General features: G+C 52.4%; 1 protein-coding gene and 1 non-coding gene across 3 annotated transcripts; both read right to left on the bottom strand.

Moving 5' to 3' along the window:
* Positions 1–15459: 15459 nt before the first annotated feature.
* Positions 15460–53626, bottom strand: MEF2D (myocyte enhancer factor 2D). 2 transcript variants are annotated; one of them, XM_030824195.1, is made up of 12 exons: positions 53175–53625; positions 35432–35623; positions 34610–34813; positions 32979–33116; positions 31744–31954; positions 31448–31504; positions 29169–29359; positions 28645–28665; positions 27261–27390; positions 20513–20753; positions 19723–20029; positions 15460–19389 (listed from the first exon to the last, which is right to left on the bottom strand). In XM_030824195.1, the coding sequence occupies exons 2-12, from the start codon at positions 35483–35485 to the stop codon at positions 19378–19380; spliced, it is 1566 nt and encodes a 521-aa protein (XP_030680055.1). In that variant the 5' UTR covers positions 35486–35623; positions 53175–53625; the 3' UTR covers positions 15460–19377. The 2 variants fall into 2 exon arrangements, with proteins under 2 accessions (XP_030680055.1, XP_030680056.1); XM_030824196.1 differs by lacking the exon at positions 28645–28665 and having other exon boundaries at positions 53175–53626.
* LOC115837682 lies at positions 21763–21900 on the bottom strand. The gene has a single exon (XR_004032745.1). It is a non-coding gene; the product is annotated as a U4 spliceosomal RNA (small nuclear RNA).
* Positions 53627–53903: the final 277 nt, after the last annotated feature.

Here is a 53903-nt window from a genome sequence, read left to right as displayed (position 1 = left end):
ATTGGCTTTGATTCTGCATGTAAGGTACCTGGCAAATAAAGCAGGCACTCAGTATGTGGCAGCTATTATTTTTACGGGTTTGAACATGATGACTAAAAGTTTGATGATGACATTGACCAAAATAGGAAACACAGTGGGAGGGGCGGGTTTTTCTCTTTGTCTGTGTGTGGCAGTGGGGATGGTGGGGGAAACTGGCTAACAAATTCAGTTTGAGATCTGTGGAATTTGAGGAATCACATCCAGGTAGAGCTGCTGGGAGGCAACTACATAATTTGGGTCTGGAATTCCATTTGGGCTATGAATCAGCATGATAAAGGAGAAAACCGAAGCCACAGGATCAGGTGAGAAAACCCAGAGGGAGGGAAGAGCTAGGAGAGTGATGGTTGAGACACATGAACATGGCCTGCAGGCCTGCAGGATCCCAGCCCTCACTGAGAGAGGAGAATCGGGAGAGGGCGAACCATGCAGCTGCGAGAAGACAGCCTCAGGCGGGAGGGCAGGGACCTGCACCCCAGGCTACCACGAGGTGAAGAACAAGGCTTTTGATAGGGTTTTAAAGTTGCTCGGGACCCTGAAGACTGCAATTTCAGGAGTGAGGAGCTGGACCCCAGAATTCAAGATGCTGAGAGGTACATGAGAGTAGACACTTCTCAGCACGCTGAAGTTTGATGGGGACCGGGCGTGGTGGCTCATGCCTGTAATCTCAACACTTTGGGAGGCTGAGGTGGGCAGATCACCTGAGGTCAGGAGTTCGAGACCAGCCTGGCCAACATGGTGAAACCCCACCTCTACTAAAAATACAAAAAAAAATTAGCCGGGTGTGGTGGCGGGCGCCTGTAATCCCAGCAACTCTGGGGGCTGAGGCAGGAGAATCGCTTGAACCTGGGAGGTGGAGGTTGCAGTGAGCCAAGATTGTGCCACTGTGCCCCAGCCTGGGCGACAGAGCAAGACTTCATCTCAAAAAAACTGATGGTGAAGGAAGGAGAAAAGAATGCGGTAGTTTGAGGATAATGGAATTCTTCTTCTTTTTTCTTGTATAGAAGAGATTTAAGTATGTTTTTGGCAGAGGGAAGAAATTACTACTCTATTAATGGGAGGCAGCAATGGCATAATGCAAAGGTTAGGGGAGGAAAGAAGGACAAAGTGCTTTTGAAAGGTCACTCTCAACAAGGAGGGGGAAAATAATCTCTCAGAGACAGGAATTTAGGAAGAGAGGGAGATAGAGGAAGATACTAAAGAGTTACAAAAAAATTACTTTGGAAGCTTGCGCAGGTTGGCCTAGAAACCTCTATGAACAAGAGCAGCAACAGTGGGGTTAGAGGAAAGTGGAGAAGATTGGGAATTATCCCTGTGGGAAATTGGTCCCTCTTGCCTTTCAATCAGGTTGTGTGTCCCAGGGGAGTTGTGAGAGTACTTGGAAGGGAATGATGAAGGATTTAGGGAAAAGGTGGGGCTGAGAGTTGGAGGGTCAGATATAATCTATTACAATGGCAACAATTAAAAATGATAATATCCAATATTGGCAAGGATGTTATCATATACCGCTAGTATAATTTTTCTGGAAGGCCAATTTGGCAAAATGTATTAAAATCTTTTCAAATGCGTATACTTCATGGCCCTCTATTTGCAGTTCTAAGTATTCAATCTAAGGAAATAAAAGATATGTACAGATATATTCAGTGCTCTTTATTTATTTGAAACAGAGTCTCACTCTGTTGCCCAGGCTGGAGAACAGTGGTGCGATCATGGCTCACTGAAGCCTTGACCTCCCAGGCTCATATGATCCTCCCACCTCAGCCTCCTGAGTAGGTGGGACCACAGGCATTCTCTACCACTGTCGACTAATTGTTTTATTTTTTGTAGAGACAGGGTCTCCTTATGTTGCCCAGGCTGGTCTTACTCTTGGGATCATATAATCCTCCCACCTCAGCCTCCCAAAGTGTTGGGATTACAAGCACGGGCCACCACACCTGGACTCACTCGGTACTATCCCTGATAGCAAAAAAAAAAAAAAAAAAAAAAAAGAGGGAACAATCAAATTTTCAACAAGGCAGTAGAATACAGCACATGGTTAGAAGATAATACTTATCAGGCACTAAAAATGTAGAAAAGTATTTACTGGCATGATCAGATGATCATGACATTAGTAAGTATAAAAGAAAACATAATACATAAAATATAAGTATGTTCCTATTCTTTTAAATACCTACCTGTCTACATACACAGATACATGGATACACATATTTAGAGAGAGGGCGGGAAGGAGAGAGAGGTATCTGGCTTGAGCAGCTGGGGAAGTAGTGTGACCATTAGCTAGGACAAAGAATTTAGGAGAAATTAGCAGTGTCGGTGCAGAAAATACAGAGTTCCTGTTAAGTTTAACCTGTGAAATATCCTGGGGATATGCCACAAGCGTGGCTGCACACAAAGGTCTGAACCTCAAGAGAGAGATTTCAGCTATAGACAGATCAGGAGCCATCAGCCTTTAGAGGTTGGTTAAAACTTAGGGGTAGTTTATACTACCCTGAAAAGGAGTAAAGAAGAGAGGGCAGCCAAAGACAGACCGTCTCCCCCCCATCCTCAGCAAGGAAACAATACTATTTACAGGGTGGGCAAAAGGAGTAGAGCCTGCAAAGAATAGTCTCTAAGATTGCTAGCAATCTATAGTTCTACTACCCCAGCCGACTACTGGAAACATGTAACCTTGTTTCTACTTTATTGATAAAATGCACAGGAGCTCTCCTCCATCACCTTTCCTCACTTAAGGGTCTGTGTATAATTCTGACTCATGCCTTTAACCCTTCTGCCTAATTCAGAGGCGACTTCTCACCTCCTTGTAAAGGCCAACCAATTCCTTGAATCCGCTAACTTCTCAATTGTCTCCCTCTGATGGTGTACTCTGAGGTATTCTCTTTATCATTTTCAGCATCTCCTATGCCACTAGCTTTGTCTCCTTTACTTACAAATATGCCAGGATTTTCTCGATCCTGAGAACTCTAACTGGCATGATTATCTCCAATATTTCCTGCTGTTTCCTCCCTATAGTGCCAAACTTCTCCAATGCATGGTCTATACTCACTCCACAGCCCTCTTCCCTATAAACCACGGCAACGTCAACCAACTCCCTAAACTGAAACTGCCGCCTCAAAAGTTACTGGTAATCTCCTTATATTAAAATCCAGTGGGTTTCATGTGGCCATCACAGTCTTTGATCTTTCTGCAAATTTGATGACGCTGACCATCTTTCTTTCTTGAAAACTCTTTCCATTTTGGTTCAATAAACACTTACTGGTTCCCCTTTGGTTCAATAAACATTGATTGAACACCTCTTAGGTGCTAAAATAAAAAAGATACAATACTTGATATCGGAGTGTGAGAAGTTTTAACCCAGCTGGGCAGTGTCAATGAATTTCACAACAGAGATCTTTGCCCTGTTGAGAAAGGCTGAAGTGGTAGATGCAAACTCTGTGAGTTGAGGAGTTGAGCCAACTTACAGTGGGAAGAGAGGGAGAGGAAATAGCAAATGTAATTGATGTTGTCAAGAAATTTGCTGGAGAAGAGAAAAGGAAAACTTTCTAGAAAATGCCTATAAGTGGCTATAGGACAATGGAGCAGTGTTTTCAGAATGTGGAGAGACTTCAGCATGTTCTTAGAATGAAGAGAAGGTGCAAGTAGACAAGAAGAAGTTGAAAACAGAGGAGAGTGAGGAGATAATCGATGGGGCAAAGTCCTGGAAGTACCAGGAAGGGTTGGGATGCATATCGCAGAGCTGCTATGAACAGAGAGAGGGAGCTCTTCCACTAACATCGTACTTAAGCACGTATGATTTGAGGGTGAAAAAGAGTTCCTCCTCTGGTACTATACTGGAGAGGTTATAAATAGGTGGCCCAAATACTTGGCCTAAAGATGTGTTTTTTTTTTTTTTTTTTTTTTTTGACCTGCACAGAATTTTAAAGTGATTGGAACTTGTTGCTAACACTTACAAATCATGAGATTTCAAATAAAAATCTGTATTACCAGCTTCTTAAAAACTAGGCCGGGGTGGTGGCTCATGCCTGTAATCCCAGCACTTTGGGAAGCCAAGGCGGGTGGATCATCTGAGACCAGGAGTTGGAGACCAGCCTGGCCAACATGGTGAAACCCGTCTCTACTAAAAACACAAAAATTAGCCAGGTGTGGTGGTGTGCGCCTGTAATCCCAGCTGCTCGGGAGGCTGAGGCAAGAGAATCGTTTGAACCCAGGAGGTGAAGGTTGCAGTGAGGCGAGATCATGCCACTGTACTCCAGCCTGGTGACAGCCAATCTGTCTCAAAAAAACAAAAAACAAAAACAACAATAACAGACAAACAAAAATGTGGAAGATGCGGCAACACTCACGTTGGTAACATGACACAGCTGACTTTAGATGGGCCATGGCCTCTCCAGTCTCCACAGCTCCCTAACGCTTACCACTGGACCACTTCACTCATTTGCATGATAGTCCTCTAGGCATCTGATTCTGTCACTCCTTCTATTATTATCTCCCCTGCTTTTCAGACTGACTCTTCCATGTTACTTTCAGTGGCTTCTCTCGCTCTTGTATTGGATAGCTAGATGTTACTTCTGTTCTCAATCTTTTCCCACATGTTTTTCCTCTGATAACTTGTTCAACTATCATTTCCATGTAGATCACTTGCAACTCGGTATTATAAAATCATTTAATATTGAAGTTGAAAAGGAATTTAGAAATCAAATAATTCAATCTTCTCCATCTCTGAAACCTTGTTGGGTAACAGAATTCTGTAACTCAAAAGAACTTTAGAAATTAATCAGCAGTTTAATTTACAAATAAGGAAATTGAGGTCTCGGAGAGATTAAGCAATACTTTCTACCTCACCACACAATTCTGAGCAATTCAATACACATTTACTGGGCTCCTACTTTCTGCAAGGCACTGTGGAGGGATATAAAGTTGAACAAGGCAGAATTCCTTCCCTCAAGAAAGCCACTTCTGTGGGAGCAGACAGACATGCACTGTGGTCTGTCCTATAATGTGGTAAGTCCTATAATGGAGAAATGAACATAATATTATGGGACAACAGAGGGAAGCAAAGTTTCTTTTTTTGTTTTGAGATGGACTCTCGCTCTGTCGCCAGGCTGGAGTGCAGTGGCGCCATCTCCGCTCACTGCAACCTCCACCTCCCGGGTTCAAGTGATTCCCCTGCCTCAGCCTCCCGAGTAGCTGGGACTACAGGCGCACGCCACCATGCCTGACTAATTTTTTGTATTTTAGTAGAGACGGGGTTTCACCATGTCGGTCAGGCTTGTCTCGAACTCCTGACCTCGTGATCCGCCCGCCTCAGCCTCCCAAAGTGCTGGGATTAGAGGCATGAGCCACTGCGCCCGGCCCGAGAAGCCAAGTTTTAATACTGGATATCTGTTTTTTTAACTAGATGAGTAGGATCTTAAGAAGGGGATGGGCACGTTCTTCCTTATAGCTATCATTGCGTGTATATATCTTTACTATATGAGGGAATAGACTTACGCAAGTGAAGGGATTTGTCCAAGATGACACTGTTAATTAAAGACAAGGTTAGGCCTAGAAATCAGGTCTCCTAACTCCAACTCCAGTGCTCTTTCCCTTATATCTCAGTGTGACATATCACCCCTTATCTCTCTTGAGCACTATCCCATATTGTTAATTGCCTGTTAGGCATTTCTTCCAGTTAGGGTGGATCAAAAATCCTGTGGCCACATACAACACACAACAATATACATAACCATAACAACATACATCATATCTATTTTGGCGATAAGTCCTGTTAACTTGTCCTTCCAAATGTTTTTTGGGGATGAGATGCAGTGGCTCATGCCTGTAATCCCAACACTTTGGGAGGTTGAGGAGGGAGGATCACCTGAAACCAAGAGTCCAAGACCAGCCTGGGGAACATGACAAGACTCTGCTCTACAAAATTTAAAAATTAGCCAGATACAGTGGTGTGCACCTGTAGTCTCAACTACTTGGGAGGCTGAGGCAGGAGGATCGCTCGAGCCCAGGAGTTCAAGGGTGCAGTGAGCTATGATCATGCTCGCTGCACTCCAGCCTGGGTGACAAAGTGAGACTCCGTCTCAAAAAAAAAAAAAAAAAGTCTTTTTATCTAGGCCTTTCTTTGGCAACCACTTCTACGACCCTAGTGGAAGTGGGCAAACTTATTATCTTAATATGGTTTTGCCTTCAGCCTCTGAAAGACTCATAGAGCCTTATAGTTGAAAACAACCTTAGAGGTTATCTATATCCAAACTTCAGCTGAAGACAGAATTGCTTCCATATTACTTCTGATCCTGACAATGGTCAGCCAGCTGCTGTGCAGGGCACTCCCTACCTTCAGAGGCAGCTCATTTCACTAGCAGACACCAAGGTAATTACAAAGTTCTGTCACTCACCTATGAAACATGTTTACTAACGTGCCAGACACAGTGCTTGGGACACTGGATATATAGCTGCACAGGGTCCCCATTGGCCGTAAGTAACTTTCAGTTGAGTGTCTTTATCTCTAACATGGAGATTATTGAAGGCTTCTTGTGAAAATCACCTGGTATAAAGTGTGTAGAAATGCTCTTTAACCAAGTGCAATACATGTAAGGCTTTCCCCTCCGCTCCCTCCTCTTTTTTTTTTTTTTTGATTGAAGACAGGGTCTTGCTCTGTCCCCCAGGCTGGAGTGTAGTGGTGTGATCTCGGCTCACTACAGCCTAGACCTCCTGGGCTCAAGCAATCCTCCCACCTCAGCCTCCCAAGTAGCTGGGACTACAGGTGCACGCCACCACGCCCGGCTAATTTTTGTATCTTTAGTAGAGATGGGGTTTCACCATGTTGCCCAGGCTGGTCTCGAACTCCTGGACTCAAGTGATCCACCCGCCTCAGCCTCCCAAAGGCAAGGGATTACTGGCATGAGCCACCATGCCCGGCCGGCTTTCCCTCTCTTCGGTTATGTAATGTACTGGGGTGGGAGGCTGTGATTCCATTATCATCTTTTAAATTACATTTTATACATACAAAAGAATAATTATAATGTATATATGTGTTATATACATAATTAGATTAATACCCATAAACCTACCATTTATCCCAAAAACTGCACCATTACCAATGGCATCCACCTGTGTGTTTTTTCTCCTCCCATCCCCAATCTCTCTAAGGTAACTATTAATACATTTTGTGCTTATCATTCCTTGCTTTTCCCAAAGTTTTATCATATATATGTAAACACTATATTGCTTAATTTTGCTTGTTTTGGAACTCCTGGGCTCAGGTGATTTTCCTGCCCTGGCCTCACAGACTGCTGGGATTACAGGCGTGAGCCACTGAGCCTGGCCCGTTCCTAAGATTGATCCACTCCAATTATGTACTTTGTACCCATTTTCCAAGCCTCATCTTCTTCACGCAGCCTTCAGATCACAGGAGCACAAAGTGATCTTTCCCGTTTCTGAACGCCTCTAGCACTCATTGTCTATTAAAAACAAAAACAAAAAACTGATCTTATGTGCCATTAGGCCAACTAAACACAAGCTCCTTGGAGAGCAAGGAAACTGCTTATCATGGTAAAAGAACACTGAATGGGGCCAGGCGCAGTGGCTCACGCCTGTAATCCCAGCACTTTGGGAGGCCAAGGCGGGCGGATCACCTGAGGTCAGGAGTTCGAGACCAGCCTGGCCAATATGGTGAAACCCTGTCTCTACTAAAAATACAAAAAATTAGCCGGGAGTGGCGGCAGGCGCCTGTAATCCCAGCTACTTGGGAGGCTGAGGCAGGAGAATTGCTTGAACCCGGGAGGCGGAGGTTGTAGTAAGCCGAGATCGCGCCACTGCACTCCAACCTGGGGGACAGAGCAAGATCTTGTCTCGAAAAACAAACAACATGAAAACAAAGAGCACTGAATGGGGAGTTGGGTCGCCAGGGTTCCAGGCCATTTCACCTTGACAGGCAGTGTCCTTGGACTCGTCCCCTTCACCTTCCTGAGTGTCAGCTTCTTTACTTGACAACCTGTTTTTGTGTGTGTGTGTGTGTGTGTGAGGAACTTCTGAGACAATGGATATAACGCGCTTCGTAAACTGCGAAGCATCCTCCTGAAATCAATGTTCGTGCCATCGTTGGTTCCCCACTCCTAGAGGGGCCTCTGCACAAAGACCCAGGGCAGTGACTCGCTGTGTTTGGGGACGGTCGTGTCGCCCCCAAGGCGGGGGCCAAGATGCTTCCTTTCTTCTGGATCTCCCAGGCAGCGCCAGGTCCCGAGGCAGTGTTGACTGAGGTTAGGAGTTCAGGAAAACGGCCAGGAGGACAGAGGGCGCTGTCCCCCCTCGAACTGAGCAGGGCGTTAGATTTAGAGGAGGTGTTCGATTTACGCATGCGCATCATCTCCGGGAAGACCTGGCAAGACCCAGCCAAAATTGGCTCTCTCGGCTCGGTTTTTCCCCATCTAGGGCTACCTCTTCTGGGTGCGCATGCGTCCTGCCCGGGTGCGGTTGGCTGATGATTCCGTCTGTCACTGGCAGAGCCAGAGCAGGGAGGCTGAGGCTCCGCTTCCCGCCCATCGGTAGGGGCGCGGAGAGTGGACTGGGGTCTTTGGCCGCACCCACTGCAGTGTCCGACGAGCGGATTGAGGACACTTCCCGGCCGCGGGCCGCAGGCTTGGAAGCGTTGGTTGGCCGAAACATTGCTTCATTTGCCTTGTCACAGCAGGGAGGACGCCGGGGGAGAGGGGTGAGGGGACTGCTGCGTAGGGCGGCGGGACTGGCGCTGCATCCGAGCAGGGTCCGAGGGCCAGTTGCCAATCAGCCATTTATTGAGCTTCTCCTGTGTGCCATACACTTAGGTATATGGTGATTTCTGCCTTCGGGGAGTTTACAGCATAGAGGAGATTAAACAATTGACTTTATTGCCTTCCCTCGACCTCCCTTCTACCCCTTCGCCTTAGATGGAGATTTTCTCTTTCTGAACCCGGAACCGCTCCCTCCTCCCCGCCCGGCTATAGCTGGCAGGGCAGGGATTGGATGCCACGGCCGGCGCCAGCCTTCGCTCTCCGCCAAGGGTAGTGACACAGGCGAGGACGGGCCCCGCAGGTCACGTGAGGGCGGGGCCTGGCGGGCTCGTGACCTTCCCGTAGGCGGGGTCCCTCCCCTCCCAGCTCGGGCTGGCGGCGTCGTCACCAGCTTTTATGGGGCACGTGGCGGCTGATGCACAGTAAATAGGAGTGACTCTCCCCTACGAAGGCGGGGACCGCACTTTATGAGACCAAACAAACTGCCCGAGCGAAGCCCTTGGAGCTGTAAACACTTGGCAGCAAGTACAAAGCAAAGGTGGCGGGGCGGAGGGGGTAACGGGGGCGGGGCGGGGGGCGGGGGATTGTCAAATGTAAATCAGTCCGACGAAGCACTAAATCCTGAGCCCCCGCTCCCAGGCTGATCTGAACTAGACCTAGCAGGGAGAAGTGCGGCAGGCTATAGGAGCTTCCTAGTGCCTCATTTTCCTCTTGGGCCTCTGGTTTACCAACTGTGAAATAGGGCAGGGGAATGGACTTTGGACAGTGACACAGCGATTTAAGACAGCAAACACAGTGCCGGGCGCGGTGGCTCACGCCTGTAATCCCAACACTTTGGGAGGCCGAGGCGGGCGGATCACGAGGTCAGGAGTTCGAGACCAGCCTGACCAACATGGTGAAACCCGGTCTCTACTAAAAATACAAAAATTAGCCAAGTGTGGTGGCACGCGCCTGTAATCCTAGCTACTCAGGAGGCTGAGGCAGGAGACAGGAGACTCACTTGAACCCAGGAGGCGGAGGTTGCAGTGAGCCAAGATTGCGCCACTGCACTCCAGCCTGGGCGACAGAGTGAGACTCAAAAAAAAAAAAAAAAAAAAAAGACTGCAAACAGATACGAGGGGGCTGATACGAGGGGGCTGTATTGGCTCCAGTAGAAGTGAGCCATTCTGGAACCTGGGGTGGGGTTGCCCAAGTGTCCCTTTCACATCTGCTGTTCTGAAACAAGTTTCCACAATCACAAGGCTGGAAAATTTACTCAGCCCATAGGACTGAGGGGTGTGAGTCAGAAGAACATGAGCTACAGAAAACTGGTCTGGCCTTCTTGGCTGGAACAAATATGACCCATTGCCTCTTGCCTACCAAGAGCTGCCTCTTTGGATACAGGAGCCCAGTGGGTGCTAATTCTTCTGTGGACCGATATCTGAGTCCAGGAAACTGGGACCCTAAGGATCTGTGCTGCTTCAGGAGCTGATCTTGCAACTGAAAAGTAAAGGAGAAGCTACAAAAAGTTATATGCTCTTGAGTATTATTTTTAAAAATCTATAGGGTTTGTAGTACTCCACAGTTTACAGAGTGCACTTTCACATGCATTATTTCATTTTAGCCCCACTGAACACATACTGTGTGCCAGGCATAGGGACAGATACAAACACGGACAAGGAAGTGCATTTTTTCTTTTTTTTTTTTTTCCCCAAGACAGAGTCTTGCTCTGTCACCCATGCTGGAGTGCAGTGGCATGATCTTGGCTCACTGCACCCTCCGCCTGCCGATTTCAAGCAGTTCTCCTGCCTCAGCCTCCCGAGTAGCTGGGATTACAGGCGCGCACCACCACACCCGGATAATTTTTGTTTTTGTTTTTTTTGAGGAGTCTTGCTCTGCTGCCCAGGCTGGAGTGCAGTGGCACGATCTCAGCTCACTGCAACCTCTGCCTCCCAGGTTAAAGCAATTCCCCTATCTCAGCCTCCCGAGTAGCTGGGACTACAGGCGCCCGCCACCACACCCGGCTAATTTTTTGTATTTTTAGTAGAGATGGAGTTTCACCACGTTGGTCAGGCTGGTCTCGAACTCCTGACCTTGTGATCAGCTCAGCTTGCCCTCCCAAAGAGCTGGGATTACAGGCTTGAGCCACTGCGCCTGGCCTAATTTTTGTATATTTAGTAGAGACAGGGTTTCACCATGTTAGCCAGGCTGGTCTTGAACTCTGACCTCAGGTGATCCACCTGCCTCGGCCTCCCAAAGTGCTGGGATTACACGTGTGAGCCACCGTGCCCGGCCGGCAGTGCATTTTTAAAAGGAGCTTCAGTATGGTTGTAGAGAGAAAACAGAAACTGGTACCTACATTTCCAGGTAAAATGAGGTGGGTGCTATAAAGAAGGGGCAGATTCCTGGCCGGGTGCAGTGGCTCATTCCTGTAATCTCAGCACTTTGGGAGGCCGAGGAGGGCAGATCATGAGGTCAGGAGATCGAGACCATCCTGGCTAACATGGTGAAACCGTCTCTAATAAAAATACAAAAAATCAGCTGGGCATGGTGGCGGTCGCCTATAGTCCCAGCTACTCGGGAGGCTGAAGTAGGGGAATCGCTTGAACCTGCGAGGCGGAGCTTGCAGTGAGCCTAAATCATGCCACTGCACTCCAGCCTGGGTGACAAAGTGAGACTCCGTCTAAAAAAAAAAAGGGGGGGGCAGATTCCTAAGACACTTCATTGGAGGATACCACAGCCAGCTGGGCAGGACAGGGGAGGGAGAGAAATCAGGAAAAGTTTCATGATGGGAAAATTGTAGGAGTAAAACCTTAAAGACAGGAAGGGTTGCGAAGATAGAAATAGGTGTGGTAGAGCAGTTTTTTGCTAGACCTCTTCTTACCTAAACCAAGTAAGTTCATCTATTTTCATGTCTTTGAGTAGTAGCAGTAGTAAGTATTCTCTTCAGTATCTACAAAACTCATTTTTTCTCCATCCTTCTGTCTACGCCTTCGTTGGGTGTAGGCTCTCACTATTTCTACTTGTAGAGGATCCTGACAGGCCGCTTGCCTCCAATGCGGCATTCCTTTCCAGTTGATTTTCAGCATTACTGTCAGAGGGGAGCTTTTACTGGCAGGAGCTTTCTGAAATGCAAGTTTGGTCAAATCCCTCCTCTGCTTAAAATCTTTTGATGACCAAACATCTTCTGCAGAATAAAGTCCAAGTCTTGGCAATCAAGGCCCTTCATAATGGGGCCTCTGCCTACCTCTTCGGTTCTATGTGCTGTTCCTTTGACCTGCACCACAGTATTTGATTTCCTGAAGCCACCATAGTCTCTCCATACCTTATGTGTTATTCCTGCCATAAGGAATGTCTTCCTTACTCTCATTTGCCCAGGCGACTCCCATATGTCTTCAAAATCCAGCTCAAGCACCTCCTCTAAGAAGCCTCCTCTCATTTTCATTAGTTTGGATTTGGGTGTACCCCATCTCTGATCCCAAAAGCCCACTTACATTCTTTCTGTGTGACATTTAACACAGACTCAAGTATAAACTGTTGGTTAACTTGTCTCTTGTGGCCATTAGACTGTGAATTGCCTAGAGGTAGGAGCTATCTCATTCCTGTGTCCCCAGTGCCTAACACAAGGTTTCACACAGTATAGGTGCTTGATGTTTGTTGGATTTCAGACAGATTATGGCGTGGGCCATACCACAAAGGATCTGTCAGGGAATTGATAGGGCTGTCTGGTCTGCCTAGAGTCCAAGGGATGCAGAGGGAGCCATAGGGACTAAGCCTGGAAAAGAGGTTGTGCTGGCTCTTTGAAGGCCTTGGGAGCAAGGCCAAGGAGTTAGGACTTTAGATGGTGGGCAGTGGAGAACCATGACATGTTAGATTATCAGAGCTGGGCCAAAGATGGGGAGGATGGACTGGAGAGGGGGAAGGTGGGGGGTGAGAGAAAACAAGCAGCTATTAGCTCTGTTTTATAGAAACAGAGGCTTAAGAAGAATGTGACTACCCAAGACCACACAGCTGGTAAGTGGCAGAACTAGGAGTTGAACCAGTTAGTTCTGGACTATGCCAAGTTCAGAGATCCTTGTGCCACACCAACAAGGAGTATACAGTAGATCAGGCTTCAAGGTTGCCCAAGTGTGAGAGGGATACTGTATCAGTCAGGATAGGTTATATTGCAGAAACAGTACTCAAAATCACTGTAGTTTAACAAAACAGAGTTATTTTCTATTCACAGAAAGTCCACTCGTGCTGGAAAAAACCTTAGGGCAGCTTAGCAGTCTAGGCTGCTTTGATCTGCTAGCGCTCCTCCTCAACACGTGCTTCTGCAATTCCCACAACAGGGAAAGAGTGTTTGGAGAATCAGGCACTAGCTGCATTTCAGAAGGGACACACATTACTTCCCATTATAGGCTACTGCCCAGAACTAGCCCAACAACCCCACTTGACTATACAGGGACTGGGATGCACGGCCTTTTGTGTGTCCAGGAAGGGAAGAGAACAGGAAATATGTGTGGGCAATACTAATGCCTACCCAAGACATCATGGAATGATGCCTATAAGGAAGGAAGTACAGGCCAGGCCAGTCTGAGGAACCAACAGCAGATGTGCAGAAGAGAGTGGTCCTCTCTTCATGGCTGTGGCTGAGCTACAGTGTACATTGTACCAGTGGGTTCTCACCTGTACCAATGTCTGCAGAATTTTGGGAACTACAAGGACAGAGGAGAGGATGACCTCACTCAGATGGCGGTTGGCAAGAGGCCTCAGTTCTTTGCCACGTGGGCCTTTCCATAGGGCTGCTTAAGTGTGGGATCTGGCTTTCTCCAGGGCAAATGAGAGACAGAGAGAGAGAGAGAGAGAAGCCATGACTTAGCGAGAGACAGAGAGTAGAGCCATGACTTAGCCTTGGAAGTCACATGCCATCACTCTGCCTTTTTTAATTGGACACAGACACCAACCATGATTCACTGAGGGAGGGGATCACACAAGGGCATGAATACCAGGCAGGGATAATTGGAGGTCATCTTGGAAGCTGCTACAGGGGAGCAGGTAACCAACAGGGAGCCTCATCTAGAGGGTGGTATCCTCTTAACCCCTTCCTGCTCAGCTCATCGTTCCTCTCTGCCCCTGCTGAGGGAGAAGTGAGGGGAAGACTGCAATGACCTTATGAGGGAAGCAGGACCAGTACAGATGGTCATCGGCATTTTGCAGATGAGGAAACCCAAGGCACGAAGCCTGACTCCTGTGTGCTCTCACAACAGCCTACATGTGTAGCACCCACAGCCTTAACCATGCTTCATGGATTTTAGGCATTGGTAGGCCTGTCTCTGCCATTGTATATGGCCCCTCACACTCCACGTTCGCCTCTGCAGCACCTGAGCTAGGTACAGAGAAGCAGCCACACCCTGTTCGGAGGAAGCCAAGCCGGATCTGCTTTCCTCCACAGCCGCTGCATCTGCCCCAGGGCACGGCTGTGCTGGGTATGAGGAGGCAGGGTTGTTTTTGTTTTTTTTTTTTTTTTGAGACGGAGTTTCACTCTTGTTGCCTAGGCTGGAGTGCAATAGCATGATCTTGGCTCACCGCAACCTCCGCCTCCCAGGTTCAAGCAATTCTCCTGCCTCAGCCTCCCTAGTAGCTATAGGCATGTGCTACCACGCCCGGCTAATTTTGTATTTTTAGTAGAGACGGGGTTTCTACATGTTGGTCAGGTTGGTCTCGAACTCCCGACCTCAGGTTATCCCGAGGCCTGCCTCGGCCTCCCAAAGTGCTGGGATTACAGGCGTGAGCCACCACGCCTGGACATTTTTTTTTTTTTTTTTTTTTTTTTTTTTTGAGATGGAGTCTCGCTCTGTTACCCAGGCTGGAGTCCAATGGCATAATCTCAGCTCACTGCAACCTCCGCCTCCTGGGTTCAAGTGATTCTCCTGCGCCAGCCTCCCAGGTAGCTGGGATTACAGATGCACGCCACCATGCCCAATTAATTTGTGTATTTTTAGTAGAGATGGGGTTTCGCCATGTTGGCCAAGCTGGTCTGGAACTCCTGACTTCAGGTGATCTGCCTGCTTCAGCCTCCCAAAGTGCTAGGATTACAGACGTGAGCCACCGTGCCCAGCCAAGGAGGCAAGTTTAAGAGAAGACCACCCTGGCTGGAAGGCATGGCGGAGTGGGGTGGTGTGGTCCTGTGGGATGTGTCAGGTGGGCAGAGAGAGGCTCCTTGGCACTGTTAAAGCACTTTGAAAGGGCAAGAGTGGCTTCCTCTGCTGGAGGGAAGCATGCTGTGAGGAGCACGAGGATGGAATCCACCTGTGCCTAACATAGTGCCTGGGCAAGTCTCTGCTGAGGAAGGCTTTCAGCAGTCAAAGGTCCTCACTGTGCTAACTCCCACCCCAACACCATTCTGGTTTGAACTCAACCTTGGGTGGCATTTCTATTTTTGTGTCCCAGAATCCCTCCTGAGGCTTCTAGCTGGGCAACCCCTCCTTAGTGTGGGCTGGGGCTGCCTCCTTCTGACAGAACACTTAGAAGAAATTCTCACCTGAAAACCCCACCTGAGACATGTGGAAGTGCCCCGCCCCGCAGGCCGCTCCCCGTTCTTCCCTGCTGAGATGAAGCGCAGCCTCTCACCCTGATGGGGCCACACCAGTCCTTCCTTCCCATCCTCGCGGCACCAAAGAAACCAAAACCCACGCCGAAGTATCAGAAACGTGTATTCTTTTTCTTTTAATAGTAAACCTCTTTACAACAAATATAGTGAAAGAGTTTTCAAACAAAACTCATAAGAATCTCGAGGACTTTGTCTTTTCTTATTGTGTAGAATACTAAGAAAGCATCACCATACAGCACGAAAAGAAATATTGAAAACAAATCAACAGCCTCACACTTGGACTCGCCCTGCCCCAGGACCCAGGAAGAGCCCCAGGAGTGTGGGTGATTGTCAGGTGTGGGGGTGGGGCACCTCCATGGCCCGTCCTGCCCCTCCCTTCCTCTTCCTCACCACCTCCCTCCCTCTGGAGAATGGGGAAGAGGAGAGAATCCAGATTCTCCATTCCAGCCTCCCTCCCCCCATACAAATACCATTCCTTCTACCAACTGCTTTAAGGGGTGGGGAGAGGCAGCAGAGGGGAGAACAAGGAGTTCCCAGGCTCCATGTCTCCTCCCCTCCGCGAACGCCTAAACTTACCCCTCACCCCACCCCAGGGGATTCCAAAGAGTCAGTTAAAAATATATAGAGATATAGATATTTCTAGATACACTTTTACATTTCTGTCTCTCCAAACAAATAAATAATCAGCAAGAGAAGGTGCATTACTTCCTTCCTGTCCAAGGTGGGGAGGGCTGGGAGGGGGTCAGGGGTCAGTCTTGCTGCACTGAGTGTGCTGTTGAGGGGGGAGGATGGTGTGTTCCATTGAGGTGGTGAAAGGGGGGTCCTTTTGCCCACTGTCCCTGAAAGCTGTGGGAAACCTGGGGAGGGGGAGGGCCATTAGATGACTCCAGTGGTTACTTTGGCAAATGCCCAGTTCTTCAGAGGGAGTGGGTGGAGGCGAATTTGGCTTGAGAGGAAGAAGACATTAAGTCCCCATCTGAGGTCTGGGTTCCCAGGGACCCATTCATCTGGCTGCCCAGGAGCCCCTACCCCCAAGAGAAACCTTCGGATACTGAACTGCAGAAATGTCACATATTCACAGACCACCCCGTCCCCAGGGACAGAGAAGAAAGGACACTGAAACATCCACACATGGTAATCAAAAGCCAGGTTTGCCTTTATGAGGCAGAGGGCAAAACTGGTGAATATTGCACCGTGAACTGCAGGGGCCCTCACCCCCACCCCGTGTTTAATGGTGGCCAAGCCCAGCCTAGAAAGGTGGGCAGACTAATTGTGTGAATAGCCTGAGAAGGGAAGGCCATTCATTCATTTATTGAGCACCTATCATTCAACTATTCACCCATTCGGCATTTATTGAGTGCCTACTATGTGCCAGGCACTAGGCAAGGCTCTGGGGATGCATGCATGAACAAGATTACACTCTGGCTTCTTTCAAGCCCTGGATCGAGGCTCATCAGTTTTTGAAACTCCCTCTAGAAGCCTGCAGGAGAGGTGGGAAGGCTGGACATGCTGCCCCCACCCAGTCAGCAGATTGGGGTTAAGAGTGAGTAAGAATGGATCACTGCTCAGCTGAGGGAGAAGCTTCATGGAGGAAGAGGGACTTGACTTTTGCTCTGAAAGCAGGTCTGGGGTTGGGGAAAGAGGGTACTCCAGGAACTGTGTGCCAAGTGTGGGTGACTAAGTGGACATACGTGGGTGGAAGCAGAGGTCCATGGAGAGGCCCTGGCAGAGGTAGGGCTGCAGGGAGAAGCACAGAGGGCTAACTGCCAATCCCCCCAACTGCAGTTCAATGCATCAGAGCTGAGGGTGAACACAGGGAAAGGAGCAGGGAAGACGGGAGTTGGGGTCCCAGGGTTGTGGAGCTGGAGCAGCCAACTCTCCCTTCGTAAACACACACCAGGCACACTCAGACACAGAGATGCCCCTAGAGCTCCAGTCACACAGATTTGCATACACACCCAGCCAGGCTCAGAGACACACAGAGGCACACCCGTGCAACCAGACACACACATAAATACAAAGGTACACCCGTGCAATCAGACATACACATACACACACACATAAATACAAAGCTACACTCAGACACATAAACACCAGATGCCCTCATGAACACACTCAGGTACACGTGTGTACCTGCCTGCGTAGAGGCCCCTCTGCTTCTGGTTCCTTCCCTGCATCAAGTATTGGAATACTGCAAGAGGCTGGGTCATAGAGGTGGGCAAAGATGGTTGGCTAACACAAAACTGGGCCTTGTCTAACTCTACTCTCCAACTGGGAGGAAACCCCAAGGGAGCACCGCACCCCTTGGGCAGAGGAGCTGGGCTTGTGTGAAGGAGTCGGGCAGACAGTCTGCCTGCCCACGTCACTCCAGGCCAGGCCCCTTAGGGCGGGGGGTGATCCTAGAGAGCAGGCTGGGGGCCTGCCCCCTCTGGTTTGATCTCCAATCCTGCCTGAGGTCTCAGGACCCCGTGCTTCGGCTGCCCCTGGGCCCTTGCCCACTGCCCCACTGAGGAGGCAGCAGGGAGGGGCGGACTCAGAGGAGGGGAGGGGAGCAAGAACAACAGCAGAAGAATCTCGTCTGTACAGTACGGGCCGTTTGAGTCATTATTATTACAATATACTTTGACAAAAATAGAATCTCATTTCATATCAATACAACAACAACAACAAAAAACAGTTTCCTGGACTGTTACACCGCTAACGTTTTCCAAAGGTCGCTATTTACAATTACAGTAGCCAAGAGGGAAGGTGGGATGCGGCCTGGAGGTGGTGGGACAAGGAGGTAGCCAGAGACAATGGGGGCGCCAAGAGCAAGGAGGTGGGGTCAGGAGCAGAAGGAGCTAACAGGAGAAGCTAGGGAGAGGGGCCAAGGAGGAATGAGGGAAGTGGGACCTCTACGGACCCATCCGTAGGCCCTCCCACCCCACAGACCATCCCAGTGTTGACTCCCCCAGGTAGTGTGCGTGCAAGGCCAAGGACGTCCCCTCACCACACTCGCCCTGATGAAAGAGCTCTGGCCTGGAGCACCCCAGGGAAGTCCAGGCCGACTCTCGCCCCAGCCACCTCACTGAAGACCCTCTCCCCATTCTCCCTGCACATTGTGGCCAGCTTTACAGGGCTGGCGTCAACTGAGGGGTGGGGAGCTATTGCACTGTATATCTTAGAGAAAAGCTGGGGAAGGGAGGGGCCCAATTTGCCCCCTGCCTAGCCCTTCTGCCCTCCTCAGCCCTCTCCTCATGGCTCTCTGTCTTTCTCTCCAAATGTGCTTCCAGAGAGGCCCCCACCTCAAACCCCTGCCCCCAGCCTCAGATTCCCAGGCTGCCTTCCCAGCCCAAAGCTCAGCCAGCACCCACACACCTTGGGGGTGCAGCACACACAAGAATCAGCGCAGGTGTGGCACGTGTGTGTGCAGGGGCATTTGGGGGCCAGGCTTAGGTATTCTGCTCCATGTGCCTATGGCTACATGAACCCAAAAACAGAGACCCTTTTCAGAACCTCTGCCTCACTTTCCCCTTCAAACACAAACCCACCCATCAAGCCCACTTTGGGGTTTCAGTCTAGAGTGTGGGTTTCTGTTGTTTGGTAGTTTTTTGGTTATTTCCCTCTATCTGGGGGTGGGGTGGGAGGGCTCCACATGCAGGGCTCGGCACCTGTCCTTTCCCAAAGGCCTATTGGGCCCCCCACCCCCTTCCTGCAGCATATGTGTACAACGTGCAAAGTGTCCCCCCCTTCCCACGAAAAAGAGAGCCCCCTAGCCAGTGAAAATGGTGGGGGGTAGAGAAAGAGGGGATGAGAGCATCCCCCTCTCCAAAGCAAGAATCCAAATTAAAAAAAATATAATAATAATAATAATAATATAATAATTATACACAAATGTAACCGTCAACAGGACACGAAGCACAAGAAAGGAAGTGGGGGTCGAGCGGGAGGAGCCCGGGGCAGGGAAGGGCGGGCGGTGAGATTGTCAACTCTTCATCAGGGAGGCTGAGAGGAGGGGAGTGGGAATCGTCACTTTAATGTCTGTGAAGAGAGGAGATGGAGAAGGGGGTGTGAGGGGGTGGCCCAGGCTATGGGTATGCACTCCCCACTCCCCTCTCCCCATAGGGCCAGGATTCTAGTGGCAGGGCCAGCTGTGAGGGGAGGAAGTCATCGAGCAGAAGGACTGATGCTGGAGGGAGGGAGAAGATGGGCCTTTGGCAGGGGTGAAGGGGTGTTGCTGCCCTAGAAGGGCTGGCGGAAGGGGTAGCCGGCCACAAGGCCTCTTGGGTGGGAAATAAAACAGGTTAGGGGGCACGCGGGGCAGTCCCTGGGTGTAGCAGACACTGGCAGACAGGAGAGGTGATGCTACAGTACCCAGGTATCGAGCCGCATCCTCTTCACAGCTGAGCCCTCAGCCTCAGGCTCTGGGGCTGGGCGCAGCAGGCCCAGTGTGGGCCCGAAGTCCCCCCGTCCGTCATCCCGGTCCCCCGTCTCATAGGATCCCCCGGCTGGGCTGCTGAGACCATCGCCAGGCTCAGGGCGGGCAGCTGGGAACACAGCTGGAGGGGGAGGCGCAGGGCTGCGCTCACGGCTTGGGGACACCGGTTCTGACTTGATGCTGATGTGGGGGTGGGTGGTGACTGTGAGGGCAGCACCCACGTGGGGCAGGGGGCTGCCCGGGCTGGAGGCAGGCAGTGGAAATGGGGTACAAGGGATAAAAACAGAGGCGGTGAGTGACAGAACAAGTGATAGGACACCAGACAGAAAGTGACAGAGAACAGAGGATGAGAATATGGGGGATGGGGTGTTGGGGAGAGGCAATTGGATGGAGAGTGATCAGAAGGGGGTCAAATGAAGGGAAGAGAAGGGAAATAAGAAATATTAGTTCTCTTTCCATCCCATGTCATCTTCTGCAACCCAGGGCCCCCCCACCTCCCACCCCCTACCCTGGGGCTGGCTCTCAGAAGAGGTTCAGGGTGAGCCTCTTCGGTCTGTACAAGAGACCCCACGGGTGCCACCGTTGCCTAACAGACTGTGCAGTGCACAGCCTCATAGGATGTCCACTAGAACCGTGCAGGGAACACAGCTCCCAAGAGGTCCCTCCTCTTCCCGCTCCTCAATTCTCCCTTCCCACACACTCACATGGAGTCTCCCCAGGACTCACATGAGGTTGCTGAGAGATACAGGGACCAGGTGGGACTGTTGCTGAGGTGGCTGTTGCGGCTGCTGAGGCTGCTGTGGCTGTGGCTGCTGTGGCTGCGGTGGCTGCTGCTGTGGAGGCTGTGGCTGCTGCGGCTGCTGGGGCTGCTGTGGCTGTTGCCAGGCGGTGACGTTGCCTAGCGACAGCCCCCCAGGCGAACTAAAGGCTGGTAAGGAGGAGAGCTCTGCACTGGTCAACTGGTAATCTGCATGGAGGAAAAGTGAGGATGAACCTGGAGTTGGGGAGAGCACACAGGCTCCTATGAGGGAGCTGCCTCCAGGAGGACTGTGGGGATGAGGGGACAGGGAGTGTGTAATGACAGATGTAAAGAATTCAAGAAGACCACAAAAATTCAGTGAAGATGGTACTCAGAGTTAAAGAAACCTAAGTCATAATAACCATGAGGTGCTGTGTTTTAACAGGATGAAAAGATGTGGTTTTTGTTTTGTTTTTTTGAGATGGAGTTTCACTCTATTGCCTGGGCTGGAGTGCAGTGGTACGATCTTGGCTCACTACAACCTCTGCCTCCCAGGTTCAAGCAAATCTTCTGCCTCAGCCTCCTAAATGGCCGGGATTACAGGAACACGCCACCACGCCCAGCTAATTTTTGTATTTTTAGTAGAAATGGGGTTTCACTATGTTGGCAAGGCTGGTCTCAAACTCCCGACCTCAAGTGATTCGCCCACCTCAGCCTCCCAAAGTGCTGGGATTACAGGCATGAGCCACCGCATCCGACCAAAAGGTGGTTTTTAAAAATAGTGTTGGACTTAAAACAACAACAACAACAACATCAGCTGGGCAAGTGGCTCATGTCTATAATCCCAGCACTTTGAGAGGTCAAGGCAGAAGGATCACTTGAGCCCAGAGTTTGAGACCAGACTGGGCAACATAAGGAGACTCCATCTCTATAAATAACTTAAAAATTAGCTAGGGTGGTGGCGTGCACTGTAGTCCCAGTTATTCAGGGGGCTGAGGCAGGAGGCTTGCTTGAACCTGGGAGGTTGAGGCTGCAGTGAGCTATGATCATGCCACTGCACTCTAGCCTGTGGGATGCTGTCTCAAAAAAAAAAAATCATGGGTAGGTATCACTTTCATAATAACAATTAAAAAAATAAAAAGATGGAAAATGATAAGTAAAGAAGGTCTATGTCTAACCGTCATCTTTTTTCACCTGCCAAGTCTCCAATTGCCTTTTTTTTTTTTTTTTGGTTCAGTCTCTGTAGAGACTGTCAAAAATTGCCAATGCCAATTATATTTCAAGTCATCATGGTGGGTATTGGTAAAGTTTTCAATTAGCAATTATCACACCTTGAATAAGCCTCATCGGCTATGATATCCCACGGCCCAAAGCTCCAATTGCCTTTCTAAGGTAGTGGGGAGCCCTGGTAAAAGCTTGGTGAATAGGGCTTCAGAGGCAAATCACTGCAACTGCTATTCTACCTCCAGCACAGCCCCCAAGCCTCCTTAACTGTCAATACCTAAAATTTATAGCAGCAGGTTTCAGCTGCTGTGCCCACACACACATGTAAACACAGAGGACACAAGTTAGCCCCTGAGGCCATATGCCCAAGGGGCAGAGGGGCTGCAAGGGTACCATGCCGGGAGCACTGCTGGCCAAGGTTCCAGCAGATCACCCCATGAGGGGGTATTCATTATGTCATAAAATGTCTACCTTAAAGAAGAAACTGATGTTTGCACTGTCACAGAATAAATAGAATCAAGGAATGTTTCATGATTTACACAGCACTATTGTTTCATGCTGTATCCTGTTTGGGACAGTTTAGAAAATGTCCTCCCTAGTTCAAGACCAGCCTGGCCAACATGGTGAAACCCCATCTCTACTAAAAATACAAAAAATTAGCTGGGCGGTGGCGCGCACCTGTAATCCCAGCTACTCGGGAGGTTGAGGCAGAATTGCTTGAACCTGTGAGGTGGAGGCTGCAATGAATGGAGATTGCACCACTGCAGTCCAGCCTGGGCAACAGAGCGAGACTCTGTTTCAAAAAAAAAAAAAATAAATAAAGAAAGAAAGAAAAAAGAAAGAAAGAAAAGAAAATGTCCTCCCTGAGGCTGTACTGTGGTAGTGGGAGTGCTGAGATAGGGAACGCACCCCTCAATCATCCCAATACCCCACCACTATGCTATTACTCAGGGAGTCATTTGCTCCAGCCCTTTGTTTTTATGCAGGGAAGATAGTATTATCTCTGCAATATAGCAATAAGGTAAAAGGCATGAGCTATGAGGTCAAACTTCCAGGCTACCTCCACTTAGGCCATGTGACCTTGGGTAAGTTACTTACTCTGCCTATAAACTGGAGGTAATAATCCTACCTACATCACACAGCTGTTGTGAGGACTGAGCAAGTTAATACACAAAAGCATGTAGAACAGTGTCTGGTCCACAGAAAATAATCAAAAGATTTACCTATTATTACTTTACAAATGAGGCAACTGCAGCCTCAAGTTTGAGGAACAGGCTCCAGCTCATGGAGAAAGCCAGTGGCAGAGCTAAGACAGGACCCCAGGACTCTATTACCTTTAAATCTCTCTAGAGGGGGATATGTGCTTGGCTCTAGTCTCCTAACATTGGTCAGGAGTTTTGAAATGCTTATTAAAAAAGCAGAGCAAGGGCAGGAACGGGCCCTAGAATCAACTATTTCTTTTCTTTCCTTTTTTTTTTTTTTTTTTTTTTGAGACAGAGTCTCGCTCTGTTGCCCAGGCTGGAGTGCAGTGGTGCAATCTCTACTCATTGCAGCCTCCACCTCCCAAGTTCAAGCAATTCTCCTGCCTCAACCTCCCGAGTAGCTGGCGCTATCTTGGTTCACCGCAACCTCTGCCTCCCAGGTTCAAGCCCTTCTCCTACCTCAGCCTCCCAAGTAGCTGAGATTATAGGCGCACATCACCACTCCCGGCTAATTTTTGTATTTTTAGTAGAGACGGGGTTTTACCACGTTGGTCAGGCTGGTCTTGAACTCCTGACCTCGTGATCTGCCCACCTCGGCCTCCCAAAGTGCTGGGATTACAGGTGTGAGCCACCGTGTCCGGCCAGAATCAACTATTTCTAACACTTGTTTTACAAACTAGGAAGCCAAGCCCAGAGCAGTACAGTCCCTTGCCCAAGGTCCCTCAGTGAGTGAGTGGTGGAGACTAGCTCCCAGCCCTGCACTGTCCTACGAGATTCCAGCCCTATCTACTGGGAGGCTTGGCTCCCCAAGGAGGACCATGGCCCAAGGCCACCTGGCAGCCTAGTGGTCTGCTCCCAGAGCCACCACAGCCAGGCCTCTGCGGCCAGTGTCAACAAGGGGCCAGGCCCTCACATGAGGCATTACCATAGCCTGATTACCCCCAGCCGGAACTTGAACTGCAGCCAAGGACTGTAAACAGTGAACAACTAAACAGCAATGTGTTCACTGGGGTTTTGTTTATACACCTAGGGTCACCTGAAAACACCTGCTGTTTAAACTGAGATCTGCTTAGCTGCTCCTGTAACAAGAGGAAAGGGAGCCTGTGGTCTCTGAGAGGAGATGAGAAATCTCACACACTTCCCAGCAGGGCTCCAAGGGCAGCCCAGGGGCAGAAACTGCTTTCATGCCAGAGTGACAGATGAGAATCTTTAAGTCTAGCCTTCCTGAGTGCCTGTCCCAGGTTGGCTGACACCAACTAATTTTCCTCCTGCTTCATAAAAACTGTGGGTCCAACAAGATGGCAGAAAAACAGAAAACCACCCTTATAGAGTCCCTGATAAACAGCTCCAGAAAAATGGTCTGAGCTGCCCTCCGCCAACTGTCCCTGTCCCCAGGCCACCCCACCCTCAGGGCTGGTTTTTCTGGTTGGGCCCCAGAGGCCCAGTGGCAGGGCTGGAAAAGCCTCGTAGACCTCCTGTCTACCCACTCCTCTTACAGATGGGGAGATGGGCCCACAGGGTGTGTCTTCTGAAGCAGCCATCTGTGAAGTTGCCAGGACATAGTAGCCTGGGGCTGGGCACACACATGGGTGCACATGCAAGAGAGAAGGGGCTCAAAGACACCTGGGTGGTAACTACACACAGACACACAAGCCAGAGTCTGGTCCCTCAACATGAAGCAGTCCCTCCAGTTCTCTTACCTGCCACGAGGGGCTTTCCTACACAGAGGGCTGGGTTCTGGATTTTTCTTTTTTTTTCCTTTTTTTGAGACAAAAGTCTCGCTCTGTTGCCCAGGCTGGAGTGCAGTGGTGCAACCTTGGCTTACCGCAACCTCTGCCTCCCAGGTTCAAGCAATTCTCCTGTTTCAGCCTCCCGAGTAGCTGGGACTACAGGCGTGTGCCACCACGACTGGCTAATTTTTTTTTTGTTTTTGAGACGGAGTCTAACTCTGTCACCCAGGCTGGAGTGCACTGGCGTGATCTCGGCTCACTGGAACCTCCACCTCTCAAGTTCAAGCGATTCTCCTGCCTCAGCCTCCCGAGTAGCTGGGATTACAGGCACATGCCACTACACCCCGCTTAATTTTTGGTATTTTTAGTAGAGATAGGGTTTCACTGTGTTAGCCAGGATGGTCTCAATCTCCTGACCTCGTCATCCACCTGCCTCGGCCTCCCAAAGTGCTGAGATTACAGGCGTGAGCCGACGCGCCCAGCCTTTTTATGTTTGAACTTTTTTTTTTTTTTTTTTTTTGAGAGGGACTCTCGCTCTGTCGCCCAGGCTGAAGTGCAGTGGTGCAATCTCGGCTCATGGCAACTTCTGCCTCCCGGATTCAAGTGATTCTCCTGCCTCAGCCTCCAGAGTAGCTGGGACTACAGGTACGCGCCACTACACCCAGTTGATTTTTGTATTTTTAGTAGAGACGGGGTTTCACCATGTGGCTAGGATGGTCTCGATCTCTTGACCTCGTGATCCTCCTGCCTCAGCCTCCCAAAGTGCTGGGATTACAGGTGTGAGCCACCACACCTGGCCTGGGTTCTGGATTTTTACATGTGGGGAGGAGGTGGGATTTTGTGGGTATTTGCACTGGTGGCTGGTTCAACCCTGGGAGGCTTGGGGAAGGGGGAGAGGTTTATGAGTCTTTTGGTCCAGACTAAACTCATCATAGGAACTGGCCTGACATAACCATTCACATGTGAGAGAACCTGAGGAAGGCAGAGGTCTCTAGCTGGAAAGAGCTCAGGTTCCCCAGCCACATGAATGCTCAGAAACAAGGGGACAAGGCGTTTCCTTATTGGCAAGTCCTTCTTGACACAGTGGCTTAGAGTACAGGCAAGGATGGCTGAGAGTATCACAGACTGTTCCTGCGCAGGTGTGAGTGGGTGGGTGACACAGGCCAGGATGGCCCTAGGGACCCAGGACAGCCCACGCACTGGGTGTCCTATCTGAATTCTTCTATCCAGGGACCTTTCTCATGTCCTTAAGTGACTCTTTACCTTCAGATCCCCTCTCTAACCTTCTTCCCTCTTCCTCCTTCCTTCCCCCATCATCATTCCACCACCATGACAAAATTAGAGGAGAGACGCTCTTCTTCCCCCTCCGCCTTGCCCTGGAGCCCCCATTTGGCTTTCCCAGGAAGCTAGCAAACTGACCCTGACTGTGCTTTCTCTCTGGCCTCCTCAGCCTCCCTGTTCATTCTCTTCCAGGAAGCTTTTCTGAACTGACCATGTCCCCCTCACCACTCCCCATACCTGGAGCCTAGAGACTGGTCAGCCTGAATGATCTGCAGACCTGCCTTTGTCCTGTCTCCTCCTCAGGCTGCAGGCTTTCTGAGGACAGGGGCTCCCTCCTCCATTAAGTACTATTTAAAAAATAAACAATGCTGGCCAGGCACGGTGGCTCATGCCTGTAATCCCAGCACTTTGGTGGATCACTTGAACTCAGGAGTTCGAGACCAGCCCAGGCAACATGGCAAAAACCGGTCTGTACTAAAGATACAAAAATTAGCTGGGCGTGGTGGCACATGCCTGTAATCCCAGCTACTCAGGAGGCTGAGGCATGAGAATCACTTGAACCCAGGAAGTAGAGGTTGCAGTGAGCCAAGGTCACAACACTGTACTCCAACCTGGGTGACAAGAGTGAGACTATCTCAAAAAAACAAAAACAAACAAAAAAAACCAATGCCTAGTTAAATTTGAATTTCAGATGAAACAATGCATAATTTGTTAGCATGAGTATGTCTTTGGTGCTGGGCACAATCGGTAACACAGCACTTTGGGAGATTGAGGCAGGAGGACTGCTTGAGACCAGGAATTTGAGACTAACCTGGGCAACAGAGAGACCTTGTCTGTACAAAAAAAAATTTAAAAAGAGCCAGGCATGAGGGCATGTGCCTGTAGTCCCAGCTACTCAGGAGGCTGAGGCAGGAGGATCACTTGAGCCCAGGAGTTCAAGGCTGTAGTGAGCTAGGATGGCACCACTGTACTCCAGTCTGGGTGACAGAGTGAAACCCTGTTCCAAAAAAGAAAAAAAAAACCCAAAAATAAAATATGTCTTTGGGACATACATTAGCAGAAGAATGTCTTTGGGACATATTTGTACTAAAAAACTACTTGTTTTCCCTGAAATTCAAATTCAAAAGCATTCTGTGCTTTTATTTGCTAAACCTGTTAACCATAATTAGGTGGGGGCTCCCCCAAATCAATAGCCCTCCTCAGATGGGGCCTGTCCAGGGGATATCTAGCATTTCTGTCTGGTCACTTGCCTGCCCCAAGCCCACGTGCACACATGCACATGTCACATAAACACTCACCTGTGTTGTAGGCAGTGGGCATGGAAGAGAAGGGGAGGCCCTGGCTGAGTAAACTCGGCGTTGCCACAGAAACCACCGGGGTGGTGAGCGAATGGGTAGACTGGGAGACCCCAAGGCGCTGGGCATTGTTCTGTAGGAGAAAACTGTCCATCAGGAGGTGGCTGATAGGTGGGCAGCTTTATGCTGGCCCTCCATCTCAAGGCCAAGGTGGGGTCCCTGAATCCCAAAGCCAAGGTGGGGTGCCTTAGCACGGAGGCCCCTACAGATATACAAACACGTTGGTGCATTCACAGAGAAACTCAGATCCATGGAGGGAAACATGCACACACAGATTCACTGACACCAACACACGTGCAAAGATGAAGGCACGTGTACTGGCCCTGTGGCCCCAGCACCAACACTCGCCCAGCCTCCCAGTGCAGAGTGAGGGAAGGGAGACATCGTCCATCCCCTGTCTCTCTGGAGCCCACTCTCCATCCATCACACTGCAGCACACGCCCCGGCAGAGGCGTGCTGGCATCTGCGAGGGGAATGTGGGGCCTGGCGTGGCGTGTGCCTGCGCGTATGCACACACGTGTGTGGGGCTGTCAGCTCCATCTGCCGCTGAGTCACTTGTTTATTCCAACTCCACGCTGGGGCCGAAACTGCCGCCGTGTTGGCCGCCAAAGCCTGCCTGCCTTTTCCAGCCTCTCTGGCCTCCCGTCAGGGAGTTGGGGAGGGAGGAGCCCCCGCCCCACTCCTGGCTGGGGGTGAGTATGTAAGTGTGTGAGACAGAGGAGGAAGATGAGCAGCTGTGCATGCCTCTGAGTGCCCGTGTCATGGACTAAGTGCAGGAGGGAGCACAGGGAGACAGGGGAGGTGGGAAGCCGCCACCAAGAAGGACAAGTCCAGCCTGGGCCGGGGCCTTGGCTTCCCCTGAAACACCAACTTCTCCTTCCAGCTGACCTCCCTCCTAAGAAGGATCCTGTCCTGGATCCCGAGAATGCAGTGTGGGCCTGAGTGGAGTCAGAGGACTAGTGGGATCCAGTCCCCTAGTCCAGGGCCTAATCCAGGCATCAGGGTGGGACCTCTGAGCCCTGGGCTGGCCCCACTCCTCCTCGCACACGTACATACAGAGAAAGGTGTGTCTGAATGAATGTAACACCACATGCAGACATACATGTACACACAGACACACACACACACGCCTGACCTCTCACCCCCACCCCATTCACCTCTGAATCCCACTTGGCACCTAAGCACAGCTCCTGGCAACTAAGCAAAGAAACAGCAACAGTCCACGCACAGGCGACAGGCCAAGGACGCACATGTACTTCATGCTGGGGGACCACAGAGCAATACCCAGAATTCAAAGCCAGAGCAAACAGCTCACAGCCTCACTTACCAGATCTAAATGGTCCTCAGTCTGAGAGCAGAAATAAAACCAAGGGGATGTTCAGTCTCTGGCCGCTGCCCTCCCCCACACCTCTGTCCCCACAGCTGTTCCAGTCACCTCTCTGCATAAGAGTAGGATGGCTCTACCCAGCCTACAAAGGCAGAGCTCTTCACTGTCCTGACTCATTTCCAGAGATGCTCCATCCCAATCTCCACCAGTTAGGAAATGCTCACAATCTAATCCCCATCCCTCCTGCTGTAGTGGCAAATCCTTTCTATGATCCTCCCCATCACAGAACCTTCTCTCTCACCTCCTGCTCCTTTTTACTGCCTTAGGCTGGTACTTCTTATGTTGCAACCTCTTAAAAGGCCCTCTGGGAAGAAAAAGCTCATAAAAAGCCATGCTTCCATGATCTCTCTTGGGAAGTCCTAACTGCTGGCTAGCCTTCATCTCTCCTGCTAGAGATCTGCTCTTTCCCCTGTCCCTACTCTTCCATTCCCCAGCCCCCACTCTTGGCCCAGACACCCACTTACCAAGTGATGCATTAACCCCTTTCCTGCCTGGGAAGTGATGACTCGCAGGTCAGGCTTGCGGCTGGGGGCTCCAAGCTGGGTGCTGTGGGTGGGTGGGGGTGGAGACTTGGCAGGGATGACCTTGTTTAGGCTGTTGCCATTGGCCACAGGGAGGAGGCCAGGGGAAGCCCGAGCACTGACGTAGCCATTCCCTGGAGAAGTGACAACATGAGAGTAAAAGGAAAAGCATGGGCCTATCCTTCAGCCCTATTAACTTCCCCACACCAATACTCCTGTTACCCAGAACCTCTCAAAGCCACGCTTAGGCTCTGAGTGGGGGCTGAGCTATCTGATATTCCCTAAACACTTCATGTCTTGGGAATAATGGGAGGCAAATACTCCTTACTCCTGAATCTTTAGGTTCGTTCCCCTAACTCCAAGCTACATGTGATAGGGCTTGGTGATGGGACTCTGAAGTCAGTGGGAAGAACTGGAAAGCAACCATTGCCTCTAGGCTCTGCGACGGCCAAGAGGTTCTTCTGTACCCAAGCCTCTCCCTGTCTTCTCTCTTCTTTAGTCTCCACAGGCAGGAAGTCCAGCATTTTTAGATCCCACAGTCTACCCTGGACAGGACCCACCATGACCAGGATGTGGAAGGGGTGGCAGCCTGGAATCCGGGCCTCACTGAGAAGCCTGGTCACCATGACAAACCAACAACCACTCGGACTGCTCCATTTGCCGTGAGCTGGGGGTGGATGATGTGATTTGGATCAACATGTGACAAGTTGCCCACAGCTTGGGAGAAACAAGCCATTCACTGTTGGTGATGGTGTTATTGGCACTGGGAGACAGATAACACAGCCACCATCATAATTAGCCTGGTAATAACAAATGTAATAACTATCTTTTATATCTGCTCCATATTCTACAATCCACACAGGCCTTTCACACATGTATTATCTTATTTAATCCTCACATTAACTCTGCAAAACAGATAGGACATTAGCCCTGTTCACAGAAGAGGAAACTAGAGCCTGCTTGGGAGACGTGTAATGACCTGCCTAGGGCCACACAGCTGGCTGGAGGCCAAGTGAGGGCTCTCTCCCACTTTCCACATGCTGGACTCAAGGGTCTCTATGTATCACTGCTCACTTGAGGTCTACAAGCATTTCTCTGGCCTTCTCCTTGAAGAGGGTGACATATTCACCCACTCCTTTAATTTCCTGACCCTGTGACACAATTATCACCAGGGAGGTATCATGCCCCAAAACTGAGCTGGGGGATGCTGAGGTCCAAGGATGTGAGAGTGACCACAGTTAGAAATGCTTCCTTGCTCTGTCCCCTAAGAGCATGCTGTTGCCCTGGAAGTGTGTGCCTGCCTCTATCCCAATTCCCGGATCACTCTGGGAATGGCAGGAATGTCAGCGTGACGTCAATCGTGACATTCGAAGTCACAGTCACCCAGCCGGACAATGGCACAGGGTAGGAGGGGCTGTTGGCTGCCAGGGGTAGGGGGGCAGCCTTTCTTCTGTGGCTTTTTTTTTTATTTTTTAATTTTTTGAGACGGAGTTTTGCTCCTGCTGCCCAGGCTGGAGTGCAATGGCATGATCTCAGTTCACTACAACCTCCGCCTCCTAAGTTTAAGTGATTCTCCTGCCTCAGCCTCCTGAGTAGCTGGGACTACAGGCATGAGCCACCGCACCCGGCTAATTTTGTATTTTTAGTAGAGACGGGGTTTCTCCATGTTTGTCAGGCTGGTCTCAAACTCCCGATCTCAGGTGATCTCCCCACCTCAGCCTCCCAAAGTGCTGGGTTTACAGGCGTCAGCCACCATGCTGGCCTCTTCTGTGGCTTATGTACATGTGCTCACAAATGCACATCTAACATCTAGATACTTCTGTAAGAGGGAGAACGCACGTATGTGTGTGAGTACCTGTGTGAGTGTCTATGTGAGTCTGTCCCTGTTGTTTGTCTAGGGAACGCCCAGCATTCTCATCCTCCAGATCCCAACCACACTCAACTGCAAAAACTTGGGTCTTCCCTTCCAACTAGAAATGCTGGTCCATTCTCACAGTTTGCCCAGAATTCCCTGAGCCTCCATCTCTGCTTATCATCTACACCAATCATTGCTACAGAAAACAAAATCCAGGGGCTTAAAAATCTCTGACTGACTCTTCATCCAGTTCTGGCCCTGGGATCTTCCTCTCCTCTCATCTAGGTCCTTCTTGGCCCTTGGACCCCCTGAGGCCACTGAGCGGGCACCCCTCCCCACCTCCAGGTAGAAGGATGACCACACTCACCGACAGGGCTGGGGCAGGCTCCGTTAGCACTGTTCAGGTCACCCCCCAGCATGGCCCCTGGAGGAAAAACAGAACCAGGATGAGCTGACAACACTCCCCCTTCAAGACTGAGTCTTGGGGACTGAACATGAAGAGGGGACCCCAGGAGGAAGAGTCATACTCCCTTCCCTCAGGAGCCATACAAATGGGGGAATGCTGTGGTGGGTGGAGAGAAATACTTGCCGTTGAAAATGGAATCCCAAAGTCCCCATCACATCTCATTTCCACCTCACCTACCCACCTGCCAGCCCACTCACCCGCACTAGCTGGCCGCTGGGGCAGGCCAGGAGACACACTGTTCCTCTGTAGTGCTGGCTGCTGGGGGGACAGGAGCCGCGGGTCCGTGAGGGATGACGTCACCAGGGAAGGGGTGACAAGGGAGCCGCTGGGATTGCTGAACTGCAGTGAGCTCTGATTGGACACGGGCACCGTGACAGGCATGGCAAAGTTGGGGGCCGGGACAGCTGACTAGACAGAAAGATGGAGGGGCAGGATCAGGCCAGGTTGACCCCTTCCATGGAGCCCACTTTTCCTGGGAGGGCAGGCAAGGGTTCTTCTCATTTCCGGGCTATGCATCCTAGGGCCAGCAGTTCAAGCTCCTTGCCCTGTGCCCTTGTGGAGTCCTGCCTGTCACTCCCACCAAGGAAGAACTCTGGGGAGAAGCTCTGGGTCCATTTCTGGCCCAGAGAATGAGAACAGGGCTCTGCTCACTGCAGACAGGACCAGGGACACCCCCTAGTGGAGGTGGGTTAGTCCTCAGCCAGGCAGGACACACGGGGAGCAGGTTAGAGGCCCTGATAACAGACCCAAATTCACACACGGATGTTAAAGGCTTGCACCACGGGTAGGGACATGATTTCACTTGCAGTCTCCCCCCATCTGGCCTGCTGCAGAGAGAGCTCACCCCCACCTTGCTGCCTTCCCCTTCAGCAGTTCTGCTTTCCCTACACAAGGCTGAGTGTTTCTGGTTGGGCTATCAGAGCAAGCCCAAGCAGGCCTCTCCCCCAAAAAAAACATCTGGACAAAGAGCACACTCCACTTTGCTGTCCTCTAAGGATCTCATGTCATCTACACACTTCTTGCTGGAGAGGGGGACACTCCAGGCCTCTCCAACTTATGCTCCATCCCAGTAGAGTCTCAGCAGGGATGCAGGTTTATCATGACCAAGGTCAGAGGTTCCTCAGTGGTCACTAAGAACCCGAGCATGGCTCAGAGCGGAGCACCCATCAGGGCAGCCGAGAGCCAGGGCGCGAAGCCACACCATGCACCACAGGGAGGCTCTGCTCCATGCGACTACTCACGGCCAGTCTATAACTCTGCATCATTTTATCAAACTCCTCGTCTATCTTTTTATATTTCTCTTCCGTCTGGGGGGTCAGGGCAAACACCTCGTCCACCTCAGGGCTCTCACATTCCCTGTGCTTCTTGTGCAGCGCCTGGGGGGAAGGGGCCGGAAGGGGGGGCCAACAGAGACAGAGTGAGTGGGGCTCACCCCATAGCGCCGGAAGAGCCCGTCGAGCTCCTCACTGGCGCGCCGGTACTTGTCCTCCAGCAGGGGGCTCTGTTCCAGCGAGTCCTCCCCGTCGGGCTCGGGGCTGTCGCAGCCGTTGAAGCCCTTCTTCCTCAGGGTCTGTAACCGCACCACTGCCATCAGCTGGGTAAGAGTCCTTCCCGCCCGCCTCGCTGGAGTTCCTTCCAGCCCCTCCCTGAGAGCCCCCTACTCTTCCCTGACATCCTTCCTCAGGGTTCCCAGCATCTCCCTGGCCCCTCCCTCAATGTAACCCGCCCCTCCCCACTGACAGTGCCTCCTGGGGCACCGTGTGAAGATCTGAAGATGGGCTTGGTGGGAGCCATTGGAACACAGAGAACAAGGCTGGAAGGTAAGCCTAACCTGGGGGTGCACTTGGCAGGGAGACATGTACTTCCAAAGTGACAGGCAGGGAGGGGGCTTCCAGGGCATGGGGCCTCCAGGGGATGGGCTAAGGAGCTGGTGTCCTGGACCAGTCCCTGCCCGACCACTCTGTGGTAAGCCCTGACCAGAAGGCACTGAGTTCTCCAGGGGGAGGTAGGCAGGGGGGCTCTGCTCCCAGTCCCCGGGCTCTGCTTAGGAGAACAGGAGGAAGAGAGAAATAGAGATGGAGACAGAGAGAGCAGGGAATGGGATGTGGAAAAGGAAAGGGGATGAACACTGACTGAGTCCCTACTGTGACCACCCTACATTCTAGTGGAGGCACAGCTAGGGGATCTGCAGTAGACCCCAAAGCTGCCCTCTTCATGCTCAAAATAGCTTTAACAGATACTTGCTTTGTCTTTAAAATGAATGCAAATTTTACCTTCTAGTCTAGAGTAAATCTGTCTTCTCTAACATAAAAATAAGGGACTTTCCTCCAAATCTCTGAGTAGGCCTGTGGCTTCCCGGGCGCCCTCTTCGTCAGCACAAGTTCTGTATCCCCAAGGTGCACACACCTCAGTGTGAAAAGCAGGGACATTCAATTCACACAGCACCCTTCAAAGCAGGCACTGACCCCGTTTCGTGGAGGTGGGCACCAAGGCTCGGGAAAGCCTAAGCACCTGCCCAAGGCCATGTGGCCAGTAAAGGTCAGAGCTGAATTCCAAAGCTCATGTCCTTCAACAGTTCACAATGTTGGCTCTCTTTGAAACAAAAAATAGAACCACCGGGCCCACAAACAGACAGAGACAGCAGGAGAGATGGAAACAAAGAGGGAGATTTAAAAAAGGAAGAGGCAGGTGCAGGAGCACACCAAAAGATGGAGAAGCAGGGAAAGAGAGACAAAGAGAAAGACAGGATGCAAGAAGGCAGGACAGAGATGTTACATCACACTGGATGACAGAAGACAGACTCTTGGAGAGGGCAGGGTGGGTGTGGGCTGGCAGCCTGGCACTGGCCTGTTCACCTGAACTGCCCTTCTTCCTTCCTCCTCAGGCCCTGGGTTTGTATGACGGGAGGAGAGTTTGCATGTGTGTGCACACAGGTGAGGGGCTACAAGGGGCATGTATACCAGTGTGTGTGCATAGGCAGGTCTGCGTGTACATGCAACGTGGGCATGTGTCCATGTGGATGCAGGCGGGGGTATATCCTGGTGCCTGTGTGTATGGGCCCACCTCGATGATGTCAGCGTTGGTGCGGCTCTCGTGTGGCTCATTGTACTCCGTGTACTTGAGCAGCACCTTGTCCATGTCGGTGCTGGCGTACTGGAACAGCTTGTTGGAGTGGTTGAAGATGATGAGTGCGATCTCGCAGTCACATAGCACGCTCAGCTCATACGCCTTCTTCATCAGGCCAAACTTCCGCTTGGTGAAAGTCACCTGCAGAGAAGGATGGGTGGGTGGCCAGATCCAGCTCAGTTAAGGCCTGATTGGGAGTCCCAGCCTACAGATGGCTGGACATAGCCCCTGCCCTCAGGAGCCCCCATTCTCAGTGTGACACAGGCCCTGGTCTCAGGTGTCCCTGGTTTGGGGAAGGACCAGGCTAGTGCTTGCAGGCCAACACACAGCTGAGATACAGCCCAGAGCCCACTCACTGAAGGGGCAGGATTCAGGTGGACAGAACTGTACACCTCTGTGCTGGAGGCTATGAAGAGGTCAGTGGAGAAGAAGAGGGAGAGGATTCCTATTGGGAGGGAGAGGATTCCTATTGGAAAGGAGGGGTGCCTGGGGGTATGACCTAAGGCTTGCATATGGCTCTGGGATGGGAACATGGGCTCATCTAGCTGTGGCAGCAGAAGAGCCTTGGAGTTCTGGGATGCAGAGCTCCAAGAGCTGCAAAGAGGTTAGGGTTCCTCTTCTCCCAATCTCCCTTCCCCTTCTGTAATAGCTTATAGTTTCCCCTCTTCCACAAAGCCCTCTTGGAATGCCTGGAGGGAGTAAAGGCAGAGGCCTGCTCCCTGCCATCACCTGCTTCGTGCGGCTCTAGGACTTCCCTACCTGTCGGTTCCGCTCGTCGGTGATTCGCTGGATCTGAATCTTTTTCCTCCCCATCTTCTCCGGGGGTCCTCAGTGCTACGGAGGGGAGGGGCTCGCTGGGTGGTGGGTCTCGGCACACCTTACACTGTGCTCATGAACGGTCTGGGAACAGTGCTCAGTTCATGGTCTGCAGGATACCTTCTGCACAGCCTCCTGGAAGGGGAGGGTCATGAGAGGACTCTGAGCCCCCAAAACCCCCAGCCCTGCTCCCTGGGCACACAGGCCAGGCTCACAGCACCCCTGTGAGAGGCTGGCAGCATCTGAGCTCCACTCTCAACATGAGGCAATGCTGTCTGCCTGAGGCAATGGTATGCCACAGCCAGGCACAAGCTGGAGCTCACACCAAGGCCCAGACTCTTTCCCCTCGGTCACTGCTGTCCTCAGGCTCCAGATCACAGTAAATGGACCTCCTGGCTTCCAAGGGTCTGGGTCTCAGAGAATATCCCATGGCCCATTCTTCTCTCTAGAACCTGCTTGTACTATAGACACCTGGGTGCTCCAGCTGCTCCTCTGGCCTAGAACTATGGTTCCCATTCTGAAGCTTGGAGAAGAGACAATGCTGAGAGGACATCTGCCCAGTCAGTGAACAACAAGCATGGTATACCTGGTGCCAGGATAGGATGTCTCTGGTGCCCCTGGCTCAAGAACATACTAGAGCAGGTCTAGAGCAGTGGGCCTCATACCAAGTCATGGAACTCTGGGGCCTGGAGTCCTGCAGTGGGGCTTGGGGTTGTAGCACCCACATCTCCCTTCAACTAGAGTTCCTCCACACTAATCTGTTTTACTCAGTGAGCTTAAGCCTAAGGTTTCTTTTTATTTTTATAAGCCTAGTCAAGTGCAGTAGTGAGAAGAGAGGAAATAGTAGAACAAGGAGTTCAATCTGTAACTGACTGTGAACAATCAATTGAGCTAACTCGCTACCTTCGGACACGCCCAGCCTAAGATTTTTGTTTGTGGAAAGAGTTGTGCTGCTTAAAATAATGAAACCATTCCTCTATACCAGGAGATGGAAATTTTGGGGCCAGATAGTAATATTTCAGGCTTTGCAGACCATACAGTCTCTGTTGTAACTACTCAACTCTGTCATTGTACCATGAAAGCAACAGACAGCAACACATAAACGAATGAGCGTAAGCATGGCTGTGATCCAATGCAACTATATTTACAAAAATGGGCATGGGCCAGATTTGGTCCATGGGCCATAGTTTGCTGATTTCTGCTCTAGAGGTATGGACCACATCTAGAACCCAAGCTCAGTCTAAGAGTAGTGCTTCCCAACCTTGTACATCTTGAAGCAGACAGAGAAAATACAGGGCCAAATGACATACACTGGGGAGGCCACTGGCAGCCAGGCGGATGCAGGCACCAGGCAGAGAACTTGCTGTCTCAGGACACGTGTAACCCCCTCACAGCCCACTGGTTGAACAGCTCCATGCTAAAGCCAGGATGAGAAACAGTCCCTGCACTGCACAACTCCAGGAGGCACCATAGGATAGGAGGGGGCTCAAGGATGGCAGCACAGCCTGGGCCAGAAAAGGTGCATTCTCTCCGGTGTGGGCAGTGCCTACGCAGGCTGGGTGAGTCCCTGGGGACTGGAAGGGCCCAAGATGTGATGGAGGCACGGAATGACTTCAGGGCCCCTCTAGCTCTGATTCCAGGAGTCCTTGCATCAAAAGTGGAGCTTTCTGGAAGATGCTGGAAGAGGATAGTGAACTGGGGCCCATGCTTTCTAAAGCCACTCTATTTGGGTCCTGGGAGGAGCCTGGACCAGAGAAGGCCCGCCCTCCCCTCCAGAGCTCCCCTTCCATAGAGCTCTATGCCCAGAGACCCTACTGCAGAGTCCAGGGATGTAGACCCCCAGCCACTGTCTGATCCTCCGCACCCACTGCCCACTACCTGGGGAGAGGTATTTGATGACAGAGAACAACCCCTACCCCTACCCCCCAGCTCCCACTGCCAATGGCCGCTGAGTTTCCCTGGAGCCTTTCCGGCCCAACTCAACATGGCCCCTACGGTACCACAGTAGATGCTAAAGTTCAGCCTTGGTCTCTTGCTCATGAGGGAAGGAGGAGAGGGAAGGCAAGGAATCTATAAATTTGGGAGGAGCTGGGATACTGGCCCCATCCCATTACCAAGACTGCTCCCCAGCCTAGCTGGAGAGCTTCTGCTCTGCCTGGATACCTACAGAAAACAATGCAGATAAACGCATTGCTCTTCAAACGACTCCCTACCCTTCTTCTTCTTCTTTTTTTTTTTTTTTTTGGTGGTGGTGGTTGTTTTTTAAGATAGGGTCTTGCTCTGTTGTCCAGGCTGGAGTGTACAAATCACAGCTCACTGCGGCTTCAACCTTCCAGCCTCAGCCTCTCAAGTAGATGATCATACAGGTGTATGCCACCACACCCAGATAATTTATTAATAATTTCTCTTTTTTTTTGTAGATACAGGGTGTTGCTTTGTTGCTTAGGCTGGTTCAAACTCCTGGGCTCAAGTGATCCTCCTACCTCGGCCTCCCAAGTAGCTGGGACCATGAGTGTGTACCGCCATGCCAAGCTAATTTTTTGACTTTTTTCTTTTTTTGAGACAGAGTCTCACTCTGTTGCCCAGGCTGGAGTGCAGTGGCGTGATCTCGGCTCACTGCAACCTCTGCCTCCCAGGTTCAAGTGATTCTCCTGCCTCGGACTCCCAAGTAGCTGGGATTACAGGTGTCCACCACCACACCTGGCTAACTTTTGTATTTTCAGTACAGACAGGATTTCACCATGTTGGTCAGGCTGGTCTCGAACTCCTGACCTCATGATCTGCCCACCTCAACCTCCCAAAGTGCTGGGATTACAGGCATAAGCCACTGCGACCAGGCAATTTTTTTTTTTTTTTTTTTTGAGACGGAGTCTCGCTCTGTCACCCAGCCCTGGAGTGCAGTGGCGCGATCTTGGCTCACTGCAAGCTCCGCCTCCCGGGTTCACGCCATTCTCCTGCCTCCGCCTCCTGAGTAGCTGGGACTACAGGCGCCCGCCACCATGCCTGGCTGATTTTTTTTTGTATTTTTAGTAGAAACGGGGTTTCACCACGTTAGCCAGGATGGTCTCGATCTCCTGACCTCGTGATCCGCCCGCCTCGGCCTCCCAAAGTGCTGGGATTACAGGCGTGAGCCACTGTGCCCGGCCGACCAGCCAATTTTTTGACTTTTGTAGAGACAGAGTCTCCTCCTATGTTGCCCAGGATGGTCTTGAACTCCTGGACTCAAGCAATCCTCCCGCTTTAGCCTCCCAAAGTGCCTGGATTACGGGTGTGAGCCACCTGTCTGGCCTCCTCTTCCCCTCCTCCTTTTCCTCAAGGTGCTCCATGGGCCCTGGGCCTCCTACTGGTACCCTGGGACAAGAGCAACACCAGCCCAGCCAGTCCTGAGTGGCCCAGCAGACATCTGAGCCCCAAACCAGCTCTAGATACCCCATTCCTCACCTGTGACCCCAGTGTCTGCCAAGTTCCCATTGCAAAGGCTCCAGCCCAGGGATTTCAGCTCCCCTGCTTCCCAGTGCAATCCAAAGACTGTGCTTTCTAGAGCTACAGTGGTATGGGCTTTGGCAGGGAAGGTAGGGGAGGGCACACAGAGGGCAAGGGGAGGGGGCTACAAATAGTTGGCTTTTTAAATGGGATTCTCTGGCCTAGTCTTGAAAACCCAATCTAGACTGGTAAATGCAGGAACTGCTGGGCTCCTCTGGCTTACAGCATCTACCTTCCCTCTCTCCCCTTTACTATCTCCCTCTCACCACCTTTAGTTCATAACCAAATTCTTGCAGAAATGTAACCTCTGTCAGCTGATGACCAATACTGCCTCTTCCTCCAAACTGGAAGAGAAGCCTCCCTTTGTTCTCATGACCCTTAGAAAAGTCACTCTTGCAATCTTTCTAGCATTTATCACAATTGTGAATAACTATGATTCTGTGCTTCTATTTAACACCTGGCTCCTCTATGAAGCTAAAGTTTCATGAGGGCAGGAATCACATCTGTCTTTTTCACTACTCTATCTCCTGTAAGAAGGAGCTGAGAAAATGTCTGTTGAAAAGAAGAAAATACTATTTCATTGTTGTGGTGCTGTGAGAAGTCCTTCTTGCAGTCTAACCTCCAACAGTCGTGCTGCAGTACCAGTTCCTCTCACTCTATCCTCTATGGAGCTAGAACCCTTCCTCTCCCAACTGCCCCTGAAGATTTGGACACCACCCACCCTCCAACCACCCCTGGTATCCCAGTCCTCAACTCTCCCCACCCTCAGGTTGGTTGGTGCAGAGGGTGAGACTCTAAAGTCTTCTAAGGAGCAGCCCTGAGCACATGGAGATGGAGAGGATGGGGTTGCTTAGGCAACTGTCGCCTGGCAACCAGCTCCCTGGCTGATCTCCTACACCGCCCCCCCCACCCCCGCCTCATGCTGGGGGAGCTGGGACGAGAGAGGGATCAGGGCTGAGAAGGCAGGGAAGCAACAGAGATTCACTGAGCATCGTCTGACAGAGAGAAGTCAGGGTTAAAAAGACTAGGCCCCATCTATTCCCACTCTCCCTACCAAGGTAGCCCAAAGCACTTTTTATAATTCCATGCTTCCCAGGCCCCTTTCCCCACTGCTGCTCCCACCTTTGTGCCAACACTGCCAGAGGAGGAGATGCCCCTGCCTTAGGCAGTCCTTCCTCCCATCTAACCACAAACCCCTCTACAAAGCAGGCACAGTCTATACTGACCTTTTTTCCTTCTGCTATCCATTCCACATTGCTGCAGGGTCTTTGAAAGCCCTGAGGCAAGAACATGAACTCAACCCTGATTTTGGAAGAAGGGGTAGCTGGGGCCTAGGTAGGCACAAAATACCCTAACCTGACCCTATCCAAGGTTGGGAGGCCTATCCTGGCTAAACTTCCCTCCTACCCAATTAGGGAGGTTTTAATGAACACCTGGACCTCCTTAATTAGCCCTCTGCCTAATTACCTAAACAACTGGCAGGAGCCAGAGGCCTGGGCATCTGTTCTCCAGATGTGAGTCTCTCCTCTCCAGCCTCGCCTGGCCCCATTCTTCTCCTGTCTGGTCTACTCCTCCTCTAGGAAGCCCTCACAGATGATCTGGCCCTTGGCTGCTTCTCTTCTAACCATCTCTCCTTCACTCTGCCTGGTATCTGGAGCCCAGGGCTTGGGAGGACTTGGGCTACCAAAGAGACAGGGGGTTGGCCAGGATGGCCTTCCTATTCTGATGGCCCAGGGCCTGCCCAATCCTGATCTCAGGCCACAACTATGACTCCTCAGGCTGACAGTTTCTATGTCACCAAAAGTTCCCCTTCAAAGGCTCTCAAGGCTCTGGCTGCTTGACTCTGATTCACCTGACTCCCTGGACAGGACAAGAGTGGGGCGGAGTGAACCTCGTGGGTGGCAGGGGGCTGGGACAGGCAGAGGCAGGGCCTTCCTGGTGGACACGGGAGAAGCAAAGATGGGGAGGACATTTGGCAATGCCCACCCATATCTGTTCCCATCCTAGTGGTCTCAAGGCTCAAAGAAACTACAGGGCATCTGCTTTCAGAGCTCCCATACCAGCACAGGTCAAAAGGGAGCAGATGCCCAGAGAGGGAAGCAGGCACAGACTCACCAACTGTGGAGAAGGGTGGTTGAGGAGAAACCTTCACAAATGGACAGCGGGGAGGATGCAGGGCAGGAGGCCCCTCTGACAACACCCTCGACAAGGAGAGCTGAGGGGACCAGAGGGAATCCAGAAGGACCCCACTGATAGCCATTTTTCCAAGCCCAGGTACCGACCCAATTAGAACCTGTGGGTTGTGTTTACATGCAAATGAGCTACACATGATGTGCAAAATGTACCCTAAAGAGGACTGGTTTGGAGGGGGCATGGGAGAAGAAACAGGTCCCTGCCTCCCCCAATGCAACACCTCTGGGTACCTGAGAAATATTCAAACCATTTTCGGGTTTCAGAATGATGCTATCTCAGTTCCTGTGTGAAGGTGGACGGGGGCCAGTGGGAAGAGCGGTGAAGGGGAGAGGTCAGGGCAGCCTCCTTGCAGCTGCAGCAGGGCTGAGCAGGGCTGTCCTTCCCATGGAGCTGCAGGGGAATTCCTTTCCGGTGGCCAGCCTCTATCCTCTCTTTCTTGCTCTTGGCAGGGGAGTACCTACTTTTCCTTCTCCCCTACACCCTTCCACCCATATCTGTTCCCATCCTAGTGGTCCCAAGGCTCAAAGAAACTACAGGGCATCTGCTTCCAGAGCTCCCATACCAGCACAGGTCAAAAGGGAGCAGACGCCCAGAGAAGCTGAGTGAGCAGCCTCGCATCACAGAGCAGTGGGCCTCAACCTGCTCTTCCTCATCGTGAGAAAGGGTCTCATTAGGCGGGCCCTTCATCTCTTCCTCCCAGGCTGCTCCGGGCTGCAGGCTGAGGACTGGAGGGGAAGGCAGGAGGCACTGGAGACAGCTGTCATCCCTCCTCCCACCCCTTCCCTGTGGCTGGGCTGCAGGGCATGAAATAAGCAGCAGGCGCTGGGGGAGGGGGTGACAATCCAATCCACCTGTCACCCCCACAGTCAGGCAGCCTCAAGCAGCCTGCTCACTAACGAGGGAGGAGGCGTGGGTGAGGCAGACACAGGAGAGGGTGGCAGAGGGGGGACAGACACACAGACACAGGAAAGATGACAGAGAAAAAGAGGCAGCGAGGCCAGAAGGCATTATGGGGCAGAGGCGGAGACAGACAAGGAGAGGGCTACAGGAGAGGGAGAGGTAGGAGACCCGCAGAGACAAAGATTCAGAGAGAAGCAGGTAGAGAACAAGAGACAGGTTCAACAACGGCTTCCAGGACTGACTCCTGGCCCAGCGCTGGGGGAATAACTCAACAGGACACCACCCCTGCCCTCTGAGAACTTGCAGTCCAGCCAAGAGACAGACAAGGGAGGGGCAGGTCCCACCCAGGGCAAAGGCAGGGAGAGGCAAGGGGGCCCTTGGGGGCCTGGACTGGACCCAGACACAGCCCTGGAAGGAGCATCCCAGAGCAGGCAGGCCGGCCCTGAGAGGCAGCAGAGGTGAGGACCGAGGACCAAGGACCACGGCTGCCCAGCTCAATCCCCAGGCCCTGCCTTATTACCCAGTCTACCCCCAGGTTCACAATCTTCCTAGTCATTCTCTCTCCCAACTTCAGCCCTGGGACCTCTTCCCTAGTACAGAGACACAGGCTAAGGAGCTCTGGGAGACAGGGCGGGAAGGTGAAGCCGGTGATGCCCCCAAACACCCAGGCAAGATGGTCCAGGATCATTCTGTGGTTCACATAGTGAGCTCTTCCTTCACAGAAGAAGTGGGGGACATTACCCCTCTGAAGTCTGAGCCAAGGCAGGAGCCTCATTGTCCCTCTCCCCATCCCACACACAGCCCAATTCTCACAGCCCCTCCTGCGAGGCCTGCTCCCCACGCTCCTGCTCCTAGGCCCCTCTTGGGTCTCCCACTCATGCTGCGTTTCCTCTGCCCCCTCTCTGTCCCCGCCCCCTCCCACAGCAGCCTCTTTTCTTCACCCCAGAAGGGCTTCTAGGGTCTGATCTCAAAGGCAGGGACCCAGCCCCAACCCTTCAAAGTTCTGTCTGGCAGGTTCACTACCCAAATCCCTGGTTCCCACCGTCTTTCCCTCCCTCAGGGACTCCCCTCCCCCAGTCCAGCAGCCTCAGGGCTGGGCAGGGGCTATTTTTAGCCTGGGCACTGAGCTAATTTTAACTCACTGACAGGGGACCTGGGGGCGGGCTGTCGGGCTGTGGGGGCAGGCAGTCCAGGAAAGCTGGGCCTGGGGCAGGTGTGGTCTCAGGCCCCAGGCACCCTAGGAACTCAAGTGGGGGGCAGGCCCTGCAGTCTCAGCTTAAGGGACAGGAACTGACTTGCCAAGGGGAGCACCCAGTATGGACAGCAGGGCTGAGCCCTCCCCCTAGCTTCTGCTGGACAACTCTCCCGAGCCCCACCCTAGGCTTCCCGCCCTCTTCTCCCTGGCAAGTCTCCTGGGATGGGGTCATCCTGTTCTCTGCCCAGGAGATGCCTCTCCAGTGAGGGTCTGTCTCCTGAGCCTCCTCCATGTCTTCCCCACCCCAGCTTGTCCTTCCTGTAGTCTAGCTCTCATCCTTCCTGTAGCAGCTGTGAGGCCATTTGGCTCTTTACAAAGCAGCAGCCTGTCCCCCAGGGTCCAGCACTTCCCACTCCAGCTCTGACCTTCCCCTTATGGCCTCTGGGCTGGCTCCTAGGTAACCACCCCGCCCCCTCCACAAAACAAGCTCCTAGAGCTAGCCAGACTGATCTCAAGAAGTATTGGGGGGCAACAGGAGACTGCGTCCCAGTAGAGAAGGGATGGGTGAGGTAGGGCAATGAACAGCTTAGGGAAATATGGGGTCTCTAAGCTGGGATTCTGGATACCTGGGTTCTAGTCCCTGCTCTGGTCTAAGATGTGATCCTGAGTAAGTCACTGCCTTCCACAGGCTTCACCCCACTGGCCAGTATGATGGGTAGCTGGGTGGACTAGGTACCCAAATGCCCTTCTGGCCCAAACACATGGCTCCTGTGCTCTCAGGGGAGGCCCAAAGGGAAGGGAGGTCAGAATTGTGTAATTCACGGAGAGGAACTGAAGAGATGGCCTGGCTGGGTCTGTCATCCTCCTGCTGGGGAGGAAAGGCAATGAGGGCACTAGAAGAGAGTCAGGATGGGGCTGGTGAAGGGGCAGGTGCCTTCTAAACAGTAACCCCCCAAAAGATGGCCAAGGGGGTTGACAAAGGCTCTGGTCAGCCAGAACAAGTACCAAGTGGGGCAAACAAGGCCCTTGTGGCAGAGACTCAGTCATCCCCATCCCCTCACACACTGGGAATACCTATCAGACCCACCTGCTTGTGGTTACTGAGCACCAACTAGCCCAAGGTCACTGTTTGGTCCCTGGTGGGACCAGCTCTAGAACCCAAGCCTAAGGCTGTCTTCATACTCCATCCCAGCAGGCCGAGCTGCAGTGATTCACCACCACTCATTTGCATGAGGATTTGCATAGCGTCTCTGACCTTATTCCTTCAGGCTCAACTTCCCATTCCAGGACCTGGGTCACCCCCACCCAGGATCCGTAGGCACTTGCGGACACCAAGTGGAGTTCTTGGTACCTCAGGCCTTTGTTCCCATCTTTCCCCTCCAGAAAGCATTCTTGGATTTATAGTAACTCCCAGTGATACAGTCTAGAGCTCTCAGTCCAACTGGGTCCCCTACTCTTGTCTAGGCAGAGATGGGGAAGGGGTGTGAAATCACGAGGAATAAGCAAGCATGGCAGCTATAGGAGTTTGGTAAGGTTCACAGGGTGAAGTGTGGCTCTGTCACTGCCTTGGGGCATCGCAGGAGAAGAATCCCATTCCCCTCTTTAGTGCCAAGGTTGGGGCAGCAGCAGCAGGATGGAGGTGAGTTGTCCTTTACTTCCATTTCTATCTCCATTTCCAAAACCCATCCACAGGGCGGGGGGGGCGGGGAGGAAGTGGCCCAGGACAGCAGGTAGGATAGATACAAGACTACAGAAAGAACTTCTCAGGGCTGAGTCCTTGGACTCAAAGTAGTCTCTGGGGCTCAAACTTGCTTTGTCAGAAGCCCTCCAACCAAGCATGTGAGGCTGGTGACACGTGGGAGGGCATGGAGGCCCCAGTATTGTATGCCAACCAATGGGAGCTGCAGACAAACAATCTCCTACCTACCTTTAAGTCTGACCTACATTTGTCCAGAGTATCTACACCTCTCCCAGATCCTCTGAAACAATGAAGCCCAGCAGTGGTCTCCAATCCTAGGAAGTCCTTCCTGCTATCTAACTGCCATCCCTCCCACTGCAGCCAATCTTCCACTGTTACCTAACCCACTTTGGTCATCTAGACAAGAGCAATGGACAGGGGCCCTTGGCTATCAGAAGCCCTGGCTGAGGAGAGGTGGGGGCGGTTGGGACGGTTAGTGTGTCACCTTCCACCTCCCCAACCCAACTTCCCTCTGGGGTCTCAGGAGACAGAAGTGAAAGTGGCAGCTGGGGCCTTGGGGGCGGGTCGGCTTGAGAGCCGTTGGAATGAGCATAATGCCACCAGTGCTGGGTCTGGGCTGCCTGCCATTGCAGCGGGTAGGCTAATGGTTAGATCAGGGGAGGGACTTCCCATGGAAATAAGGGCATGGGGTAATGAGGAGTGTGGGCCCCTGGCCAAAGGAAGAGCAGGCTGAAGAGAAAAAAATGGAGAGAGGCAGGCAGCAGACAGTCTCAGAAGGGCATTCTCTTCCTGGGCAGTGTTCGTCCCCTTTTTTAAAGCAGGAAGATCCTTTCTTCTTACCCACAGCACTGAGACAGGGCTGCTCTGGCTGAAGCAGATGAAGGGGGTCTGAGCCCTGACTGCTGGGACATGAGAGCAAAGAGACAGGGGACAGAGTCCAACGCCTGGGTCCTCAGACTGGACAGCACCAATTATAAGGAAAGGGGAGGTGGAAAACATGAAGGGTTCACCTACAATGATGACAGGGGACCCGAAAGAGGCCAATCCAATCAGGGAAAGCAAATCCTCCTAGAGACATCATGACCTCGAGAAGCCACTGAGGATTTAAAGGGGCCGTTCAGGGCAATGGCTGGGTCTCCTTCTAACTCGAAGGACAGTCCTCTAAGCCCCTGACAGCGGAGGGAGGGCGGGCATCGTGGCTGCGTGGGCCTGCTGAGGCGGCCAGCCAGGCAGCTCTTACAGGATTAGCTTGCTGCTTTCAGGAAAGGTGCCAGGTGAGGCTAAGATGCCCAGCCAGATGGAGGGGGGGCCCAGAAGGAAGGGGGTGGGGAGAGCAGTACCTGCACAAGGCTATGCAGATACATGTCGCCAAATCCGTGCTCCTTACCAATACCTGGCTTCTCACCCTTTCATGAGGATGCCGTGCAGGGACCCCTCAGATTTTTGCCAGCAAGAACCTCTGCCTACCAAGTTTTCCTTGCCATTACTATGATCTGGAGTTATCCTTCCTCTGAGGGGAAGTCCCTGCCTGTTGTCTACTCTTGACTCCCCTGCTACAGTTTACAACCAGGGCCCCACCCCTCAGAACGGGTGAGGGGCTAGGCAGTTCCCCTAACTCCCCTCCTTCTTAGCTCCCCACCCCCAGGCTGACAGGTGGGGGAGACAAGAGGGAGCAGCTGGGCTAGGACACCTGTCCCCACCCAGCCATCATGGGCCCCAGAGGCCTGCATAAGGAGACTCAGCATAGAGGAGGCAGTGGTGGTGGCTGGAGGAAAGGGCCCATAGGTTAAGGAGAGAGGCAACAGAAAGGTCTGAAAAACCCACTTTCAGATCATCCCATCCTCCTGGTCTACCCCAACCATCATCCCTCACCGAACACACAATACACGCATGCTTTAAAGGGAAAATCTCAAGGTTTGAGGTCATCCCTCAAACCCCTTGCTCTATTGCCTTGTTACTTGATCCAACTGGAGTGGGAAGACCCCAGGAAAAGGGACCAAGCCCCACCCTCCTCACTCCACCCTCCTGCCGCGCATTTCTACTTGAAACTTAGGGATGGGCTCTCCCCGTATTCTTTGTTCTCTCAACCCTCAACCCTAGGTATTTGCTAGTGGGCTGAGGATGAGAGAATCATGAGGGGTAAGCAAGCATGCAGCCAGAGGGATCTGGCAAGACTCATGGGACTAAGATGTGGAGGAGGCAGGTTCTGAGACAAGGAGATGGCTGGATGGGGAGGGGAGGGCTGGGCTTAGCTTCCCAACCCATCCCAGGGCCAGACGGAGCCCTAGGCCAAGAAGAACCCTCAAGGCCTCCTCAATCCCTACCCTGGACACCAAAGGTATTCCTTGCCCCCACCTCTGTTTCTGGGTAGCTGCCTTAGCAGGCAAGTCCTGGGCCAGGCTGGGGCTGAAGGTCTGAGAGAAAAGATGCAACCATCACACTTTTTCTGGCGGAAACTCCTTCCCTTCCCATGTGAGGCAGGTAGCACCACCTCCCTTTCACAGGTATGGAAACTCACACAGAGATGGGCAGGGACTTGCTCAAGGTCATCAGAAATAAGGGGCAGAGGCAGACTGACTGTTGGGCACAGGGCTTCTGCTTACAACCTGGATGGGAGTGAGAGGGAGTCTCCCTCTACCTGGGAGTTCTAGCACATTCCTTCCAGGGCCAATTCCCCAGGTCTGGGCCTGGGAGGCTCACACTGGCCTTGTGTCTGCCTTGAGACAAGCCCAGCCTCTTGTGGTCCAAGCCTTCTCACTCTAGTGTCTCTTCTCATTCATCCCATGCGGCAGCTAACAGGGATAGCAGGAGGGGTCTCGGAGTATCATTTGTTCCTGCCCTCACACCCTTGCTTTGGGGGCTTTCTCCATGACACTCAAGTCAAAGCAATACCCCCCTCACCTTGCCACCAAAGGCTGATTCTCTGCCTTCTGCTGAGGAATCCTGGTTTTCTCTTCCCTTCAATTTCTCCTCCTCCTCTCAGGTCTCCATGGGCCTCCTTTCCATTGCCCCGTCCTGCAGGGCAGGATCTCTTCTTTAATCTCACACAAAAGCCCTTTACACTTCATAACTAGGAAAGCTTAAAAGTCACTCAAATCTCCGAGACTCAGTTTCCCAATTCAAAAAAACAGTTTTAGAGAGAAACATTCTTCTTATGTTCCCATGTTCAGTACAAAGCTTGGCACACAGGAACATAAGAAATGGAAGTTTCCTTCCTCCCTTTTGAGAACCCATCACCTCTCTTCATTGGGATCTCAAAAGTTTTGGTTTTTGGGCGGGGCACGATGGCTCACACCTGGAGTCCCAGCTACCTGGAAGGCTGAAGCCGGAGGATTGCTTGAATGGGAGGCTGCAGTGAGCCATGATGGCACCACTGCACTCGAGCCTGGACAACAGTGCAAGATCCTGCCTCAAAAAAATTAAAAGTTGTGGTTTTTGGTCTTCAAAGTATACTGGAAAGTTGGGCAAGAGGGGTAATGCTGAGGGTAAAGCTCCTTTGACCACAGGGCAAAAAAAAAAAAAAGCTCCCTCTGTATGGTTTCCTGGTCTGCCCAGCTCCTAGGAGAGTGGCCACAGCACCCAGCCAGAGGCACCAAGCCAAGGTCAGTGACCAGGCCTAGAGCCCAGAGCCTCCTGGGAGGGTTGAGTTTAAATGAGTAAATATGGTCCCACCTGGGTGTGGCCAGTGACAGGCCAGAGCTTCGGACATGTCCCTTCCCTCCCAGCCTACAGCAGAAAGAAGAGAAGTCAGACAGGCATAAGTGCCTCCCGCCCCCTTGGCTATCAGGGTCCTGTGCAGAATCAATGAATGCATTCCCCTGTCTCCACACCAGCCAGGACTAACCAGAAGCATGACTTGGCTCTCAGAAAAGAGAGGCTTGTAGCCTCGGCCTCAGGAAAAGGAAAATGTCAGATGAAGAGGGCCTTGGGGATCACCTAGGCCAAGGATCTACCCCCAAATGCCTGAGGGCTTAGATGTAGTCTTGATGCCTCACAGTGGCCTTGCTCATCAGGGTGAGTGGGGAGGGCAACAGAGACCAGCGACAAACCACCAAAACACCCAGGTGTTAATCACCGAAAGGCGAAACTCTGTACATCTGGAAAGCTGGGGCCCAAGAGGAGGGACCCGGGGATACAAGGTCAGTGTGAGGGGCAGAGGCAGGCTGTGCCAGGACCACAGAGAGGGGCACGTGGGGGAGGGGTAAGGGGCAAGGATGGAAGTCAGCCAAGGCTCCTTGACTCACAAGCCATGCTCTTTATTTTGCAGACAGGGCTCTGCCTGCCCATCTGTGGTCTAACCTTAATCCCTCCTGCTCCAGTCAGCCCTTCTCTCTTCAAAGTTCTTGCTATGCCCTTCGCCTTCTTGCCTCTGGTCCCCTCAACCCCATCCCAACTCTCCAATCCTTTAATCATCTTTGCCATTCACTACCCCCCACCTCCCGCAGTGCAGCAGCTGCTCTGTGGGTGTCTACATACCAGTGTGTATGCGTTGCACACCTTCCTGCATGTGTACCACTAAATGCTGTGGACCGCATTGGGCATGCCTGTCTACATGAGACCCCTATCTAGCTCCCACTACTAGGGGAATGGCTAGTTCTCCCACAGCTCTAGGACAAACACCTCAGAATACTTTCAGCCATAAGCAGGGAGAGGAAAAAGAAAATAAATATTCCAAGATCCAAACAGCACCGACCCCATCAAGCCAAAGGTCAAGGCCTTTCCTTCCGGGAGAGCCACTGGAAAAGAAAGTGCTTTGAGTTCCCCTCCCTTCCTATGCCAAATTAGAGCCATCTCTCTCCCACCAGCTTCCCCACTGGGAAGTTCTTCCTGAAGTCTAAGCTCCATCCTACCTGCTGTGATCATGGATAGACAAAGCGACATCAACCACAATACAGCCAGACGTCCAGCTTCTAGAACACAGCTTCTAGTACCTAACCGCCCCTCCCTCCATGAGTAAGTCACCAAACTGGGACAGGACAGACAGTTGGCCGGACTCCGGCCCCATGACTGGCTCATAAAAGCCACCAGCAATTACAGTGATGTTGAGGTTGTGCCGGCCTGCCACCATTTCCTCCTTCTCTATAAAAAAGAGACAGTTGCCTCAAACCAGCTGGCCTGAGAGAGCCTCGAGAGTCCCAGCCATGGTCCCGTGGGATGGGGAGAATCCCAGCACCACCGTGCCATGAGACTCAGAACCTGACCCTTGATGAGGGTTCCAGGCTCACATCGGATCCTCATACCCACTTACAGAACCTGATGAATACCAACAATGACCTGTGTCCAAGAGGTCAAGGCCTGTATTAAGTCAAGGCCCTCAACTCCTCTTTTCCAGTAAGGCCACCACTCTCTGGACTAGAGGGGCAAAGAAGCAGGAGGCCTGGCTCAAATACAACTAGGGAAATGTTGGGCCCACCCATTTGCTCCTGGACTTCCCTTGTCCCCATAAAGGTACTCAGGTGTGTGGCAAAGTGTCCAACCAAGGGCCCACACCAGTCCAGCGTAAGTCCTAAAATTCTGGATCCAGTGCCAACCAGGGAGAGCAGGGGGCCCAGCTGGTCAGGAAGAGAAGGTTGACAAAATAGGGAGAGGTCCAGGCCTCTCTAGGGGTATAAGAGCCAGGGACAACCACAGCAGAGAGACCCTCTGAGGGCACGGTAGAGGAGAAGGGTCTGAGGGGCTGGGCCATAATCAATGAGGGCCTATCCCCAAGGCCTCCTCAGGGGCCAAGGCACCTCCCACCCCAAGCTTCCTTACTACTGCTCCTTTAGCCCTCCCAACCTGAAGAGTCTCCCTCTGCCTTCTCTTCCCTATCACATCTCCCAGGAAAGATTTAAAAAAAAAAAAAAAAAAAAAAAAAACCCTGCTACAGAGAGATTATATAACAGCAGCCAGAAAGACTATCATATCTCCCAGCCTATGAGAAGAACCAGGAGCCAAGGGGGCAGAGCCAGGATGCCCAGGCCCTCCAGCCCAGGGGCACCAAGCACAGAGTGGGGTGGACACGGACAGCACCTGCCACCCCTCCAAGTCCTCCACCAATCTTTCAGGCATTGAGAACAGCAGACAGAAGCTCTAGCCAATTCCCCATGCCCATCCCCCAACACAAGGATCATGAGGCTCTCTGGGTCCTGCTTCTCCCCTTGGACTGGGGCTTCCATGAACACGGACTGTATGTCTCCCTTCCCAGAATCCCTCCCTACTATGAAGTTGTGCCTAAAAGAGTGGAAAGACGAAAGCTCTGACACAGATCTGCTGTGTGATCTCAGGTAAAAAACTCAACCTTTTGGGTCCCTACAGGAGTGAGTAAAAGCTCCTCCCTTCCTCCCTTCCCCCCTCCCCCACTTCTCCCCAGAGAGACCAGAGACCCCTCCCTTTACAAATGTACATGCACACACATACATATACACATATATGCAAACATACAGGGTGTATTGGCGGGGGCAAGGGAGTTACAACAAAGAGAATATAATCACTGAGACCCAAGGGCCCAAATGCCTATGCTGGGGCAAGTGGGGAAGGAGCTCCATAAAAGCTCCAGTGTCCCCCAATCACCCCGTATAAATAGGTCCTCAGCCACTCCCACAATACTCCTACCCCACCCCCATCTCCTGCCCAACACACTGGGAAACCACAGGAAGGAAATTCATTCCCAGGCAGGGCCGTGGGAGCTGGGACAGCCAGACTAAGTCCTGGGGCGGGTGTGACCCCGTGGCCACAAGCGGGTGGACATCTGTGAACAGTGACATGTGCCTTTTCAATGCTCTCCTCAGCTACTAAGACCTTCCTGTTGGGGTTGGGAGAGGAGTGGGAGGTGGACAGCTCCCAAACGCCAAAACACCCAATCTCAGGCTGACCTGCGCTCCCCTCCTATCTCCAGGCCCGAGCAGCCCAAGGTCACCGCCCCAGACGGCAAACTTCCCATAGCCTAGGCTGGACCCTGAATTGCTGCGGAGACCCACTGAAGGGATAGGAGGAGGAGTGGATAAGGGCCACCTCCACCCCAAAGCAAAGAAACCAGGACTCTGAGGAAAACTCAAATGGGGGTTGGGCACAGCAAAGAGGGACACAGGATCCCCCCCAACCCGCTATACCCTCCCCCAACCCATCAACAATGCACCAAGTAATGGGAGACAGAGGGAGGCTCCCACTCAGAAGGGCAAACCTGTGATGACCCGGTCGGTGGCTCCTAGAGTGCCTTCCTTTCAGGAGGAGCCCTCGGAAGGCTGCTGAGAGGACAGCGTGATTTGCTAGGGGGAGGGGGCCCCTTTCCCCAACCCCCTGAGACCCGAACCTGGTAGGAGGGAGGCTGGCATTGGAGTGGGGGACTAAAAGCATTTTGGTCTCCTTGGCCCGCCCTCCCAAAAGCCCCCCCAAACTTCCTAAACCCCCGCTCGCAGCCCAGCTCCGCCTGCCATAGGTGGAGAGGACTAGAGAACTCTTGCCCAGATGTTGAACAGCTGCAAACTTCTGGCCAGGGAGTTCTCCAGCTGGGGTTACTGAAAAACCACATCAGCGGTCTCGGAAGCGGGGCTAGGAAGTCTCAAAGAAGGGTCCTGCGTGCCCACCTCGTGGCGACTCCGCGTCCCAACTCCACAGGCACCCGGCAAACACGGGCCCCGGAGACACACACACTCACACACCCCAACCCACTACCCCGGTGTCATCTGAACAACATCCCCCCTCCTTCCCCCGCTTCCCAAACAGCTGCGGCTCCCCCCGCCTCCACCCTCCCGCCGCCCTCCCAGGCCCCCTTCTGCACCATTTCGGGCCAAGGAGGAGGGAACAGGCGGCGAGAGGAGGGAGAGGGAGGGAGGGCCGGCTGTTAAAATGTCAGTCGCTCCCGGCTGTCACCGGAGACCCCCTCGGAGGATGGTGCCCAGTCCCAGACCGCTCGGAGGCCGTCGTAAACCCCCTACACGAACAGGAGGGCGCGCCCCCGATCCGCCCGTCCCCACCCCGTACTCCCAACACCCAAAGGAATTGCAGCCCCCTCCACTTGTCCCCCACGACAGACTCCCTGACACAAACAGTCCCCTAGGTAATCCCCGCCAACGCCACACGAAAACACGGCCCGCTTCGCGAGTTCCTCCCGGCCCGGGGGCTGCCCCATCCCACCCCTCAGGGGGACGGTCTAGACCACCCTCCACCCCAACCCCTGGACCGGGTGGGGGAGGGGGCCTCTTAAAGTGGCAGGCGCATTATTTTTCTCTACTTACCAGCCCGGCTGGGGGAACGGTGTTGTCACGGCAAAGAGCGGGTAGCCCTCGCCCCTGGTCCGGGGGATCTTCAACACTGGGAAGCCGCAGCTCCAGGCGGGGGGAATAATAAATGAGGCCGGCGTCCGCGCGGGCCCTGGGCGGCGCCGTGGGGCCTGGGCCCCCGTCGTGGGCGCGGGGGCCAGCAGGCGGGCGGCGGGCAAGCGAGGAACCGGGGCCGAGCGCCCGAGCCGCCTCGACTGTTGTTGATATTTTGCTTCCTTCCTCCTTTCGGGCTCCAAAGGTAACTCCTCCAGCCCCCGGGAGTCGAGGCCGACGTAGGCACAGCTCAGCCTAGCTTGAGGGGTGGGGGGAACGGAGTGACGGACAGGTGTGGGGGCCAATGGGAGGCACCTGTGGGGGTGGCGGGGCGGAGCCGGGGCTGGGGCGGTCCCGAGGACGCGGCCCCGCCCCTCGCTCCCCCAGGGCTGGCAGGGCCAGGCCGGGTCGGCCCCCACCCCACCGCCCTCCCAAGCTAGGCTGCGGCACCGGGAGCGGCGGATCCCTCCGCCTGCTGGGAGGGAGGGAGGAAGGGACGAAGCGAGGCAAAGTAGGGAGGCGAGACCCAGAGGCCTTTAAAGGGATCTGTCCGCTCCCACGGTGCCCCTCCGAGCACGCCGACCGCCCGCCCGCCTGGCGCTGCTGCCACCGCGTGCTCCAGGAGGTCCTTTCCGGGGAGGCCGTGCGAGC

The sequence above is a fragment of the Nomascus leucogenys genome, chromosome 12, assembly GCF_006542625.1.
Source record: "Nomascus leucogenys isolate Asia chromosome 12, Asia_NLE_v1, whole genome shotgun sequence".
Classification (NCBI taxonomy): domain Eukaryota; kingdom Metazoa; phylum Chordata; class Mammalia; order Primates; family Hylobatidae; genus Nomascus; species Nomascus leucogenys.
This window is presented reverse-complemented; position numbering and strand designations above follow the sequence as displayed.

Coding starts and splice junctions, on each gene's coding strand:
- MEF2D (XM_030824195.1), bottom strand. CDS start 35,485: ATGGGGAGGAAAAAGATTCAGATCCAGCGAATCACCGACGAGCGGAAC. Junction 34,814..35,431: donor CCGACGAGCGGAACCGACAG/GTAGGGAAGTCC, acceptor CCTTCTCTGCAG/GTGACTTTCACCAAGCGGAA. Junction 33,117..34,609: donor CCAACGCTGACATCATCGAG/GTGGGCCCATAC, acceptor GTGCGGTTACAG/ACCCTGAGGAAGAAGGGCTT.